This window comes from Hevea brasiliensis, chromosome 16, assembly GCF_030052815.1.
Source record: "Hevea brasiliensis isolate MT/VB/25A 57/8 chromosome 16, ASM3005281v1, whole genome shotgun sequence".
Classification (NCBI taxonomy): Eukaryota; Viridiplantae; Streptophyta; class Magnoliopsida; order Malpighiales; family Euphorbiaceae; genus Hevea; species Hevea brasiliensis.
The window spans coordinates 70,571,265-70,643,353 of NC_079508.1; the positions used below are offsets into that span (position 1 = coordinate 70,571,265).

At 32.6% G+C, this 72,089-nt stretch overlaps 6 protein-coding genes across 7 annotated transcripts; 3 read left to right on the forward strand and 3 right to left on the reverse strand.

Moving 5' to 3' along the window:
- Window positions 1–1,379: 1,379 nt before the first annotated feature.
- LOC110637036 (probable polygalacturonase) lies at window positions 1,380–6,823 on the reverse strand. The gene is made up of 5 exons (XM_021786960.2): window positions 6,130–6,823; window positions 4,197–4,317; window positions 3,438–3,612; window positions 2,633–2,703; window positions 1,380–2,089 (listed from the first exon to the last, which is right to left on the reverse strand). Exons 1-5 carry the CDS (start codon window positions 6,466–6,468, stop codon window positions 1,449–1,451), a joined length of 1,347 nt encoding a protein of 448 aa, XP_021642652.2. The 5' UTR covers window positions 6,469–6,823; the 3' UTR covers window positions 1,380–1,448.
- Window positions 6,824–26,088: 19,265 nt separating this feature from the next.
- Window positions 26,089–28,896, reverse strand: LOC110637034 (abscisic acid receptor PYL3). Its single transcript, XM_021786957.2, has 3 exons — window positions 28,498–28,896; window positions 28,089–28,304; window positions 26,089–26,771 (listed from the first exon to the last, which is right to left on the reverse strand). Exons 1-3 carry the CDS (start codon window positions 28,624–28,626, stop codon window positions 26,553–26,555), a joined length of 564 nt encoding a protein of 187 aa, XP_021642649.1. The 5' UTR covers window positions 28,627–28,896; the 3' UTR covers window positions 26,089–26,552.
- A 1,122-nt stretch (window positions 28,897–30,018) lies between these two features.
- Window positions 30,019–31,766, reverse strand: LOC110637035 (ethylene-responsive transcription factor ERF061). Its single transcript, XM_021786958.2, has one exon. The coding sequence runs from the start codon at window positions 31,257–31,259 to the stop codon at window positions 30,339–30,341; it is 921 nt and encodes a 306-aa protein (XP_021642650.2). The 5' UTR covers window positions 31,260–31,766; the 3' UTR covers window positions 30,019–30,338.
- Window positions 31,767–43,019: 11,253 nt separating this feature from the next.
- LOC110637064 (uncharacterized) lies at window positions 43,020–45,635 on the forward strand. The gene is made up of 5 exons (XM_058138740.1): window positions 43,020–43,147; window positions 43,240–43,656; window positions 43,764–43,897; window positions 43,984–44,108; window positions 44,975–45,635. Exons 1-3 carry the CDS (start codon window positions 43,100–43,102, stop codon window positions 43,845–43,847), a joined length of 549 nt encoding a protein of 182 aa, XP_057994723.1. The 5' UTR covers window positions 43,020–43,099; the 3' UTR covers window positions 43,848–43,897; window positions 43,984–44,108; window positions 44,975–45,635.
- LOC131174716 (uncharacterized) lies at window positions 43,854–45,439 on the forward strand. The gene is made up of 3 exons (XM_058138508.1): window positions 43,854–43,881; window positions 43,984–44,108; window positions 44,975–45,439. The coding sequence occupies exons 1-3, from the start codon at window positions 43,854–43,856 to the stop codon at window positions 45,437–45,439; spliced, it is 618 nt and encodes a 205-aa protein (XP_057994491.1).
- Window positions 45,636–54,778: 9,143 nt separating the features above from the next.
- Window positions 54,779–59,633, forward strand: LOC110637038 (endoglucanase 6). 2 transcript variants are annotated; one of them, XM_021786961.2, is made up of 9 exons: window positions 54,779–55,187; window positions 55,306–55,518; window positions 55,975–56,175; window positions 57,355–57,444; window positions 57,527–57,691; window positions 57,795–58,079; window positions 58,168–58,516; window positions 58,632–58,694; window positions 58,853–59,633. In XM_021786961.2, exons 1-9 carry the CDS (start codon window positions 54,984–54,986, stop codon window positions 59,149–59,151), a joined length of 1,869 nt encoding a protein of 622 aa, XP_021642653.2. In that variant the 5' UTR covers window positions 54,779–54,983; the 3' UTR covers window positions 59,152–59,633. The 2 variants fall into 2 exon arrangements, with proteins under 2 accessions (XP_021642653.2, XP_057993836.1); XM_058137853.1 differs by having other exon boundaries at window positions 54,791–55,187; window positions 58,644–58,694.
- Window positions 59,634–72,089: the final 12,456 nt, after the last annotated feature.

Genomic DNA, 72,089 nt, shown 5'->3' on the forward strand with positions numbered 1-72,089 from the left:
CAAATGCCAAAGCTTAATAAGCCACGTGGTCGGGGTCGCATTTGCCCGATGCCGGTATTTCACCATTCTACCAGTCAAACCTTCCCACCAACGTTCTTCCCTCTCCTCCTTGTCCTATATAACAAACTCACAACCGCCTTCGTTTTTTCAATTACTTAATCCTTCATTTTACGATGGCCCGAATTCTCACCCTCACGGTCGCCTTCACTGCTTTCTTATTCTTTTTTACCTTCGCTCACGCTCGTGCTCCGTTGGATCGGCCTGAAAATTACGTTACCAGACGTGATGATCGTTTAGCTGACTTGCCCGAGTCTGATCCCAAGGCAACTGCCACCATCATCCTCCCTAGTGAGAAATCTGAATCCGAACCAGCAAAGGTTGTGGAGCTTGAGTCGGAAGAAACTGAAAACACCGAATCTAAATTACCAGAAAAGGAAATCGGCACATCCGACTCGATCCAGGAAAGATCAGAGACCGAGACAGTTGAGACGGTGCCATTCACGGTTATCACTTTCCGTCCCGTCAACCGCCACTTCCCTCGACGTCCATTGATCCCATTTCATCGCGGCCATCGATGCCATGGCCGCCACAACCAGTTTAAGCCATGGGGCCGTCCACGCTTTAGCGGCCCGCGGGAGATTTCTTACGGCAACGACATGATTCTTTCTGGCAATGAGGATCTAGGCTTTGATGCAGTGTCTAGCAACGGGCCTCGTCAGATCCCAGCGAGATGGGCCAGGTTTAACCATGGTGGGAACAGATTCTCATTCATCAACGACGAGTCAAGGAGAGAGGAGATGATCGGGAAGCCCCACCATCACCACCATCACCACCATCACGAGGAGGGGGAGGAAGGAGAAGAGAGAGAACATGAGCACGAGGGTGGATTTATGAAGGGGATACGCAAGTTCTTGAACCAATTTTGAGAGCTCTCTACCATGGTGATATGATAGATCTATATTAATTTATGGGTTTTTTTTTTTCTTTTTTCTGGCAGTTATTATCTTTGTAACTAAGTTGGCATCTCTGTATGAGATGTACAAATGTTTGAATTTGGTCGTAGGATGTTAGATGATATATGCTTAAAGGAGAGATTGCAGTGGGTACTATATGCATGTGCACCATTTAGGTGTTGTATACAACTTGATGGATATTTGGATTAGATATGTTCCTTAGATTATATACAATCTTCTCCCTTTTTTTTTTTCGAATCTTCTCTTCTCCTTGAATTTGAATGGATTGGATTTGGAACACTACAACAGTTGTTAGGGTGATCAAGGTAGGAGGATTTTCCAGATTATCTTCACTTCCCAGGGCCCAAAGTAGGAGGATTTTGCTAGTACAGTTGCTTATGGGCCGATGATTTTTTCACTTTGAAGAATGAAAAATTCAAGATATTTATTACTCGAACAGAAATGAAAAAAAAAAAAAAAAAGAATTAACGCATATCAAATGTGATCAGAACATGTAGCAGCCTGATGTGTGGCTGTAAGCTCAGAACAAGGCCATGGGCTTACCTCAAGAGCAGCACCACTTACATCAGAGCACTTCCATGGAGTAGATCTTGGTCCTGACACACCATGAAGGTTGATGTTAGAGAGACATATTCCGGTGAAAGGAGAGTTCTTCAGGCCTTGTATTGAACCTGGCTGCTGAACCTTCTCCCCCCAAACACTCTTAAGTGTGATGCCCTTAACAACTGGAAGAGCATTTGGGTTGAACTTGTCATCTGGGTGATCTCCAACATCCCCTGCAATCTTGATCCCCGTTCGCACGTTTTCCACATAAACATCAGAAAAGGTGATATTTCTTATGAACCCTCCTCTGCCAATGTTTGTTTTTACATGTATGCCGACTCCCATGTTGGAGAGGTTTATATTTTCTGCCAAGACATTCTCCACCCCACCAGAGGTTTCGCTCCCAACTGCAATTCCAGCAAAAGGAGATGATCCTGTTACCCTTCGGATTGTGATGCCAGAGCTTGGGCGACCATAAGCAATCCCATATTCATCCCACCCACTTTTCACAGCTACAAGGTCATCTCCAGTAGAAATGAATGAATCCTCTATGCAGACATTAGAGCTTGAATCTGTATCGATAAATTAAGAAAATTGAAGTTAAAAAGATACATCAGAAACATAGAGAGTGCTTTCCCCATCTACATATTTGTAAATATCATGCCATCAACAAGACACTACAGATATAGAAGATGGCATCTATGACAAATACTTGCAAGCTCCAACACAACAGTTGCACCTAGAAGGGATTAGTTAAACTTATTCCAAGCATGAGTCTAGACTCTAGTCTTATAAAGGGAGAAATAAAGAACAAAAAAGTACATCTAAAACTGATCTGAGATGCCTCTAGCCTCTTGTCAGGCAATGGCACAACACAAGCCAGCTAAATGCCTACTACTAGATTCTGTTCTTTGTCCAAATGTTTTTCTACCCAGAGCAAGGCATTGTTGATCCAGGGCAGTATGAAATGATTTGTGGATTTTGTACTGCAGTTAAACACTTTAATGGTTTTGTGGCAACATTCCGTATCTTCCCCAGACAAAAAGTGGCACCGCATACATGTACATTCATAGACCAACAAATGACCAAAAAAAAAAAGTTGTATTACACAATACCTGGATCAATTCCATCGGTATTGGGCGAATCTCGCGGGGCCAAGATGGTAACAAATTGGATAACAACATCGCTGTAATCAAAAGGTATTTATTAGATAAACTATGTTGCTATACCTAAAATTCTTACACAAATTGCACCAGGTTAATAGCAATCAGCACAGCAAGGATCTTAATAGGACAGAAACAGAGGGGGTTCCACCATGTTCACTAATAATCAATGACTTAAGTTTAAAATGATTGCCAATGTAACACAAATTCTGCCAACCAATTACTTCTCATCGTTCAACTTTAGCAACAGTGTTTCCTACTTACCTATACAGTCACTAACTTATCAATAATGTTTCATGGTGTGATAATAAAATATAATTTCGAGCTAAAATCCGTACATTGACAAGAGGCATACAGCATTTCAGCTTTTTCAGACATTTTTAATATCACCTGGTGACCTAAACCTGTTGAATAGAAGTAACAATGAAAAATGACCAGGCAGACCACTCAACTTTGCAATGAACAGGGAAGCAGAAAATTTATTTTACATCTGTGAAGCAGAAATATGAATTAGAGAACATCATTTTCTTTCTTTCTTTCTTTCTTTTGAAGAGAAAATAGAACTATTTTGTTAAGCAAACAAATATGATAATATTTATATATACTTTATCATCACTACTGCATGAACTTTATAGCCCAAATAAATAGTCACACTTAACAGATCTACAATTAGAGTAACATTCCCAACATTGTAAAATTTTTCCAATACTTGTGAATAGAAGCTTTAAATGTACAAAAGCCTATGTTGAACTATTACCTGCAATAAACAGGATGAATATTCCAAAAGGGAGAGTTCTTGAAAATCACATTGGATATGATTATGCTTCTTGAATTTACAATTTCAACAAGATTAGGTCTCGTAAATTTAAGAGTTCTCTGCCTCCACATGCTCCACCAGACATCTCCTTGTCCATCAATTGTCCCATTCTCACCTAAGAAAAAAAATTAATTTATAAGCTGCTATACAAGTAATATAAAAATAAGCATCTCATATGTAAATAACTTCTGTACAAACAATGTAAAACCAATAAAATATTACTGAGTATAAAAACATGAAATATCTAATATAGATTCAAATGCAAACCTCATCTAATATGATCACTATTACAATATAACACAACTGCCATCCATTGTGTTAATTGATTTTATTATGCAGTCTCTAACATATATGTTAAGTACCATGATGCAGCTGATTAAAGAATATTGAAAATATGGCTTCGGATTTGACATTTTAGCAAAAATCTGTGATCAGAGAAACAAAAGTAAGCTCATACTCCAATCAAATCCTTTAGGCAGTGCATATAGGCCTTCTCGCTCAGTATTTCAAATTTAAACTTCAGCAAGATTTTAATTTTAATCTATATATGAATAAGTCAACATTGAAAAACCATATGACTTGAACTTCATTCAGTCAAACCCAAAAACTGAAAAAACTCTCCAAATTCATTGAAGATAAATACAACTTAATGCTAAGCTAAACATAATGCATCTCCACAATGCAATAGTCGAAACCAACCTGTGATTACCACATCACTAAGTCCATCTCCATGAATAAAGCTTATATACCTCCCACCAGGGCGCTCCCTCCCTCTTCCATAAGATGGCAAAGGAGCAATTAAAGGCCAATTTGAAGAATCCTGTAGCATAAAGGAAGATGGAAAGATTATGAAACTAATTAAAGCAAGCACAAAGAATAAAGTAGTGTGTCAGTTAGGCAGTTCATGGACTGCACATTCCTTGAAGTATCACATAGACGATTAACATCTCTTAACACAATGTGAATGTCCAAATTAAGCCTTTCGTTCTCTTAGGTGGCAATGAAAACAATGAAACACCATATGCCTTCAGCTGAACTCAAGAATACCTTAATCTAATTGGTTGGCCATACAAAAATTGTAAGAACAATATCTTATACATGATATTTGATATGGACCAAAAAAATGTCCCCATAATATAATACCTCCTCCCTACTATTTATGCTCAAAGGTAGGACAAATTAGGGAGGGGCTCAATTCTTTCTCTTTAACTCGCACATTATTTTTACTCGATTTTCTCTCAAAAGAACAAACCCACCAGTTACTTGGGCATTAGAGGGTCCCTTTCACACATACCCGATAAGTACCCTTAGTCTATTTTTCTATGTTTTGCCAAGATTACCAGCTAAGACGATCATGAGATCCTCCTATATGCATAGTAAATTTTGTCTCATCGATGTCCATTTTTTTAGCCTCATATAGGCATAAACAACAAGAGCAACAACTATGGTGAGGATATCCTCTCATCATAATAAACCACTAATAGATTCAAGGGCAATAAGTCATCATAAACATCTAGTTATCAAATCCCTTAGGATGTACTGGGATTCCAACTTATGGTCATAGGCCATGTGCTACCACAAGTTGCAAAGAATGCTTTATTTATGGAACTAATATATCAGGTAGGTTTCAAGCACAAAAGAGCATGGAGTATGGATCCGTCTTCTGCGTCGCCCTTGCCTGCTTGTGAACAGTGGGCCAGAGGGGCAATGGGATATCATACAGAAGAGAATATAATGGAACCAATTGTCATTAAATTTTTCAAAATTCTTTGAGAAGTAATTTTTCGTTATTGTATTGATCACTACAGGAAAAGGACATCACCAGTTGCATAATATATTTATTAAAAGTAAATGCGAACAGGACAATTTCATGAATTCGATCCGCACCCACTCAGCTAAGTTAGTGTAGATCTCAATATTCTACTATTGAGATAGAATAAAGAATGCCACGACATGGCTTGCCAGCCATTTGGCTGTCTGACATCCAACTAAATTAGCACCTACAAATGTCGTGCACAGTTGCACATGCTACCATTCTACACCAGTACCACCAATTTATTTTTCTCTTCTCTTGTTCCAGAGCCCCAGACCCGAGAAATTATATAATAACTCCCGGAACCACGCGGTTCGTGCAGCCCAGGCCCCAGGCTTAGCCAATAAAAGAAATTCCCCCACACACAAATAAAACGCAAAATAGTCCAACTTCCGTAGCCTCTCCTGCAATCAGTAAATGGGGACTAACCACACGTTTATGTTGTAACTAAACTTTCTGGTTTGAGAAAGAAAGGAAGCACCAGAAGCGGTTCAAATTCCCAATTACCCAGTTGAGCAATCTACTTTTTCAATATTAATTACCAAGAAAATGCCATAATAAAATTAACAAATCACTTTGTTTGGTTGAAAACTTGAAATTATAACCGTAAAAGTACTACGAGTCAGATCCTAGAGACTATTGAGCCCTTACAAACAATGTAATCCCGCTGCAGATCTAAAATTAGCGCCATAACAAGAATCCAGCAACTCTAATTGTAATCAACGCATCTAATCCTTTGATTCACTTGAATAAATAGTAAAAAATTTTCAAACACATTTGAATGGGTAAATCGAAGGGGAAGCAGAGTACACAGCTAACCTGAGTGGCCTTAATAACGGCACCTCTAGCCAAGTAAAGAGTCATGTGGCTAGTGAGATTAAAGCTCTCCGTTAAGTACACTCCAGGAGGTATATAGAGCAGCGTACCATCTCTCCTGAGATGCTGAATCCGATATATTGCCTCCCTAAACGCCTTGGTATTCAGCGTCCTCCCGTCGCCGACGCCACCAAAGTCGGTTATCGATATGTTATCGTCCCTATACCTCATCGGCACTATCCCAGAGCAGGTGAGCACTCCGGCAAGCGCAAAATGACTGGAAAAGAGAACGAAAACAGAAACCCCAAGAAAAAGGGGGAGCAAGGGTATAGACATTTTCATAATTTTGGCTAGCGTTGAAGATAATGAGGTTTGTGGCGAGATTCTATAAATAGTGCCAAACAGAAAGACGGAAAAGAATTAGTTTGAAGAAGAGATTAGATTAAGAAGTGATTACAAAGGGAAAAATACAAAATTAGAATATAGATTAGAGAATGTAATGATAGATCTGGAAATGATACAAAGAGAAAGATGTTGCAATGGTGAATTTAAAACGTATTAAACAAAGAACATGGAAGAGAGAGAGACCTGAGGAGAATCAGCTCAGGAAGCTAAAAGAAGCCATGAAAGTTGAGAGCTTTGTCAGTAAGTAGTTGTCTTTCCACGAGAGAGAGAGAGAGAGAGAGAGCAATGAGTAGCAGCACGTTAATATGAATAGTGATGAAGCGGCTCATAAAGAAATGCGTGACGCACTGATGCAAAGCCACCGGTTAGGTTTTATTATGTATTTACCGTTATGACCCCCTTCATATTTGGACACCATCCACAATTCCACATGTTGTGTCTTTTTCTTTTTTTTTTTTTTATCTTTTTTAATTATTCTTTTTCCCTTTCATCCTCTCTTACTTTTTAAAGAGCGTTAATATTAGGGGAGTAATATTAAAATCGTTTATAACGTGATTAATTTACATTAAAGGAAAAAAAATGTATATACTATAAGTTATTTAATAATGATAACTATTTATTATTATAACATTAAAAAGATAATAATTAAATAATTTATAATTTATAATTTATATATATAATTAAAAAATTAATAATAATTTAAAGTAATTAAATAATTAATTAATAGAAAATAGATAAAATTTAATGAAATTAAATAAATTATATTTAAAATTATTTATTAATTAAGATAAATAAAAATAAATAATATTAGAGAATTAAAATTTATTACATATATTAAAAAAGGCAAACTTTTAATTGTTTCATATAATATTTTCTTAAAATGTCACACACTAAATTCTTAGTAATATATATATATATATATATATATATATATATATATATATATATATATATATATATGCTTGTGCATTGCTCGATATATTTATAATTTTTTCTTCCAAATTTTTACTAATAATAAGGTATATAATTCTTAAATTTTTTATAATAAAACAAAATATTAAAAACTTAAGAAACATTAAAAATAAAATTTTAAAAATTAAGAATTAAAATAAGTATTGATTAAATGTATATAATATTGTCATCACACCAAAACTATTTTTATATTAATAAAATTTTTTATTACAAAAATTCTCTCTATATGTATATATAATTATTCATCAATTACATTTTCACTAGTTATAATAATAATCAATAAATCTTAAAATTTTAATTTTAATTCTATTTAATTATCTCATTTAACTTTATAAAATATAATTTAAATGAAATGACATTAAGAAATATTTATTTATCAGTCTTATAAAATTAATATATAACATTCGATCAAGTATATTAAGAAATCATGAAAATGAGAAAAATAAATTCATGATATAAATACATGAATACTATAAAATATATGAGTATTAAAAAAATAAAAATATTAATTATATATTCAATAAATTAAAAAATAATATAATAAATTTAATTATTGAGATCTTGAATTTTGATAATTAATTAAATAAAATAATTATTTAAGTTGTGGAAATTAAAGTTGTAATGATAATAACGAAGATATTATAAAAAAAAAAAGAAATTTAAAAAGACAATAACTATTAATTATAGAAAAAGAATTAATTTTTCTATTATATTTGCCATGTGATGGTACGAAGGATGAGTGCCACATGGTAGCTTCAAGGAAAATTTTATATATAAAAGTAAATATTTACTCATTAATCTTTTAAAATTAATATATAGTATTGGATGAAACATGTTAAGGAATTGTTAAAATGAAAAAAATGATACATGATAAAGATATATGAACACTATAAGATATATGAGCATTAAAGAAATAACAATATTAATTACATCTTTGATATACTAAAAAGAAATAATATAATAAATTTAATAATTGAGGTCTTGAATTTTAGTAGTCAATTATTAAATAAAATAATTATTTAAATTAGGAAAATTAAGATAATGATGATAACATTAAAGATATTTTAAAGAAAAATACAAAGATAATTAAATATTCAGTATAAAATATAATAATTACTAATTATAAAGAAATTGATCTTTATATTATAAGTTCCATGTGATAGTATCAATAATAAGTGCCACATGTTAGTTCTAAAGAAAATTCTACCTGTATTATTTATCTAGATTAATAGGTTAATAAAGATAGTTCGATAGGTTATTCATTCATGAAATTATTGTACGTAAATAGATTTAAAAAGAAAATAGATATTTTCTACTTAATTTATATACATAATTACATTATATTTAGGCTCTATTTGTTTTATAATAAATATTATCCTGAAAAATATTTTTTCACATTTTTCAGTTTTTGGGATACTTATAAAAATAGGTCAATAAAAAATATTTTTTTAGTAAAAAAGAAAATTAAAATTTTATTTTAAACTTTGATAATCTTATCAAAATGTGAAAACACTTATATATACATAACATAAATGCATTCCATTAGTTTAATGTTGCAATCAAATAATGAAAAATATTTTTATGGAAAATATTTTTTAGAAAACATTTTCTATAACTCTGCCTAAGTAGTTTGCGCTTAGCCGGTCCCAAGCCCGGATAAAGAAGGAGGGTTGCGGTAGGTGACAACTAGCGTAAAAGTTTCGTCACACCTTATGATATAGATCAAATGATATAAACGTTGGGGCATTCTCTACTAACGATGCGCTACATCGAAGCCCGGGTGTAGTGAGAAATATGCAAGGGTGTAAGGCATTCACCGAAAGCGACGCGCCATGCCATGCCGGCGCCCTGGTGTGGTGTTAAGTGAGCAAGGGTTCTCACATCATGGACAGGTGTGGGTAAAGAAGTTAGTCCATAGGACAGATAGTAGAACAGATAGTGGAACAAAACACAAGATAGACATAGAAAACAATAGAAAATATCATAGAAGGAGACCAATTAGGAAGGGCAGGATAGGAGGAGGATCAGGGTTGGTACTTGGAATGTTGGATCACTTACAGGAAAATTAATGGAGCTTGTGGATACCTTGGAAAGGAGAAGGATGAATATTGCTTGCATTCAGGAGACTAAATGGGTAGGAGAGAAAAGTAAGGAAGTGAGTAATTCAGGGTACAAACTGTGGTTTATCGGAAAGGAGAGAAACAATAACGGAGTGGGCATAATCATAGACAGGACATTGAAAGACGCAATAATAGCTGTGAAAAGAGTAGGAGACAGAATTATACTAGTAAAGCTAGTACTAGAAGGAGAAACAATAAATATAGTTAGTGCTTATGCCTCACAAATAGGACTAGACAGTGAGAGTACACAAAGGTCTTGGAAAGATATGGATAATTTAATGCAAAACATACCGAATGAAGAGAATATTTTCATTGGTAGAGATTTGAATGGACATGTTGGAAGTGATAGACAAGGTTATGAGAATGTTCATGGAGGTTTTGGTTTTGGCAATCGAAATGAGGAGGGAAAAAATATTCTAGATTTTGCTATGGCATACGACCTAATACTAGCAAATACCTACTTTATAAAAAGAGAGTCACATTTAGTGACTTTCAAAAGTGGGTAACATAGAAGCCAAATCAACTTCCTCTTAACCAGGAAGACAAATAGAGCTCTATGCAAGGATGGCAAGGTCATTCCAGGAGAGGCTTTAACAAGTTAACATCGGTTGGTGGTCTTGAATGTCAAATTTAGGAACAATTCAAGTAAGGTCAGAAGAAATAGTGTAGCTCGAACAAAGTGGTGGGAGTTCAAAGGAGTAAAGTAAGTGAAGTTCAAAAATGAGCTTCTCAAGTCCGAAGTATGGAAGCTGGATATGGAGGCCAATAATATGTGGATACAGATGGCATCAAATATTAGAGAAGTAGCTAGAAAAGTACTTGGAGAGTCTAAAGGACATGGACCACCCTTAAAAGAGAGATGATGGTGGAATGAGAAAGTACAAAAGGCAGTGAAGAGAAAAAGGGAATGGTATAAGAAATCACTTAAATGTAATAATAATGAGGCATATGAACAGTATAAGATAGCAAAGAAAGAGGCAAAAAAGGCAGTTAGTCAAGTAAGAGCACAGGCCTTTGAAAAGTTATATGAGAAACTTGAAACTAAAGAAGGGGAGAAAGATATTTATAGATTAGCAAGGAGGAGAGAAAGGAAATGTCAAGATCTCAATCAAGTTAGGTGCATTAAGGATAAAGAAGGAAAAGTGTTAGTGAAGGATGAGGACATTAAAGAAATATAGAGAAATTATTTTAATGATCTCTTTAATAATAATCAAAATGGTAATAGCATGAATAGAGATTATAGAACAATAGAAAAGAATGTGAATTATACTAGAAGAATTAGATCTTTAGAAGTAAAGGAAGCACTTAAGAGAATGAAAGTGGGTAAAGCCTGTGGACCTGATGAAATACTAATTAAAGTGTGGAAGTATTTGGGAGATATGGGAGTGGCATGGTTAACTAAATTATTTAATAAGATTCTAAACTCAAAGAAAATGCCTGATGAATGGAGGAGGAGTATTTTAGTACCTATTTTTAAAAATAAGAGAGACATATAGAGTTGCTCAAACTATAGGAGAATTAAACTCATGAGCCATACTATGAAGTTGTGAGAGAGAGTTGTAGAGCATTGACTATGTCATGATACTTCTATCTCTCTCAATCAATTTGGTTTCATACCCAGTCGTTCAACTATGGAAGCGATCTTTCTCATTAGAAGCTTGATGGAGAAATATAAAGATGTGAAGAAAGATCTATACATGGTTTTTATTGATTTGGAGAAGGCTTATGATAGTGTTCCAAGAGATGTCTTATGGAATGTGTTAGAACAAAAGAGGGTATCTATTAGGTACATACAAGTGTTGAAAGATATGTATGAAAGAGCAACTACTATTGTGCGCACAGTGGGAGGGGACACAAGAGATTTTTCTATCTCAAGTGGATTACACTAAGGATCAGCCATAAGCCCCTACCTTTTTACATTAGTTTTAAATGAATTGACGAAACATATACAAGAGAGTATTCCTTGGTGCATGATGTTTGCGGATGATATTGTTCTGATAGATGAGACACGAGAAAGAGTCAATAGAAAGCTAGAGCTTTGGAGAAATACTCTAGAGTCAAAGGGTTTTAAGTTAAGTAGAACGAAGATAGAATACATGCATTGCAAGTTCAGTGAAGGCCAAACTGGTGATAGGGAAGGAGTTAGTTTGAATGGAGTGGTACTGTCCCAAAGTAATCACTGTAAATATCTAGGCTCAATCCTTCAAGTAGATGGGGGATGTGAGGAAGATGTTAGTCATAGGATTAAAGCCGGATGGTTGAAGTGAAGACGTGCCACGGGAGTTTTTTGTGATCGTAAGATTCCCAATAAGTTGAAAGGAAAATTTTACCGTACAGCTATACGACCGGCTATGTTATATGGTAGTGAGTGTTGGGCACTGAAAGAATCATATGCGTCTAAGATAAGAGTTGCAGATATGAGAATGTTACGGTGGATGAGTGGCTAGACTAGACTAGATAAAGTCCGTAATGAAAGTATTAGAGAAAAGGTAGGAGTGGTGCCAATTGAAGATAAGTTGAGAGAAGGGAGATTGAGGTGGTTTGGTCATGTAAAGCGTAGACATACGGAGGCTCCAGTTAGACAAGTAGAGCACATTAGGTTAGAGGATACAAAGAAAAAAATGGGGCAGACCTAAATTGACTTGGAGGAGAGTAGTACAACATGACTTAGAAATATTACACATTTCTGAGGATTTAACCCAAAATCGTTTAGAGTGGAGAAAGTGAATCCATATAGTCGACCCTAAATTTTTGGGATAAAGGCTTAGTTGATTTGAGTTGAGTAGAAAACATTTTCTATGAAACACATTTTTCATATATAAGTTATTTTCTGCGAAATAAGTGGAGCCTTATTTTTTTAATTAATTATAATGTCTAACATGACTCATGAACATTTATACTAAATATAATTATTTGTATTACATTGCTAATATTATTATATAAGATTTTATACTGTAGTCCTATTCAACTTCAATCGAACATTAAATTCTTAATTGATTGGATTTGATAATCATAGTTTTTAGGGATGTAAATAGGTTTTATTATAATTCATTTGAAATTAAAATCAAATCAAATAGAATCTTGCAATCTAATTCCATCTTATTTGAATCTGAAATTGAAATTATCAATTTCTGTCTAAAATCTATATAAATTGACTCAATAGCTACACATAATTATAAAGAGTATTATATAGTTACTTGATTTAAAATAAAGTAAAATTACTTTATTTTATTACAAAAAATAAAGTGATTTAATGAAATTTTACAATCATCTCATTAAATTTTTGTAAAATAAATTTTTTTTCTATAAAATAATCAATTACGGAAAATTTATTAACTTAACGAAAAAAACCTTCAACATCTTAAATTATCATATTTTTCATAACATTTTAAATTTTAATTAAAATAATAAATATTAAATGTAAAATGTTGTATAAGTATATTTTGTTTATTTGTCACGACCCAACCTATGGGCCGGACCGGCACTAGGACCTGGGCCAGCCTAAAGCCCCCGAGGCCCGTAGTAAGCCTTAACTATTCATTAACCCAACTCTAAGGCCCATTTGGGCCCAATATCAAGAAAACAAACGGACAGAGTCCGGCCATAAAATGGACTTTCCAACGGGGAGTTTTCGACTCACCCGACCTGTAAACACAATAAACAATCCATTGGGGAGCTCAGCTCACCCTCCACATACTCATCAACATAATAATAAATGGGAGCTCAGCTCCCTCATCCAATCCATCAAACAGACTTAAAATATTAAGTTTACAGGTCCAACATGAATATAATATTACAGACCAATTTCAAATAATTACTGCTAACACATGCGGAAATTCTAGGAGTAATTAAAATTACACAATATTGATAAACAACCTGCGAGGTAAAAAGGCAGGTTAACCCAGAACAAAATATCCTCCTGTGGCCTGTAAAAATTTTTGAACAGGAGTGAGCGTTCGACTCAGAGAGTAAAATATCAATCTTAACTATAATCTCTATAACTATCTGAAACTAATGCAACCTGTAGAGTGAAATGCAACATACACAACATTTTCACATCATAACATCAAAAAGGTAATTTGGAGCACTCACACACCCTGTAGTATCAATCATAACATATGGGAGCTGATCCCCTATACAGCTCTCTTAAATCCAACCTGGTGCCAGCGAATTACTCAAGCTCGGACTTCCACTTAATAACCAAATCGAGGGTCCCAGCGAATTACTCAAGCCGTGACTACCCCTCGAAGGAACGGGTCCCAGCGAATTACTCAAGCCGTGACTACCCCGTCCTATCCATAGTCCACACCACATCACACGCACGCCAACGCACGCACACTGCTCCAAATTACCACAACAACATCCATGGTACATCAACAGTTATGAATGCAACATAAATCGTGCCTAGAGTTTAACTACATAAATATATGCATATAAGTGATGCATGGGCATGCTGAACATATAATAATATCGAAAGTATAATTAAAATTAATATTTTACTCACCGACTTGACGACAAATTACTCGTGGCGGGCGGAGGAAGAAAGTCATCGGCTCACGACAATCATATTACATTTATTTAATACAACTGACTCAATACAAATAAAGAAAAGACCAATTACGCCCTAAGTCGTGTTAAAATCCAGTGAGTCTCCCCTATACCTAGGACCTACCCAACCTGCAAAAGGGCTAAAAACGCACTTCTATACTCACAATCCATACATCAACAGTTCAATCATATCACACAGCCCCTCCTGGGCCCATCAAATCAATCATCCATCACAATACGCAAAATTTCAATTTAGTCCTTATTATTGATCATTTTTGCAAAAACTGCCCAAACAAGCTCTAAAAATTATAAAACTTTGCCCCGCGGTCCTTAGCAATATTACTAAGCTATTGCAAAAAGAATCGTAATTTTCTAAGCTACCACGAATATTTTATGGATTTTTAATCCTATTTAAGCACTAGAAAATTACGTAAAAACTAGGTTCGGGTTTACCTTTGCCGATTCCGACTTCGGGGACGCGCTCGGGACGTCTGACAATGGTGGGGTAGCCAAAATTCTCGATCCAATTCGGAGACTTTTCCGGTAGCTAGTCTGTCTGGCCGGAAATTCACAGATCCGGACAACTGTCGAATTTCCGTGAATTGAGGATACCTACACGAAGCCCAATAATAATATATAAAAATCAGGGGTGTTACATTAATTTTATTTATAATAATTTTTAATATTATTAAAAAAATATTATATATATTCTTTTATGTAAAAAAAATTTATTTTTTTCATTAAGTTAATAAATTTTTCATAATTAATTATTTTACAAAAATTTAATAAGATTAACTACAAAATTTCTTTAAATCATTATATTTTTTGTAATAAAATAATTTTTCTTTATTTTAAATAAAATAACCATAGAATACACCATTATAAAATAACAAAGTAATAAATTTGAGTCTCATTAAAGTAAAAAAAAAAAAAGTTATTCTTTCTCTTAATCTAAAATTCTTTTGCTTTAACAAATTGATATATTAGAAAAATAAAAGCGGCAGTTTAATAGCAGATTTGCAAATTGACCAGATGGCAAGGACCAAAGGCAGTGACAAAACCAAGCTCATTGGGCTGCCAATTTTACATATTCAAGGCTCATTTGGTTCACACATTAGAATTGAACGGAATAGGAAAAGAAATAATGTACTTTTATTGATATTTGATTTATTATGGAATTGAAATCAGATTCTTTCTCAAACTGTTTGGTTCACAAATAAAAGTTGTGGAATCGAAATTAAAAATATTTTGTATCTGAATGAAAATTATTGTAAAATTTTCATAATTTTTAAATAATAGTTTAATCTAAATGATTAATTTCATTATTCAAATAAAATAAAATAAAAATATGTGCTGAATAATATAATTCTGAGCTAATATTATCATTCTAATATAATAAAAAAAAACATAATAATTATCTAACATAATATATCCATGATAAGTTTAACAAACCATTTAAAGTTTGACACAATATCCATAATAAAAAGCTTGATAAATTTTTAAACATGGTAATTTAATAAAATATAAGATGATTTGATTTCACCTATCATGTAGGAGGAATATTTCTTAAGTGCACTCGCTAAGAAGATTAATGATGAATTGCTTTTTTAAATTAGTAGGGAGCTCATAAAATACTTCACGCTTATATCACTTAGCTTTGAGAATAATAGCAGTATTCGTAACTTAAGCTTCAGTCAAACATTCAATTTCAAGCAATTCATTCACCACCACTTTCTTTTGCCCAGCCACCCTTTTTATTCTTATCTGCTATTTCTTTTCTCAATTACATGTTAATCTATCCACACATTTGCAATAACACTCAAGTGTGTATTCATTTGTTCTATAAACATATTTAAATTAGCTAGCAAGTCATCATCATATGAACTTTTTAATTTCTTTTCTTTCGAAATTTTGTGGTGCTTTAGCCTTTTGAAGGTAGAATGAGATATAGGCTAACTTACGGAATGATTTATAGTTATATCTTCGAATAAGTCATCTTTATCAAGGTCAACTGCTATTTCTTTTTCCGTGTTCTCTATGGTATCATCAAAAGTCTCAACACCTTTTCCAGTTGCCCTGTCCCTTCCCCACTAACTCTCCAATCATATCAAATAAAGAAAATGCTATATTCCATAATCCCTTGGCTTCATTATGGTCTATTAACAAGGAAAAAAAATACAAAAATATATATAATTAAATTTCACATACACCACATTTAGAAAAAAAAAAAAAAACTTAAAAAGTTATTTCATAATATATTAATCATATACCACATTTAGGAAAAAAAAACTTAAAAAGCTCTTTTATAATGTATTAATCTGACCTTACACCATTCATCATAATCACTCTTCTTACCGTGTATTATTTTCCTTGTTTCATCCCAACCAAATTCAGATTTGTTCAACATATATGTTATTGCATTATAGTTTGCTTTTAAGGTTTTCAACTTACAATTAATATGAGGATTAGCCTTCAAACCACAATTAGGTAGTTTTGTATTAATCAGTTTTTCAACCCGAAGTAGATAGCTATTCTTCCATCCATTTTCCTTCTTCCATTTTGGATCTGTAGCCACCTCCTGTAATGTTGCTACTAAGGCATTATCCTCTTCACTTGTCCATACTCTCTTGTTATTACCTTTGCTATAAGTAACTTGGCTACTTTCAACAAAATCCATCCTATAAATAATGATAAAATAAATATACCTACATATATGCACTTATGTTAGATAAATATTAGCAAAATGACGATAGTAAAATGACAATAGTTTTGATTGATTCATTAAAAAGTTATAACCAATCCAAAAAAATAACACACCATAATTATAATGATATATCAATCTCAAGTCTTTAAAATAACACACTACAATAATCAAATAACAATAAAATGGTTCATCATAAATTCAATGTCTAACAAAACGAGCTCTAAAATTATTGAATATTTGTTGGGCTAAAAAATTCCTAAAATTTGCCCAATGGTTAGATGTTTGAATTGATGAACTCAACTTCATCATTGATGCTTTCTTCCTCTTCATCTTCATCATCAAGAATTTCCTCTTCCACATCTGTTGGCATGAATCTTCTTATCAAATTATGTAATATACAACATGCTATAACTGTAACGTCCCAAACTTCTGAGTTCTGAATAGTGTCATATTCAGTCCGTAAATAGTATTATTCAAAGCCAGTTTGAGGACTAGAAATAAAATGAAAATAAATTAAAATAAGCCGTATAAAAATCAAAATGACCATCGGGTTATGGACTTAAACGTCATTATTGAAAAAGATAGACTATAACTTGATGTAGGGCATTTTGGTGAATTCACTCTAAGAATTGACTTTTGACCTAAATGTTAATTAAAATGACAGAGATTAAAATATTGAAAATAAATTAAAAATATGAAGAGGTGTATGGAAAAATGAAAGTGATACATAAGGAATTTATTAATTTGTTGAAATTATAATAATTATAATTATAATTTGCAACAAATTAAAATTAGACACACACACACATATATATATATATAAGACAAACTTAATTAATTCTTTCTTATCATTAAAAAAATCTTCTTCTTCTCTTCTCCCTTCCATGGCCGAACCCAAGCTCCCATAGCTCTTCCACCATTTTTTATTTTCAAGCTCTATTTTCCTTGCATTTCTTTCATATTTTTCATAACCACCAATACAAAAACTTGTTATTTGAGCTTGATTTGAAGATTGATAGCAAAAAGAAGTGGAAATTCAAGAGTTTGGCAAGATTGAAAATTGTCCAAGTGAGATTAGTGCCTAATCTTGCCTTCTTCTTTCTTTAATTCTTGCAATTGATTTGAATTGATATGGAATTACATGAGAAATGAAAAAGATGATGCATGATTAAGGATTATGGATTTTCGGCTAAGGTAAAGAGAATTAGAATTTTGAGGATTCGATGGAATTAGACTTGCCTAGTAGTGTTTATTTAATGTGTATACATGAATTATAAGTTGAATTGCATGAGTTGCATGAATTGGGGAAGATGACCAATTAGGGTTTGGAGAAATTTGGGGTTTTGGTGGTATGATGTATAATTAATGTTCTTGAGGTCAAATAGCGATCAATTGACGTGCATTGAATAAGGATTGATGATGGTTTCGTGAGAGAGTTAATGAAAAGAACAATAAGCATGTGGTTGTGAATCTGGACAGATTGGGTTTAGTGTGTTTTAATGAGTATATGTTGAGCTACATAGCTCTAATTAATGTGAGGCCAATTGGAGATGAAATCTAAGATATAATGCTAGAAATGTCATGAGGATAGGTTACTCAGAAAATGACCACAAATTGCTTGAAATTAGGCTTGAATCCCGAATGACACATTCTGGACCTGAAAAATAATCATATGAATAGTGATTAGTAAAATGAGCATAACTCATTGTAGAAAACACCAATTGACTTGATTCTTGAACCTATGGAAATCTAAGACATAGGAGAACATTTCATATGAAGAATTTAGGGCCAAATTATAACCCTAACTCAATCAAATTGCTAGATAAATTTTGTTTATAAAACCTATCCTGGTTCTGGACTAAACCTAAAATCTTGAACATTTTAGGTATCCGACTAATTGTGGCAAAATTGCCATAACTCAGGCTACAAAACTACAAATGAGGTAATTCCAAAGCCAAAATCTCCATAAGACATAGAACTAAAACTTTTCTCTTTTGACCTAAATCCAGATCTTAAGGCAACTTAGGGAAATTGTTAGAACGAGTTGGAAATGAGAATGCTGGAATTTCTGAAATCCTGCAAATTGGCCTCATGACCTCCACATGGTTATTAGGTCATAACTTTCTCTAGAAAACTCCAATTGAAGTGATTCAAAAAGATTTGAAAACCTAAGATAAATGCCTAAAACTTTGTTTTAGGGACCTAAAGTCAATTCTAAGCTTAAAGTGCTCGGATATTAGTTGTAAAATTTGATAAAATTCAAGAAAATAAGGAAAGAGCAGGGTTTAGTACCCTGGAACAGCACTTAGTAATTTGACTATAATTAGAGCTACAAAACTTCAAATTGAATTTTTCAAAAAATGAATTAAAGTTAAAATATAGGAGAACAACTTTCATGAAGAAAGTGAGGTCAAACTGATTTTACATCTTGGCTAAATTGCGAGGGAAAGTTAAAATATCAATTCTGGAAATTTATGAAACTTTCATAAATGACTTGAAATGTGATAAGAACTTGAAATGTGATAAGAACTTAACATAAATGGATCAATGATCACATGAACCACATGATTAGGTGATTGGGACTCATGTTCCCACTATGAATAGAGTACTAATGCTACGAATCATGAATAACACGTGATAAAATATTGAGATTTATAAACACATAATGATACAAATTGCCCTTATATGCCTAGACATATATGTATGGTTGGATCGATTGGCATATCAATTATGGACCACGGATGCAGTATTGCCCATGACTTTCGAGCCTACTTCATGGATGATTATTGATAGATAATGTATGTCAGATATGGTTATTCTTCTAGCTTTATGCCTGACATGTTTTACTGGCTTCTATGCCTGCCCACTGACTTTATACCTGACAGATGTATACCTGATAGGCACATGGGGTGTCTATCTAGTATACTCCCATATATCCAGTCTTAACAGTCTGTTATAGGTTACGTGGGCAATGAAAAGAAAAAAGAAGATTGAACGTTAAGCAAATGAATTAAGAAGATTAGATGTCTAACAAATAAATGGAAAAGATCCCAATAACCTAAATTATTCCTAAAGATCACTAAAAATGTGCAATGACTCCTAGTTAATGAGAATACATTTCTTTGATGATATTACACATAGGAAATATTTGTTTTTAATTATTTAGATTATTTTCAATTTTATTATTACACAACTAAGCAATGTGCTTAGCGCGTTGGTTTGTCTACGCGTAAGTACCGGAGACAAGGACTAGTAGTGATCAGATCTGAAGTAGGAGAGTTGTCACCTCAGCTGTCCATATTGGTAGGGCTCATGGATACCAGATGTATATTCATTTTGATCATTGTAAATAGGAAAAACTTATAATTAAATTTTGGGATTATATAAAGTTTTATAAATTATGTAAATTATGTATATGAACTTTATAAATGAAATGAGATGAATTTCCCATGAATGATTTTGAAAAGTTTATATGAGTGGATGAAGACATGATATGATATGGATATGATGAAATATGAATTAAAATGATTGAAATTATGATGAGATTTATAAACAGATAAATGATTAATAGGTCAAATGTTAATAAAATGGGAAAACTCTGTCAATTTCTCCATAAAAAAATAAAATAAAAATATGGTAATTTAAAATATAATGACATTAAAACTAAAAATGAATAAGACAAGATAAAATAAGGTGTTTCTGCATAAAATGTGACATTTCTTGCTCAGCTATACTGCAGATCAAGTAAGAGGTATTACAATAACAATACGTTCTTGAGTTCGTATTTGGATAGAATGAAGGACTCCTAAGGATTAACCATCGTCCTTAAACCAAAACATCTCTCTATTACATTTCTAGCTTTGGAATGTTTCATGTTGAAATACTCCTCTATTGTTTGTGGTTGCCTTTCACCCTTCCACTCATTAAAATGATAATGTTGCCCTCTATAAGGGGTGAGAAATCTCTCGCAATTAGTGTAGCCTACATTAGCCAAGTAATAGCAATCTTAAAATGTATAAAATGATATCAAATTATACAATATATAATTAAAATTTAAAATTTTTAAAGAAAATATATATTTTATTATTAATTATATTTACCTTGAGATACCTTTAAATCATTTGGCTAATAAATAGCATCTCGAAGGACACAGCCATCATGTGCTGAAACCTCTCATCCAGGTAACACATAAATAAATTACATGTCAGGTGAACAAACTCCCAAAACATTCATTGCAAGGTTGCCCTTTCTTGTTTTATATTTTGCTCTTTCATTAGATTTTATAACTAAACTAAACTCAACTCAACTCAACTAGGTATTTATCCTAAGAATTTGGGGTTGGCTATATGGATTCTCTTTCTCCATTCTAAACGATTTTGGGTTAAATCCTCATAAATATATAATGCTTTTAGGTCATGTTGTACTACTCTCCTCCAAGTCAGTTTTGATCTACCCTTTCTTTTCTTTCTATCCTTAAGCAATTCTACAAAAAAAAAAAAAGGATTAAATTGAAAAAAAAAATCATTAAGTTGATCAAGAACTTTTGATGATCATTCGATGACTTAAGACATTTATATGTACCTTGAAACATCTCCACCTATCATTCGTGCAGTTATCTATTATAGGTGTAGGCCTCTTCAGCAACTCAGAATGTAATTTCAAGACAGCTTTGAGATAAAGATTGAATTTTCTACTAACAGTTTCTCCACTCCTAATAAAAAGTTAGCATTTGTTTTATTCTTTTTACAATGAGCTAATGTGTATAAAAATATTGTAACTATCTCATCCAGCTCTATATTTCGAGTTCGTTTCAATCCTCCAATATCTCTTAGCATCTTACAAAGAACATAAAAGGTATGCCTATTTATACGGATTTCCTTCTTACTTGCAACATCACTCTCTCTAATTATCGAATTTAAATTAGCTAATCCATTCATTTTTTTAATCATTTTTCTATTTTCTAGTTGAGGTCTACGCACATGCATAAAATACCACTCCATATAAGCAACTATAACAATGTAAATCATAATAATCATGAAATGAAGTTGTTGCACTTGTCTCTTCCTTTGTAGTGACTCACCAAAACAAGTCATTTCTGTGCATATTTTACAAAATAAGCAATCAACTTTAAGTAAAATTAAAAAGTCATCAAAAAAACAAATAAATCTAACAAGTAAGCAAGCACTATGGAATTATAAAGTAATTAATAATTCCATTTATATAATCCATGGCATTTAAACTTTGGCCAATGGGCCATTTCCTATTACTTAAGTCACTGCAATTATATAAAGTTAGTGGATTTATATAAAATTAACTTTAAAGAATATGTAATATATATATTAATTTAATACAAGAACCAACTCTAAGAGTTTTAGTATGCCTATGGCCTTCTCCAGTATGACATTAATTTAATCAAGGAGTAGATCCAAAGTTTAAACGTCCCAAATGCCGATAAAAAAATGAATACAAGAGAAAAAGGAAGATAAAGACAATGCCAAAAATTAGAAATGTAAAAGAATGTAACAAAAGCAAATAACATACAATGAGGGTATTTGATTAAGGAACAAAAGATATAGAACTTTACTAAGAAAAATTAATACTTCGCTCGAAAAAATTAATATTCTCATAAATTTAATATATTGTGGTGTTGTGAAATAAAATAAAGAAAGAAACAAATTGCTATCGCTTTTGTTAAAAAGAATTTTTATTTTGTAATGTCTAAATAATTATTTGGCTATACAAAGTAATTTTATTTTTTTGAATATTATACAGTGGGAGTATTTGGCCAATATAAACACTAACCTTTTAAATGAACTGATACAACTAAGGAACAAAATCTATAGCAACTTTTGTACATGACTTGAGATTCCTAATCTACTTCTTGACATTTGATTAACAATAACAAAGAAGCACATAGTAGCAAAATAGCAAATTGAAATAATAAGTTCTAAATTTTTTCAATAAAAAGTGCATATATGATTTAAAGATTGAACACCAAGATCTTTAGCAGCTCCTAACGCTATTTTCATTATTAAGAAACAATCTAATGGCTTTTGCTTTGGAGGCAGTTCTACTAAATGGTATTCAAAAGATATAGAAGCAATGTTTCAGCAATTAGATTAATAAGATTTGAAGATTATGACGGTGCAAGAGACTCAAACTCAAGCCTTTATCACAAATTATTTGTTTCAATAATATGCTCAAACTAAACTAGAAAAATGAATGCTATAGATGAAAACAAGCTAGCATCAAGGTTGTACCCAGCAAAAATAATACTGCAATGGGAAAATCATATATTGGCAGAACAGTAGTTCAATTTCTTCAGTTAAGACCCTTTATCAAACTAATCAAATAAATAATTATTCAATGTAAAAAATTCACCACCTAGAAAACCCACAAAATTTTTTGATCCAAAGACTTCATATGTCATACCCAAATCATGATTATACTCCAATTCCCAAAACCAGAGGTACCCATACAGCCACAAACCATAAACAAATATTAGCATGCATCAATAAGAGAATCAGGGGTCTTGAGTTTCATAGAAAATGATATTTGGGTTAGAAAATAGAAGCAATAGAAGTCAATGAAGGGAGAAATAAGTTACTAGGAAGTGATTGTGAATGGTGATGGTAATGACGTTGATGAAAAGTGATAAGAACGATGGATTTAATCTTAGCAGAAAGAGGTGACATTTATTGGAGTAAATGAGTTTCTCTCAGTCCCGACTTTTGATTTCCTAGTTAAATTTGGAAATGCTGATTCCCTTATTTGTGGAAATGACATTTCTTAACTTATGGGAATAGGAATGAGAAAAAGGCCTTACTAAATACCAACAAAGGGAATTCTCATTTCCATTTCTGGGTCAAAAATCTTTCTAACCAAACAGGGCCCTAATGGGAATTGAACATTTCACCATGACAGTCCAACCTATATTTTACTATTCTGAACATGCCTTTCGAGTAAACATTTCTCATCTAGGTGATTTGGGTCCCCACCAATGATGGATGTCCACCGCAAAAACTTTTCCGAGTGCGTTTTGAGTTGGCAACGGTGCATTATGATCTTAATCGGATTAATGGGTTCGGAGCCCTAATCTGTCTCAGTTGGTTTTCTGAGTTTTTGGATCCAGCTTTGTCGGGCTGGGACAGCTGTTAATGGTAGTTATGGGCATTTTTTTTTTATGGGCTATGACTTGTATTTTTTAGTAGATTTTTTTTAAATGGGTTATAAGCCTTTGATGATCAATTAAATTTCTATCTTAAAAAAAAAAAATCACTTGCAAAAATGAAAGAGATCCAATGAAAAAGACTTGTATGAACTGCAAAAGAAGAATCCGTTGCGTATTGCCCACTCCCAAAATCCAACATACGCAATGCTTGCTCATATTCGATTTTCTATCCACTTTGGAATTATACTTACTTGTGTGCTGCATAAATTATTTATTATTTTATTTTAATAATATTTAATTAAATATAATAAATATAATTTAAATTTATATTAAATTTTAAATAATTATATATATTGAAATTAAATTAAATTATTATTTTTGAAATAATTATTAATCATTTTCTTTTAAATATTCTTTTATAATAATATATTATCTTTATAGTATAAATACAAATAAAAAAGACAATATATGATTTAAAAGATATATCTACTATAATGAATATAATAATAAGTATGTTAAAAAATTCCTAAAAAAAGTTTTAATCTTAGATATTATACAAGACTCTTTATCCTATTTCAAAAATTTGATCAATTTTAAAATTTTAATTATCTAATAGAAAAAAACTATTAAGACCTTTAAAATTTGGAAGACTTATGGAATTAATTATATTATTATAAATTAATAAATTGGCAATCTAGTAAGAACGTATAAGATAAAGAGCTTTATATTTTGAACACAACTGTTTAAATAAATCATCATTTTTAATGATTGATTTGTAACAAATTATATCAAACTTAAAGTTTAGATATTTATTTTTTTAAAAAAATAAAGATAAATAATATTTAATTTTAAATTTTAAAATAATTTAATTAATGATTTTTATAAATTACATGCTAAGTAATAATTTTTTAAACATTATTACCAAGCCAATCGGCTAAGTTTGCAAGTTTATATCATATGGCGATTGTTTAACAACCTTCATTAAATGAGAATCAATTCTCTCACCAAACCTTCACCAATTTCCACCAGATAATTCTGAAATCAAGAGCATCACTTTAATAGTATCACAGTTTCGGTACGCATAATGTAAGATGGAAAAGGCACGCTATGGTCTGCTTCCCATGCTCCCGCAATTAACTTAGGACAAAGGGATACCCATCATCAATCCTGCAGCCATTAATCTTGCCGTTCAGTGCATATGCAAGAGAAAGCTTGTGGAATTGAATGACCGACAATCTCATCCAGTACAAAGGAAGCAATTACACAAGCTCGGACTAAATGTCAATCCCTGGTTTGAATTTGGTTCACAAGCTATGCATGAGTAGCATGACCCCACCATAGTTTATAGCCCTTCAATATAAAGCATAATAGCCTACTAAATTATTTTCCTCTTCCCCTTCAAAATTTCCTTCATAAAACGGGACTTCTTAAATTACAGTTACTAGGATCAAAGCAAACATTTAAGAGTTCGAAGGGATGAAGGAAAACCCCAACGGTGTCCTGTCATTCTACATCATAGTTGTGACAAGTATGATCACCCTTTTAACTTTCTACTTTGGCTTTTAGTGTTAACAATCCAAATTTCAGGTCTCAATTTCAGCAATCAGCATAGCTTGGTTGCGATGATCCTGCACAAAAGGGGCTTCTCTGTGCCCAAACCTGAAGATCTAATAGGGCAATAACGAATACTAAGCACCATTCGCGCTGCGTTTGAGATTATGGTTGATAAGCCAAAAATATAATTTTTGAAAAACATCATTTTAGAAGCTGAAAAAAGCGTTTTAAGAAAATTCTTATGATAGTTTTGAAGTTCTTATACCTAAAATATATCAAATTTAATATAAAAAAAAAATTAATATTCTCTAACCAGGAGCTGTTTTTCTCAACAACTTTTTATCTTTAACAGCAATGCCAAATATATCCCAAAAAAGTATAACAACTTTTTATTTAACCTGGAGCTGGCAAGATGGCTAAGAGGTTAGCTCAAAACTCATTCTGTTTTCACTGAGTGAAGACTCTGTATATGGTATAAATGGCATCAATAAACAAACAGAACACATCTTACGTATTTTTAGTTTCTTCCAAAATACAACATTATATGATCTCATGTCCCCTTCCTACACAAAATAGAAATAGGTGTGCACATAAAATTTCCAAGGACGATGCCCACAAGCATCTGTTTCATAGTTGAACCAATTCTCCCCATGCATTCATATTTACAATCAGAGGTCAATATATAACCCATTATTAAAACATAGCAAAAACCACAAAGTAAGAAAATCTAATTTGCTGGTTCATTTAGGAAGCATATGGCCATAGACGATCTTAATTGTCAGCTACTATAGACAAGATACCCAAATGATGAAAAGGGAGTAAGCATAAAGTATAAAGAAAAGAAACTTTGCCTCTAGGATGTGAAACTCTCCATCTGCCTCTGACAATGGAACCTTACATTTTCCAGTTGCATAAACAGAAACCACTGCACTGGTAGCCTGCCCCACATGCTTCAGATTCTGTCAATGGGCTCAGTTCGGTCTTGCACAGCCAAATGTTCTGACACATTAGCCAGTGACTTCAGGTTACATTTGATTAGGGCCTCAACAAAGTATAATGTTTCATCCTTAGTGTTCCCTTCTGGCACATCAACCACAAATGACTCAATGACCATTGTCCCTGGTCTCCCATCGATGACCTCTGGATGGACAGTAATGATGGAAGAGTAGTTCTGTGAATTAGAGCAAATTAAGCAGAAGAGTAAGAGAATTGATTTATGGAAGAATCATATATAATATCCACTTTGGAAAGAGATTCAAGAAGGCCTAACCATATGCAGCTTAACTATCAAATACTGCAATGAGGAGCAACACATTTCATAGCAAAGATGATGCATGGCAAGAGGAATATCTAATAAGTACAGGTTGATGGACTGACTAGAAAAACTTATCCATCTTACGATTATGGCCAAATACAATGCAAATATGGAATCTGCTGCACACGTTGTGCAAGTAAAGAAGATTCAATGAGCATCCACAAAATTCTTATATTAAGAGGGGAACATATAAAGCACTCTAGCTAACTATCCTAAGAACTCTCACATTTTCCAGTAAATATCAAAACATGTAACAAAAATATAATTCTATTCAATCATTTTCTCTTGAAAAATGAATGTGAGTGTGATGTAAGCATATAAACAAGCTCTAATGAAACATATAGATTGGATGAATTACTAAAAAAACAATAGAAATTCTCCACAGTGACAACGTATGTAAATCAATGCACTGTTTCTTTTTGGAGGCTCTCAACACTTAGAATCTCAATTTCAAATGACAATGATCAATCTTTAACTGGAAAATATCCTTGAGCGGAGCCAATAGTAAAATTTTATATGATTCTTAGCTCAAGTGTCCCTACAACTACGTGATTGTATTACTCAACAAAAACTTATCCCACCAACTTGCGTCACAACTTCACAACAATTTCACAACTTTGTAACTCAAGTGTCCCTGCAACTACATAATTTTATTATAAAATAAAAAACTCATCCCACCTACTTGCGTCACAATTTCACAACAACTTTTTAAGTCGAGTGTCCCTGTGACTACATGATTTTATTACTCAACAAAAACTTTTCCCACCAACTTGCATCACAATTTCACATTTTACCTTGTAACATAAAAAGTAGACCATAGAGCAAATAGGACATAACAATTTGCGCAAAATCTGCACTACTGGCTACTAAGACCAACGTATAAGTATCTTGGGGAAACTACATTCATCTGCGTAGACCAATTCAATTTCTCATAGCCAAGAGTAGATGTTGAAATTTTCAGCATATCATCAACAAGTCCAATCCTATCAAATTAATAAAGAATTTGTGTTCCCACAAATGCTCAAGTTAAAACCTTAAACACCAATGATTCAAATAGCGTTCAAGAGTAGCAACTGTGCTCTCTCCCTCTTTCTATCTCTCACTCTCTCTCTCTCTCTCTCACACACACACACACGTACGCACGTACACAAAATAAAATCAAATTGTTCATACCTTAAGTCGATGATCTCCTCCAACAATCGTCATCCTAAATATATGCTCCTCATCATCTAGCAGCTCCAATCGTTCAGTGCTAGTGGTAGCTGGAAGTCCCGACTTAACATTCACCTCCCTAAGACTTCCAATCTGAAGGTCTCCCTGTACAATGCACCTACTAACAAACGGCTTATACCTCTGTGGTTGATCAAATCTTCTCACCAGAGACCACACCTGATGATAGTTCAAATACCACAAAATATTCTATAAAACATCACATGAATACAATAATATTATCCAACAGGTCCTGAAAGGCAAAATCCAGACCAAGTACAGCCTAAAATGCTCTCGGATCTACCAAAACGAATCTTCCACGGGTTTTAAATTGATTAACCTAGAAAAAAAATATATGGAAAAAGAGGCTTACAAGATGAACTGGAGCTTTGATGTGTTTAACGAGAGAGGAGCTACACTGGTGGTCTTTAACGTCGTGCTTATGGTGCCTTCTGATGTAATCGTCTTCCATCTTGCTAAACGCATTGCCGTTGACGGTCATATAATCAGTGTTCACCGTAAAAAGAAGAAAATCGTGACCGGTAAAGGAAGGTCAAAAGATCACCGAGAAGAGCGGAGTTGGATTTAACGATTGAATCGGGAAGAGGAGATTGGAGGAGGTCTCAACAGAAGCGTCCAAAATGCACCGCCATCACTGGCAGTTCCTCCAATAACGAAAGGTCCAGAGCTTCTCATCTCATGGTTTTGTTCATTTAAAAAATGAAATTAAATGGCAACTTGCACATTTTTTTAATCTTGTTTGTTTTGGTCTCTCTCTCTCTCTGGTCCGGTCCTGATAGAGATTTTCAATGAGGAGCAGTGGAGAATGGGATAACTGCGTTAAGTAAAACGATGTCGTTCATCGTCATCAAATTATCCATCCCGCAAGCCAATTTCAGCATCCAAAACCGGAAGTAATGAATTTGGAGGGCCCAGATATTCATAAATTTGACTTGGGAATTGCCCAAAAGCTTAGCTAATTGTAATAGCGGCCTTTACCATAATGGTTTGGACCAGTACTAGAGAAACCAAACATTTCTTCATGAGGTCCTCAGATATTCACTTCATCCATCTAACACCCGCCAGTCAATTTTAATTTTGTGCTCTTCAAATTGGAAAAAAACTTCCATTGATGAACAAGTTCTCCCTTCCCCGTGATTCTTCCTTCACGTTCATCTCCTCGATGGAAATAGGAAACTGATGGGCTAAGCTAAGTTATCAATTTAAGCCCATAAATCTCTTGGATAAGCAACTTGCTCTTGTAGGCTGGCCCAATGCGAACTGGAACCTATTCGACAACTACACAAACAAAAACAACTTTTATAATATAGTTCCCATCGGATTGGACTATTGGGTTATCAATGGCACAAAAGGATATTGATTGCATCGTCACACTTGAAAAAATACTTGGCTAATGTTAATTTGAGCAAGCTTTTTGCGTCTTTTTTTTTATGGATAGAGAAGAAGATGAGGACCACTCTCTTTTCTCACACAAGTTTTTCAGTCTAATTAAGAAGTATGGAGATTGAAGGATAAGTTGCGTAAACGCTCTGTTCACTTTCATCATATGTTGCAGATCAGATTACTTTGTGCTGTTTATGTCACTGCACTTATTCTGTAGTCATTTTTAATTTCTCTATTTTGAAAATTCCAATCTGATGTTAACAGTTGTGGCCTTTTTGGACGACATGAACCTGAAGCAAACAAGTTGTTGTTTTTATTATTTGTGCCAAAAAGAGAGAAACTAACTATTTCTCTCTATATCATCTCATAGCAGCAAGATCTTTTTGGATCCTAAAAGCTATTGAGGAAACTGTGCAAATAGGCGGGAATCTATATTTTGTTGACAAAAAAAAAAAACATTTATTGGTGTTAAATGCAATAACAAGGAGGAAAAAATAAGTAAAATATTTAAATTACTCAACAACTAACTCAAGGCTACAAACTTCTCATACAACACCAATCTATGTGTAGCATGATCATCCGCCTTCATACAAAAATAAAGGCCAAGATTGAAACAAGAAGAGAACTCTTTACCTAAAATAGCAACAATATCTAAAATTTCTAGCCAAACTTATAACAAGAAGTAAAGAACAAGAAACAGTACTTAGATAGTCCTATTGAAACTACCATTTACAATTACAACTAACAGAATAGGCAGAGGCATATAAGACATGTCTCTCACCATCTGGATTCTAAAAAAGAAATGGTTCCTTAATTAGCAAGAACCTCCCAGATCAACTCAGGATCAAAAGAAGGCATTCTTGCGAGCGAGCAGCCGTCAAAATCCATGTCCTCTGGCGTCATCATTGGACAATCTCTAGAAACAGAGGGGGAAGAATTTTCACACTTCCAGAACCCATCCTCAGAGACAGTTGGTGACACCAATTCACCACCCCAACTATCATCAAAAACAATAGGTGATAAAGATGATGAGGATGGTGATGATGAATTTGAATTTACCTTCACCACTTTATCTCCCTCAGAATCATTAGCATCAACATTTTTCTTCTTGGCTGCAATCTTTTTGGCCCTCTCTCTTTTCACTTTTTGGCAAATAGCTTGAATCTTGGCGTCCACTGAATTCTTCAAAGCATTCAATCTATTGCAATCTGTGAATCCCAACTTGATGGGATCCTTGACATTTGGGAAATTCAATCGCGCATATTCGCCTCTGAGCTTATAAGCTGCACGATCATAAGCATAAGCTGCAGCTTCTGCAGTATCATAGGTACCTAACCAGACTCTCATTCGGTTCTGAGGGAGTCTAATCTCCGCGACCCATTTCCCCCAATGCCTTTGCCTAACTCCCCTGTATAGTTTCTTCTTGCTTGGAGCTAAATAATTGCTTGTCCGCACCGAATTTTGAAGTGGGCTTGCTAACAAATTGCGAGAAAACGAAGTAATCCTATTTGTTCTGTTTTCTTCACAAAATTTTTGCAAGAGATCTCTCTGGCGAAGATAGACAGAAGAGCCTAAAGGCTCAAAAATAGGGCCGGCAATGGTGTTTTCTGGAGGGCAATGAGAGAAAATTGAATCTAAGGTGCTGCTGCCTCCCGCCAAAATGAGTTGCGATAAAGAGGATCCGACATCGGGAGTGTTAGCGAATCCAAAAGGAACGTTGTTTTCCTGCATTCTCTCTATGGTTTGAAACAGACGAAACAGAAAGAATCGTGAAGAAAATGAATATGAAGGAAACAGAGAACTAAAAATTTGTCCCTTTCCTTCAAGAATCAAAAATGGGTTTTAGGAAAAAAAAGATAAAAGCAAAAAAAGGAGAAAATAGCTAAGATCTTGAAAACAGAGTGATTTGAAGAAATTTGTGAATTGAGGAAAAGATTCTAGAGAGCCAGAAAAAGAAAACTTAAAGCTGGAGCATTAATGGGCAAAAAGAAACACTAGTTTGAATTTGATTTCTGAAAGCTGAAAACCTAAGTGGCTATGGAGATAGGGAAGAATTAGAAGTCCTTATTTGAAGCGTCTAAAGAAGGCGCTTGGGGAGAACACTGGCTTTGCGGTTGGGTCCGAAGTAGGTATATTTATAGCAGCAGAGTAAAGGACTCCACAGTCCTCAACCATCTTCTAGCTGTTTCCACACATGACAGCTTTCAGTTCCAGGCGGATTGAACGCGTCCAAGTTGAAGAAAATATTGGCTGCCCAAAGACTGAACTGCCCTCACATTGATTTTTTTTTTTTTTTGGAATTATAATAAAATAAAAATAAGTTAATAATTATTAACACTGGTTTAACATAAAAGGATTATAATAAAAATATTTAGATGCCTTTGAAGAGAGAATGATAAGTTTAAATTGGTCATATTGATGGATAAAGCTAATAACTATATATTTATTTATTTATTCATTAATTTTCTAAAAAATATAAATAAAAAAAAATTTAATTATATAAATTTAATTTTATATAAAAGAATTAATAATTTTTTAATTATTAAAATTAATAAAAAATACAATATAATTATATTTTCATAAAACATATTCATTTATATAATTTTCATGAATTTATTATTTCATACAATATAATTATACGTGACATGTCACCTTTCATGAAGACTATTATTTATATTAATTATTAATTAAATTTTTAATTTTTTTTTAATTATTATTATTATTTACGATACTATCTTAACATTTATGATTCAATTTATTATTTCTTTTAAAATTTAATTTTGAAATTTTAAGATTTTTTTATAGTTAAATACAATATTTAAAAATTATTTATATTATTTTACAAATACTAATTACTTTTTATTTTTTTATTTTTTTAATTATCATTATTATTTAAAATACTACCTTAATATTTATAATTTAAATTATTATTTCTTTTAAATTTTAATTTTAAAAAATTAAGACCTTTTGTGATTTTATGATTAAAAGTAATATTTAAAAATTATTTATATTATTTTTTTAAAATTCATTTATATAAAAATATTATTTGTCATATGTTACCCTCCATAATAATAATAATAATAATAATAATAATAATAATAATAATAATAATAATAGATTATTGATGGCCATTAGTTTAAAAAAAATTATCATTAATTTGTAATCACATAATTAATTATAAATACTCTCCTTTATACTAATTATTATTTAATTTTTTATTTCTATTTTAATTATTATTATTATTATTATTATTATTATTATTTATAATACTAAATTAATATTTATGGTTAAATTATTATTTTTTTAAAATTTATTTTTTAAAATTTAAGACATTTTGTAATTAAATATAATATTTAAAATTATATATATTATTTTATAAATATTAATTATTATTTAATTTTTTTATTTCTCTTTTAATTATCATTACTATTTACAATACTATCTTGTTATTTATGATTTAAATTGTTATTTTTTTAAATTTGATTTTTACAAATTGTAACCTTTTATGATTAAATATAATATTAAAAAATTATTTATATTATTTTTTTAAAATTTATTTGTGTAAAAATATTATTTGCCATATGTTACCCTCCATAATAATAATAATAATAATAGGTTATTAATGGCTATTAATTTAAAAAAAAATAACCTTTAATTTGTGATCTCATAATCAACTATCATATAATTTAATCAACTTTAAATTATTTCATATCTTTAATAAATATTTTTGTTATTTTTTTTATATTTTTTAATTTTATTATGAAATATTTATTAAAAATTTTGAGAGACAATAAGTATAGTCTGCATAAAAAGTTATAAAAATAAAATATATAGATTTGACTTATTTTATAATTAATATGTATTATTTTTTATGTTAATAATTTAATATTCTTTTTATTTCATTTTTCTAAGATTTATTATTATTATTATTATTATTATTATTATTATTATTATTATTATTATTGTTATTATTATTATTATTATTATGACTAAGTAAATAGAAAATATTTTAATGTTATAAAAATTGTATTTGAATGCTTTTGTTGCCCTTTTCAATTAAATAATATCTAATTATAAATTATTTTTTTATTTAATAATGTAACAACTCAAAATTTTTAAATTATAAATAAAATAAAAAGGAAATATTATGTTATTAATATCATAGGATTTATTTGAATTGATTTTAAAATAAAGGAAGATAATAATAATAAATAAAGTAATAATAAATTAATTAATTAAAGTTAATTTAGTAAATGAGAATAAAATAATTAAATTTTCCTAGATTATATTTATTTTTATCATTACTAGAGTTTTATTAAACTTTAACATAATAAAATAATTTTGGACATAATTGTAAACCTATAAAAAGTTGAGGAAATAATAGTGTAATTAGAAGTAAAAAAAAAAAAGGGACCCAAAAACGCTACGCAAGACCCCCCCCCCCCCCAGCTCTCCTTCTCTTTGTCCCCGACTCTCTCTCCTCTCTCTCATTTTTCTCCTTGCCGGTGAGAGACCCCTACCGATGACCACCCCAGCAGCTCCAGCGTCGACCAGTCCACCTCTAGCAGCCATGAACGCCGGCCAGAAGAGCAGCAGCAACAGCGGGGAGCTCGACTAACCACCCAAAGGAGCGCGACGTGGGAGAGCTTCCAGGCCATTTTTTGGCCGTTTCCGATGCCGAGAAGCCTACAAGCGATGGCAGCGTGGCTTAGGCGTCCCTTTGGGACCTCCTTCGCTGGCGATAATGGGTTTTTCCGACGAGTCAAAGAGAAAGAAATAGGAGAGAGAAAATTTGTACAGTGGCTTTCCGGTCACTTTTCCGGCGATCCGACTGTCGGATCGAAAATCCGAGGCCACCGATGAAATCAGGATGACGAGATCTTCGAGATAGGACCGATTCCGCTCTGATCGGATACCGTTGGAAAAAGGCAATAATCCGACGGTCAAGATCGCTTGATGAGATTTTCGAACTTTTCGATTTTCAAAATTTAAAAATAATTTTATGATAATTATTAACAAAATTTGGACTTAATTTAGGTGCGATCGGATTGAGAATAGCTCACCGGTGTTGGGACTGCATTTTCAGCCAGATCCGGCTACCTAGCAGCCTGTCTCAGAACGTGGTCGATATTATAGTCAATCCTAACATTTTTCAGACATTCTAGATGCGTTTCAGGTGTCAGAATTGGCATAGGTAAATCCAAATTCCAAGTTACTCATTTTCAGCTAATACCGATTTAGAATAAAATTCATAAAATATTCGTGGATGATTAGAAAATTATGATTCCTTTTGCAATAGGCTTATAATATTATTAAGGATGCGAGGCAAAAAATTTAGAATTTTTAGAGCTTTTTGGAGTGAATTTTTATGAAATGTCAATTATGGGGACTAAAACGTCATTTTTTGAGTTTATGACTATTGTCTGATTTGGAGGGCCTAGGAGGAGCTATATGATGTTGATAAGATGTGATTGTGGAAATTGAGAATTTAGAAGTGTTATTTGAATCTTTTTGCAGGTTGGGTAGGTCCTAGGTACAGGGGATACTCTGCCGGATTTTCGGCACGACTTATGACATATTTGATCTTTTCTTAGTTTGTATTGAGTCAAATATATTAAATAATTGTAATGAAATTGTCAGGTGAGTAGGGACAGCCTTTCTCCTTCGCCCAGCCGCTACAGTGACCTCAATTTAAGTATGTCAGTAAAATATTAATTTTAATTATAATTTCGATATTATTATATGTTCAAGCATGTCTATGCATCACTTATAAATATGTATCTATGTAGTTAAACACTAGGCACGTTTTATATTGCATTCATAATTGTTGAAGTGCCATGGATGTTGTTTGTGATAATTTAGAGCAGTGTGTGTGCGTGGCGTGCGTGCGGTATGGTATTGGATATGGACAGGAATGCTAGACACGATTTGAGAGACACTCGCTGGGACCCAGTCCTTTGGGGTAGATACGGCTTGAGAGACACTCGCTGGGACCCCGCATTTGATTTATTAAGCGAAAGTCCGGCTTGAAAGACACTCGCTGACAGAGGTTGGATTAAGAGGGCTGTATAGGGGATCAGTTCCCATATATGTATTACTTGACAGTGTTGGGTGTGTGAGTGCTCTAAATTACCTTTTTGCTGTTATGATATGAAAATTATGACGATGTTGCATTTTCACTCCACATGGTGCATTAGCTTTAGATAGTTATAGAGATTATGATTAAAATTGGTATTTTACTTTCTAAGTCGAACGCTCACTTCTGTTCATTTATTTTTCTAGGCTACAGAAAGATTATTTGTTGTGGCTAACCTGCTCTTCTTATTCGCAGGTACATTAATAGTATTTAATGTATTTTGTATAATTGAGTTAAATTTTAGACTCCGCATGTGTTAGAAGCACTTATTTTTATTTTGAGCCTGTACTATAAAAGTTATATTAGACTTGTAAAATTATTAACTGTATGCATGATGGAATTGGATGAGGGAGCTGTGCTCCCATTTGAGTTATGACATTTTGATTATGTGGAGGGTGAGTTGAGCTCCTCAAATTATTATATATAGTGTTTACAGGTCGGGCGAGTAAAAAACTCCCCGTTAAATGGTCCATTTTATGGCTGAATTTTGTTCGGTTGAATTCTTGAAATTGGGCCCAAATGGGCTTTAGAGTTGGGTTGAGGAATAGTTAGGTTTACTACGGGTCTCGGGGGCTTTAGGCTGGCCCAGGTCCTAGTGCCGGTCCGACCCATAAGTTGGGTCATGACAAATAATTTTTATTTATTTGTATATATATAGTATGTCATATGAGACATGTGATACACATTAAACACTCTCTTCTTATCAAGTATTTTCATTTCATCTAAATGCTCTTAAATTTTTTTTTATTTTTGCTATTTTTTTATTATTTATTTTAAAAGTTATTAGTTATTATTGTCAAAATTTATTTATTTAAATATATTTAATTAATATGTATTTAATTATTATTTTTTTTATAAATTTCTTATTTAATATTTCTTAAACTTTTAAATATTTTATTTCATTATAATTATATATATAATGCAATTATAACTAATGTTTTGATTATCCATATTTCATTATCATTAATTTTAACATAATTATTTTCAAATTTTAATTAAATATCTATATTTTTAAGTATAAAATTTCTCTCAACTATATTGTTATATAGAAATAGAATTTTAAAAATTAATTATAAATATGATTACAACGAAAATTTAACTACAAATAAAAATAATTAAAAAAAAATTAAAATTACAATATTAAAATTATAGAATTTGTCTTTTGAAAAATATTATATATTTTTAATATTTATTATATTAATAAAAAATAACGGTATTTTAAAATTTTAATTTTTATTAAATATATTTATTTTATATTATAAATTTATATTAAGTGATAAATATTTTTGTCAAATAATTATTTTATAAAAAATATATTAGATTAATAAAAGAAATTTATATTTTTAAAAAATAATATAATAAAATGTTATATATATTTTTTTATTATTAAAATTAAATAATTTAATTCATTATTAGTAATTTAATATTTTTATTACATTAATAACAAAAAAAATATTATATTTATATATTTTTAAAAATGACACTATTTTCTTATTAATCTAATGTAATTTTTGTAATTTACAAGAAAAAAAATCAATTCACATAAGTTGTGAGATAAAATATAAAAATTTTATGAAATTTAAATTATTTTTTGAATAAAATATTTTTATTACATTTTAAAAGAAATAATTATGAAAATTATTATTAATATATATATATAAAGAATTAAATAGGTATTTTAATTAATTATACTATAAATTAATTAAAATTTATTATTGTAAATGATAAAAAAATTTTAAATTAAATTAAAGAAGGAAGAAATTTTAATTTAAAATTAATTTAATAATAATAATAATAATATATCTTATTTAAAATGTATTAAAAATTAAATTAAAAAATAAAAATTATAATTTATTCATGCATATCATGAATATTATACTAGTACCTATATAAAGTAGAAAAATATTCTCAAGAGAATGCCACATAACATTCTTTATTATATATAAATTATAAATTATTTAATAATTACTCTATTAATGTAACAATAAATAATTATATTATAAGGTAACTTATAATATATTTATATATATTAATTATATTTATATTTATATTATATATAGATAAATTTTAATTATTTCTATTATAAAATTTTTATTAAAAAATTTGAGATATAAAAATAATAAAAATAAAATTTAAAATAATTAATAAAAAAATTAAAATATTATATTATATTTTTATATATTAAAATAAAAAAAATATAAATTAAAATTATTAATAACAACTTATTAAAACATGGACAATTTCCGAATTATCTTACAATTTGATTATATAATTTATCCTAAAATGTAGGTCATTGTAATGTGGCTGTAAGCCGATGGAGAAGATGAAAACGAAGGGGGTTTCAAAACTTTGACTCCCTTTGGTCCCCACATCCGTACATCTTTGCTGCTAATCGCTAAAAAGTCACTTTTTCAATTTATTATGCAGAGTCAGAGTCTACAGAATCATTTAATATCTTCAAAACGACAATACTGTTATCTGCTTTTTGTATCGTTTCGTGTAGGAAAAAATCAATTTTCTCTTTGCCATTCTACTGTTCAACCTAAGATCTGCTTCAATGGCTGAGCTGCATCTTCTCTTTGCCATTTACACCCTTCTACAAAATCAATCTTCGCATTTTATTTGCCTAACTTTATAAATTCTGCTTTCATAGTTGGAATCCTGGATCATGAATTTTTCTTCTTTTTAAATTTTCTTAATTTAAATATAAATAATTTAATTTTCATTAAATTAATATGATAAACTTAATTGCCTATGAAATCTGACTTGTTATAAAGAGAAACACCATTTATTATAAAGAGAGAATGGATAGAGGGAGAAGTTTAAAGCTTTACCACGAAATGGGAAGGGCAAAGGCAGAAAATAGAGATAGTAGGTAAATTTAAGAAGCTTAATCGAGTGGGAAACTTTCGTAGTGGCATCCACGAATTTGGGGGACTCAAATGTCAAGGACAATATTTAATCATCTACTATGTCTAGCCATTTAGCACATTTGCCTCTGCCATCGCATTTCCGTTTTTGTTAATCTGTTTCAATGCTCTAAATTCAACTAGCTTTGTGTATAATTATATATGAATATGCCAGTGCAATAAAAAACGAATTACTTAATGGCTTGGCAGACCAAGCGATAGAGGTAAGTAATAAAGACGACAAGTGCACAAGACATAGGCAGTGATTGGAACTTGACAATGGGGTCAATAACCAAAAGAAGAAACCTACAGAACCTCACCAAAATGGGACCCAACTCAGTATGGTGCATTAAAGACGTAAAGGTGCTGTTGAAAAGGTGATAGATAATAGGGTTTTAAAGACAAAGCTCGCGAAAGGGCACACATATCCAGTGGCCCCAAATAAAAGGGTTTCTCCTATTTGCATGTGAACTAACCTAACTATTTCCCACAACTCAATCCTCATTGCTGATCTCTCCCAATCTTCATGTGGTGATGCTCTCTTCTATCCTTACCCATCTAGATTTTTCACTTGCTCTTTTGCTTCATTTTTCCAATTTTGCCCTTCACCCACGTACAACTTTGTGATTATTCAATTTAACTATAGGCTTTTAATTATCAACATTCAATTGAGAATACTAAATTAAATATTTTTTAGAGGGTTTAACAAATTAAAATTTAATAATATTAAAATGATTTAAAAATTATGAGATTTTAACTTCGAGTTTAAGGAGAAAAAAAGTCAAGGGATTTAAAAGGAGTAGTAAAATTGTCGGACAAGGTGGACTCAGTCTAACGTGCAATTGAGTTAGAAAAAGTTGTGTTTTGTCCGTATGCGGACTTTTGGTCACAAAAACACAACCGCGAAACGCCGACAGTTCTGGTGGTCCGGTCTCGTGTACCAGACACGTCGCAACCGTTGGGCCACGTTTCGATTTATCATTTCTGATAAGGAGAATTTTCACTGCATTTCCCAATCTCTCGTGATTCTTTTGCAATTTCGGCGTTGATTTTCTCGTTGACGTAACTAAAAGAGCGTAACAGAGTACGTGGCTTTTTTGAGCCACTGGTCCCAAATACTCGGAGTTCATTGCAATGGGCATGTGACGTAGTGATGATATCACAGAGGAGGTCGACATCATTGGATGGGCTCGGCGAGCCCAACATGAGCCTGGGCCCATGTAGCTGGAAGCAGGTGAAATTGTCGCCAGTTGGGCCCTAAAATGGTCCCCACATTTGATTTGAGGATGCGTTTGTGGGATTGTTACGTGGTCATCGCGCGTTAGGGATCTCTTGAAGATTTGATGAGAGTTCCTCCTGAATAAGCAAAAGGTGTGGCAGAGGAATAAATGCTAAAAAGACCACAAATTTTCAAGATGCAACTTGTGATTTTAATTTATCTCTTAATTATATATATATAGCTACGATTTAAATTTAAAATTTTATAATTTAAAAATAATCTTCATATTATCAAATTAAAATTGATAAATTTTAATTGATTTTAATTTTAAATTAAATCAATCTATTTTGAAACAATATTATAGGGAGTCATGGCGGGCCTAAGTGGCTAAGTCCACCGAAACTTGTAAACAAGTTGAAACAAAACAGAGAAAAAGGCGAAATATGGTTGATTTGTGAGGTGAGAACTCATGGGTAAGGTGAGATTTCAAATCAGTGTATGAATCCACCGCCTTTTTGACAATCATCGTAGGGTTTTTTTGAGGATAAAGTTCGGCTTTTATTACAAAATTGACGAGAAGTGGTTCGGCATCAAGATTTCAAGGATAGAATATAATAAAACTTTGTCATCTTCTTCTACCTATCGATGGTCCTTATAGTATTGACATCTTTGGTGTTATTTTTTCCGATGGTAGTGCAATTGGACCTACCATGATGGCTTTGTCTTCCTTTTATGAATGGGTCCATAGCGTATTTCTAAGACTTGCATTTCATCCAATTTTAGATTAAGCAATATATATATATATATGTATGCGATGAAGTCAAATTATTTCCATTTCCTTTAAGCATCTAATATAAGCTTAAAAGGCAGATCTGAACATGCAAAAATTTCAGAAGAATACTTGGAAATATTTCTCAACAATAAATGGATGATTCTCTCTGCTCTATCCATTAATAATGGAGGAAAATTGTCAAACATAGCGATGGGCAGAAGAATGGATGTGAGGACCTGAGCCCCCGCTCCTTTCATTTCAATGAGCTGTTCTTGGTAGTCAGGGAATATTTGAAATTTTCTGCTTTTTTATTCCATCTCTACTTAGTCAATTTCCTGATCTCATTATTATGATAATTTTGGACTTGAGACTAAAAGAAATCATCACTTTTTTTGAAAAACTTTAATAATCTAAGACTTTATAATTCTATATATGATTAATAGTACCACTGAATTAAAATGTTATTTAATTTTTTTTTAATAACTTCTGATGACAACCCATTTCTCAATTTCTCAAAATACCTACATATATGCATACAGATTAAGACTTGCATGGCTATCTGTAGAACTCTAATGGAAACCTCAGCATAGGGTAAGTTGACTTAGACGCTTATGTGACCGACTTGCACCACCGCCGATGCCATGTGGAGGTGTCTGTGGAGGTCAATGATTGAGAGGGAGATGTTATTGTTAAGGGGTTTTAGTTAGCTCGGACAATTAATTCAGTAGGTTGCCATATCATCTGCAGAAAGTCAGCCTACCATTGCCATGTCTTCAGTGACATTTCACATTTCATTTACGGGCACTGTAAACAGGATCATGCAATTTTGACTTGCTAGAGTTAGGTTTTTCAAATTTCAACTAGAAAATAGAAATCCTGTAATTAATCAGCCAGGCTGGCCTGGAAATTGACCCGTAACCATTCTGGACCCCTGTCGGTGGCCTTGATTGGGTCAAGCCCAGTCTACATGCACGGTTCATGTTGCCCACCCATTTTGATTGTTAATATTGGGCTAATAAGAAAGGTGTCGCAGTGCCATCACTGAACCATGATAAGGTTTTAGCTGAAGGAGCCCAATTGCTGCTTGGTCTATTTGATATTCTCAAGAAAAATGCATTCTTAAATATATTAAATTTTTTTCATTGCATATTGTAATCTTTGTTTATGTTTATGATTTAAAATTTTTTATATGTAATTTTAAAAAATTTCTATACTAATCAACTAATAAATTTTAAAATATTTTAATTTTTTTTGTTTTCTTAAGTATATATATTATATAAAAATTTAAGATATCCCTTATAAATTAGTATAGACTATAAAATATAATCATTTATATATTATTAATTTTAAATTGAAACTATAAATATATACAAATGTATTCAATGGATCTGTCATTGCAAATATTTTTTTATAAATCAATGATTATGAATTTTATATATATATATATATATATATATATATATATATATATATATATATATATATATATATAATGTAGTATACAATGAGAGTGAAGAAATAGAAAATTTTATTCTTTATGACATTTAAGTAAATAAGGATATTATTAATATATATTCTCTTATCATTATATTTTCATATATTAAAATAAAGTAATAAACTTTGATGATTAATTAATTTAAAATTAATTTATATAACAAAATTTTAAAATAAATTAAATTTTATCTTTTATTTTCATATTAATCAATTACCACGGGTATTTTTTGCAACTAATATTCTTCTTACCTTCCTACATTTATATATAGTATAGATTATAAATAGATTGTAAATTACAGATAGATTAATAATATATTTTTTTATTTTTTATTTATTAATTTCTTATTTTATTTAATTAAAGTTTAGTATAAATATGATTTATATAAACTCTAAAATTAAGAATTTTAATTTTATATAAATTTTAAAATTAATTTAAATAATAAAAATTATAATTATAATTAATTTTAATAATAAAAAATAATTTAGACAAAGTCAATATTTCTCTCCTCTTTTATACATTTATATATAATATAAATTAATTAAGAATATTAAAATTTGTATTATAAAAAAATAGTTAAAATTAAATTAAATAAATTTTAATTATAAAAATTTAAAATAATAAAATATGAAAAGAATTATATTTTTTTGAATTTTTTTTAATATTAAAATCCTAATGTTATGAGGTTGTTGTGTCACCGTTAAGAAACGTCCCTAACATCTAATATATCAGGAACAAAAATGGACCATTGGGCGAACAAGTTCATCATTTCGTTTTTATGTGAAAATAACAGCTCAACGATACTAAAATTTGACATTAAACTTAATGATTCAAATCAAATACATATTTTGTAATAATTCAAACCTTAATATTTTTCTTCTTTTTTTAAAAAAATTATGATCCTAATTATGCAAATTTGTTAACTTTTTTGTTCTAAGTTATGCAAGCAGTCCTTCTAAGTTATGCAAGCAGTCCTTTAATTAATAGATACAGAACTGGGTTTCCCTCAAAATATAGAAACAAACCGCGATCTTTAGTTGGGTATGATTCTTCTGCTGCTTACAGTTGACACATCTCTCGCTGATTCGAAGGTAACTAATGAAGAATTAACATTAATTTAGCCTTTTATAGTGCTTAATGTATTCATGGTGTAGTTTTAATTGGTTATGGACTATTGAACTAGGCAAATGTGAGTGCAAAAAATGATTTAGATCTGCAATCAAATAACATAAACGTTTCGAATGAGCAAGCTGGTGAATCGGGCTCAGTTTCTGATTCTAATGAAGTTCGTAAAGAAAAGAAAAATAAAGTAAATAAATTAAAGGAGATAGCTGATGGTGGTAAGAAAAATAATGATAATTCGAGTGGCCAATCTGGGTCCAAAAAAACAGATAATTTGGAAGAGGACACAAATAAGTTCAATGAGAAATCACAAGCGGAGAGTGATGATAGTAAAAAGAAGACTACGCCTAAAGAGAGTGGCAATGGAGAGGAGTCAAGGCATGCGACAAAGGGTTCTCATGTTGAAGAATGTGATCCATCTAACAAGTGCGCAGATGAGGAGAAGAAATTGGTTGCTTGTTTAAGAGTTCCAGGAAATGTTATGTGTTCAGTTCTCTCAATTCATACATGCTTAATCCTGGTTTTTGCTAATTTTAATCATTTTGCCTGATTTACTGTGTTGTCTATCTATATGCAATGAAATTAGATTTTCATTGGGATGCAATCAATGCTAGCAAGCCAACTGATCGGAATTTACTTTTGGAATATGTGATAATTGAGTATCTATAGGAGAATATGAAAATAAAGAATAGAGTTATCAGCTGTAATATGTTGCAAAGGTAGGAGTTCCCAATCTTTTGTATTATCTTTGCGGTATATGGATTTGCACTGAAATTTATTGATTTACTTCTCTTCTTATTTCCAGATCCACAATATTCACTTTTAATTCAGAATAAAGGGAACAGCCCTCTCACTGTTACTATTTCTGCTCCGGATTTTGTTCAACTGGAGACAACAGAAATTCAACTCCAAGCAGAACAAGATGAAAAGGTATTTATACACAATACTGTAGCTGTTCAAAACATTGTAGGAGAGCTTTCATGTGATGGTTTTATGGGTTCTGAAGTTAATCCATCTTGGTCCCTCATAATTCATGTCTATGTACCATTGATCAAGAACCAATTTGCTTTCGGAATTTTTTTTCTAAATTAATATGTTGGTGAAAATAGGCAGACTGTTGCTTGAACATGTTGCTTCATGCAAGACTTAATAGCTACTCTTACTGGAACAGTTGTTGAAACCTCATTAACAGAAGATATATCAAATAGGGCTTCAAATGCCACTTGAAGTTACAACAAGTTTTGCACTTTTAGGCTTATGGAACTTCATTGTAGGGCTTTTAACCCAGAAAGAGATTGAGCTTTCATTCTAACTTCTGTCGCAATATTTATGTAGGAGCGGGAACTGATTGCGAGCAACATTTTTATTCCTTTGCTCAATGCATTAGAATTCCTTTGTTATCTAATTTATTCAGCATTGCTACTTCAAGCAGATTATGCCTTCTAGTTCTTGTACCGTGTGAAGGCTTATATCTCCTTGCCTGAGCTGCTAATGTTAAGTTTAATCTAATCCTAACATTATGATTATGCATTGTGACCACATAACTTACATGCTTAGCATTTGGGGTATGGACTGCAAAATCTATAGCCCTTCTTTCCTTTATGATGACCTGTGAAGTAAATTGCATTATTTGTTTATCATTAATGTTATGTGAGACTAATTTTCAATCAAAATAGGTCTTCCTTGTGAACTTTTAGTCTTTCTAGTTTTCTTGTCTTGATGTAAAATAACCTTATTCACAACAAAGCAGTTGTTATTTACCTACATAGTGCATTCTGATTTATATAACCCTTCAGGTGAAGGTCTCTATCACAAGTGGCGGAAGTGACCACTCAATAGTTCTAAGGGCAGGAAAGGGTCATTGCAACCTGGATATAACGCATTTGATTGCTGCCAATTTTGGCAAGGGGTTGGATAACTCTCATAAGCCTACTTACTTAAACTTCTTGTCACGAACCCCTACCATTGTTGTCTTGGCCATTGCTACACTGCTAATACTGGCAGTAGGTTGGATGTGCATCAGCTTCCGGAAGAAGCAACTCTTCAGCAGAGGCTCTAAGTATGAAAGGCTAGACATGAATCTGCCAGCTTCTAGTGGGGGAAAAGCAGACTCTGAAGTTAAAAATGGATGGGATAACAGTTGGGGTGATGATTGGGATGACGAAAAGGCACCTAAGACACCATCACTATCCGTTACCACAAGCCTGTCATCGAAAGGCATTGCCTCACGACAATTGAGCAAGGAGGGATGGAAAGATTAGCTGACTATAAAACAAAGGGGAAAAAGAAGACATCATAGATACAATTTCCATTTTTTTGAACTTTCTTTTTTGTTTAATAGGTAGTCTTTTCATTCTCTTTTCCCCAGTGGGCATAGATACTTACAGATCAGTCTGAAATTTCAACTTACTGCTACTTTTTTCACTCCAATCCTATATAGATTTTTTACGGAGCAAATGGATTTTTGGTCCTTCCGATGACTGCTAAACTTTCAGCATAAAATCATTATGATTTTTATCAGGTCAAGAATGGGAATGGCAGCACCACCGGCAGCAATCCAGCATTTTCCCATGGGTGAACTGCACAACATCAAGCAACACTTGTTGCAGAGATACCTTACGACTTGGTAATGTCTTGAAGTGGACGATTAATTAATTTTTTAAATAAGAAACTACGGAGATCTCTACCAGAGGAGCTGAATTGTTGCCTGGATCATCATCACTGGAGTATCTGTGGGCTGCATGTCCTGGTTCCTCAAATGAAATTGATTTTGTTTACCAGAAATCTTTTCAGACACAAAGCAAATATAATCCAACTACGTTGGGTCAAGGTCCAGCCCAAGCACATCAAAACTTAACTTTCGGAGCAATCCATGCTATGAGTAAAATTCCGAATGTCTTTAAGTCTTATTCCGATCAATTTATCACTTGCGGTATTTTTTTATTTTTTTTTATTGAAATTAAATTTGAGAATTTATAATTTTAAAAATTACTCTAATATTAATAAATTAAAGTTTGAATTTTGATTTTTTAATGACAAAATGTAATAACACATTTAATTATACTTTATCAAGAAGTGATAATATCTGTGAGTAATGCTATATTGCGTATCTATTATGTGAAAAAATTTATCAATTTTCTTTTTTATTTTTTTTTTGTCTTACATCAATCATAATATTACGCTTGATAAAATTTATTAAATATGTTTATTTTATTATTAATTTTATATTTTTTATATTTTCATATAATATTATACCTTTTTATATAATATTACCTATTTTTATGTAATGATATAAAATTAGTAATAAATAATTGTATTTAATTAATATTAATAAGTGTAACATTATAATCATTAAAAAATAATATTATAGAAATATTTAATTTTTATGATAAATTATATAATTATTTCATTGATTCACAATAAATTCAAATCAATTTGATCTACTAAACATATATGGGTAACTTTAATTAACTGTTCTTCAATTTTGATGTTTGTTTCACTTTCCTTCTTATTATTAATTTGTTACTACAAATTTTTTGAAATTTAATTTTATTTTACAAAAATTACTCTAACCTATAATAACAAATGTACAAGTTAAAAGCCATAAAATTACTCATTTACCTCTCTCTCCCTCAAAAAGAATAAAATCACCATTTTTCCCTCTTTTCTTTTTTTTTTATTTTCTTACTTTTATAATTAAATTAACTAATAATTATTAATCAATAAAATTATTTTATTATAAGTATTTTTTAATAAAATTATTAATTATAAACATTTTATTTCTTATTTATTAAAATTTAATTTGTAATAATAATAATAATAATAATAATAAAATTTAAATTTTTCATCAATATTTTAGTTTGTATATAAAAATAAAAATGAAATAATAAATATTAAAGTTTATAAATTTTATTATAACAAATTAAAAATAAAAGGTAGTTGTGAAATATCCTTCAAAATTGATATTACCCATCCAAGATCGAGTCAAAAAGTCAGTACTCCGCTGAAAAATTCAACATCACAATCAAAGTGTCAACGCTTGATTAAAGAATCAAACCAAGCGTAAAATTGCTTGGGTAACACAGCTTGAACAGAAGTCATATTGAATGAAAGATCACTCGAGCAACCCAGACTGAATAGAACCTCAACCGAGCAAAAGAGAGCTAAAAGGTTAATTAGGTTCAGATGCTCACTCGATAAGCTGAGCACTAGCAACATCATTCAATGATATGAATTGATTTTTAGAAGGAAATTTCGAGATAATAACTCAATATCTAAGATTCATATAGATAGCTATAATGACTATTTAGTTCTTTTATCTGTAAATATGAGAAATAATTATTAATTAGCTATGCTTGCTCTGTTAAATTTTTTATAAAATTATTACTTTCATTACCTGAATGATCAATAGGTTATCGATATCACTATTTCCTTTTGTCTATAAATTTACTTGGCAATTAAACTAGTTTTTAAATACTCACAATAATATAAAAAATTAAGACAATATTGATAAAAATTACCCAGTATATCCGAATATCTAACACATAAGATGAGGGAGTTTTGGAAGCTGCTCTTGCCAAGTGTTCTTAGGATAGTCATTAGACAAATCTAAAAATTTTTATTAAATATTAAAAATACTTTAATGTCGGATTTAAGGGAGTCACTATTCCAAGTTAAAGCACATATTGTGTGCTGGAATCTTAACCTTATCCTCTTAAATGAGGAATTGTTTAAGCTGATTATGAATTATGACTATGTACAAGACAACATATCCATTATTTCTTCTCCGGAAATTTTATAATTATTTTATAAATAATTACTCGCCCTTCTTCTGCCTTGCTTTTTTCTTTTTTGTTCAACTGTAAAAACGGAGAATTCTCCGAAAGTCATAGTCAGAGCCTCTCTAGATTTAACATTCGAAATTTTACTATTTTATTTTTAACATAAAATTCATTACAGACAAGCCCTTAAGGATGTTAGGAATTCGGTACCAACGTGTCCTCCTTCTATTAGCCCACTTGGACTCAGCACGTGCAGTTGCATTCCATTTATTACGTTCTTTACATGCATGAGGAACGGCATCACGTGGTGGGTCCCATTCAGATTGTCAGTTGGCACGTGCACTCACATGAGCAACGTTTGCTTTCCTCCTCTTTCGATTACACGTTTCCCGTCTTCCACGGATTCGTGGGGCCCGAAAATCACCGTTGATTGCGATTAGAGAGCGTGGCAGCTTTTGTGGTGGGGGGGTGGGGGTCTGGACTCCACAGATCGACATGAGTTACTTGGGTAGTTGACGGCTGAGATCTCCTCCACATGACATTGCTATGGAATTTGAATTTTTCTTTTTTTTTTTTGGCTAATAGCGAGTCGCCGACTTCATGGACTTACCTTAGGCTGTTTCCTATGTTATTATTCAGTCAATCATCCGTTTGTTTTTCTTATAGGAAAGAAATAAACTTCATATATATAAATATTTATAATATAAAAAAAATTCCCTTAAAATTTAAAATAAAAGCCAAAGAATCTTGAAGCCAAAAAACTCCAATTACATCACAGTATTATTTATTTATTTATTTTTTAACAGCAATGATGATAGACAGTTAGAGAAGAACAAAGGTGCACGTAATCCAGGGAAGCTGCGGGGAGCAGTCCAAAGAAACTTGGGCATTTTGCTCATTGTGGGGCTCTATGCTGTGCTTGCTTCAGTCTCGGTAAGTTACTTTCTTAGACTTGCCTACTCGCAAAACATCGGGCATCAAAAGGAGCATCCCCTTCCACAAATCAATATATAATAGATAATAGATTTTGACTTTAAAGACTGTATAATGTCGATTGTAATGGAGATTTTCAATCAATCTAACGATGTAGTGTGATTAAAAAATTTTCATGATGAAATAATTTCATAATATTATGATCAAATTAAATTATAATTATTGATGATATGATATATCAAATTTATTACATTGTTTTAAACTCAAAATATGAGTGTTATATAATTTTTTAATTATAAATAAAAATTATCAATGTATTATATATAAAAAAAAAAACTCTCAAAACCATATCATATGATATAAAGAACTACTCCTTTATTTATTTTTTCTTTTGTTCTTTTTATTTTTTCCTCTATTCTCATTTTTTTAATCACCATTGAGTATTTTCATGGATGGCAATTCATTTCTTTTTTATTTTTTCTTAATAATTTTTAAATTTGTATCCATATATAATAGATTTCAAATATATCTGCACAAATCTATCATTATTGATAGCTTTTTAGTAAATAAATCTTTAGATATGTCATTATCAATAGGTTTTGAATTTTTATAATATTTTCTCATATTTAATAGAATTATTATATATTTTTGTTATTAAGATATTTTGTTTCTATATATATATATATATATATATATGAAGAACCACGACAATGAGAATAAAGAAGAATCAACATATACTCCAAAAAATGAAGGTTTAGAAACGTTGAAAAGTGAATATTCTCCATCTCTATAAAAGTAAATCAATCCAATATTCACGTTGCAATTCAATGATATCTTAATTGTTGAATTCACCCGAAGCCCTGTCAATTCAGCAGAAAGTGCTAAAAATCATAGGCAATTATTTATATTTACACATGAAAATGACCCAAATGGTTGATTGATATTGTGCATATTTCTGAGGGAAATTCTTTTTTTTTTTTTTTCCCTTGCAGAAAAGAGAGGTTTTTGATTGAATGGGTTTCTATGTTGTGGGGCTACAGACAAGGATTTCTTACGTTTGATGAAGAAGTTGGGTGGGTAAATACTAGGTTACCATTTGTAATTTGGCTTCTAAATTTTACTTTATATTATATTTTAGTTTCTGAAATTTAAAAAATAAATTATTTAATTTTAAAATTTTATACTATATTACACTTTAATTTTTAAAGTTTGATAAATGAATTATTTAGTATTTATGATTTTTATATATAAAAAAATTTAGTCCTTTTAGTTTTATTTCTTATAATAATTTTATCGAATGATTAAATTATTCTATATATTAAAATTACAGAGATAAAAATGTAATATAATATAAAATATAAATATTAAATAATTAATTTTTAAATAATTAATTGTAAATGATACATAATTAAGAAATGGAAGCACCGAAGCATCACTTTCCTTCCGGATTTAGTGGCGGGCTGGCATGCCATATAATGGACACAAGCTGTTTGATAGAAGGAGAGGGTGTCGATAATTGAAATAACAAATCAAAAGTCATTAGATTATGAATAAATTTTAATTAAATATTATTTAACATAAAAGTCATATAAATTATATGCATTAATTAATTTTAATTATATGCATTAATTAATTTTACATAAATATTTATAATAAATAAATATACTCATAATTAATAAAGGTTATTAGATTGGCAGATTTCTCCGTGACTGACTGACTCACTCGTGGTCGTGGCTCCATGTATTTGATTTGCGTCGTCAATTTTTTCATAATTTCAATTTATAAAAATCTTGCACTAAATATGATGATTTTGTCTTGTTTTTTACTGAAATAATTGAAAAATATATGGCATGGAACAAAATGAAATGCGATTGCGAGTGAGAGTGGCAGAGGAAAAGAGTAGGGAAATAGCATAGCACATCTACAGAATAAAGGGCAATATATGTGGGGCATGCATGTATTATCCCCCATAATGTCCTTTGTTGGGAGCGTGGTCTCTTGCGCCATAAAAGCTCTCACGTTCTATACATTCTCACTAGGAGACATGTACATATCATATGAGATCAACATGGGACCATGTGTCTCTCACAAGGGCCACATGTCCTTCACAAGGGTTTTTTCTACACGTGTGAGCACGGCTCCAAAAGTTATTGTTGATACATTGTACGCATGTTACAGTTTTTTTCCATTTTCTTCTTCTTATCAAGTTGACTATTTTATTTATCTAGTAGATATAATTAATAATTGTTAGTGATAATTATTATTATTAACTTATTTAATGATTAATAATTGATAATAATTAATTTATATTAATTATTATTATTAATAACATATAAAATGATTAATAAAGATATATATATATATTAAATAAAATTTTTATTATTAAAATAAATATATAATTGTTGTTTTATTATATTATATTACTTATTTTATTATTAAAATAAAAAATAAATAAATTCTTTAAAAAAATAATTAAATAATTTTAAAATATAATTATAAAATAATAAAATAATTATTATCGTTAATAAAGAAAAAACTTATAGCTAATTTGAAGTTATTAAATGTAAAAAATGTATTATTTCATAATAAATAAATATTTTATATTTTTTGTTATTAATAAAAAATATTTTAATAAAATTGTAATATGATAATTAAGATGTGAAGATTATAAATAAAAAAATAAAAGTATTAATAATATTAATTTTTGAATTACATAAAAAAGGATAATATTATTTAAATAAAAAATAAAATCAAATCAGCTATCAACGGATGAGAAACAACTCTAAAAATAGATATGATACAAATTGTAGAAGATGGACATCTTATCAGTTATTTATCACCTATCAGCTCAATTTCTTTTTAAGTTTATCAAACACTCTAATTTATTTATTTGGGTGTCTATTGACTATCAGCTGCATCAAAAAAAGTGTACCAAACACCCCTTAATGAGCAAACATTTGGCCCTATTGCATGCTTTGCCTAAACTACTTTTATAAACACCAACACCACCACTTTTTTTCTATTTTAATACACAATCCATTGCCATTGTCTTTGCTGAATTGAATTTTCAGAAATGGATTCCTGAATTAAGATTCTTTGAGATTGAAAATACTGTTTCTTTCTTGTATTCCTCTCACATTCCAAGTTCTATCTTGTTGCTGAGGAATAGCATCTTTCTTAGAAGAGTTTTTAATCTAAAAAGAATGTTGGCCCCTTGTAAAGATACAAGAAAGAGACCCTGGCTTAAAGATATCAAACATATGTTATCCTTAAAGCACATGCATGTTGTTAATCTTCAGCTTCAGAGTCCCTCATGCTTCTCTATCAGACTTCATCGACTCGTATTATTGCTTTTATTGTCAGTGCCCCATCCTGTCCACCGCAGCTCGCTCTTATCAAACTTACAGAGCTCTTGCTAAAACCAGGCGTATTATTGCTTTTTTCAGATTAATTTTATATAAGCAGTTGTTAAATTTTGAATTATTTGACATTTGAATTTGGGTTAGAGTGTGAAATCTTGAATTTGATGTTAGTGGGCATATCCCAATATTTTTCAAAAGAGAGCCTAACCCAAGAAAAAGCTGTATGAGAAAAACAGGGCCATTAATTTAGGGCACTAAGGTTCTTAACCAACAACAAAAAGACTTGCACATATGAAAGCAAAGGGAAGCCTTTTTACTTTTCTCATTGGAGGCTTTGCTCAATTTCCAACCATTTTTTATCTACTGCCACTATTGCCTTTAAGAAACACATTATCTTTTTTTAATACCATTCAGCTACCGTGAGATCCTCTGCATTCGTTTGTATCCCACACCACGTGGGATCCATTTAATTTTTTTAACTCTTAGTGCTACGTGGCAACATTTTAGATTTGCGTTGGAGTCACCGGCTAGTCCCGTTTTACCGTTTGGCACAACCGACAGCCAGTAAAAACAGGTGCTGTCATTGGGAACTGTATAATGCTTCCGTGGCCGTAACAGAACTGGCGACAGCCGGTCATTGCGGAGGCTTTGCCTCTTGGACTAGTGGCACGTGTGAAGAGATTACTGTTCCCATTGCTTTTTTAAAAAATTAAAAAAATAAAAAAAGCGAAAGACGAAAAAGAAAAATAAAAATAGGATTTTTATCTTTTTCCTTCGGCGGAGAATACCGTTGATTGCGGTTGGAATAAAGCACTCTGACATCGGACGCCCTTTTTTGACCACATCTCCCTTTATCATTTTCTTTTTTAAAAAAAATAAAAAATAAAAAAAATATATATATAGCAGGACAAAATAGTCCACAATTTTAGTTTAGTTTTACAGAAATGCCATGAACGGAGAACTGTCGGTGACATAAAATACTAATATTTCCAGTCGAGGAAATACCATTTTAATCCGAATTGAACTAGCCATTACTCTTTAATAAGGGAATTTGAGCCTAAAATATAGGGGCATGGAGCAGAGTTCTTTGGCACAGGCAGCAATTACTTTGGTACAAGGCTAATAATTCTACTTATAACAACAAACAATTTACAAGCATTAAAGGTATTAGGTTTCCAACACGTGATTTCGCATACAGATTCATAACTTTCACAGCTTGGTAGATTGAGAACACTTAAATAAAAAGTATTTTTCCGGTAGAATTGAAACAAATTAATGCACATGCCTCATTTTAAAATTCCAATCTCGATATTCATTAATTTCCAGTTATTAAGCACATGGTTGAAATTTTAGTGTTTTTCTTCTTTTTCTTGCCAATTGGAAGGTTTCCCATTAATGCTCTGAACCTAATTGGTGGCGGAGCAGCTTTAGGTTCTTAAGAACCTAATTAGTTGGCATAAAAACATTTTATTTATGTAAAAATGAGTTCGGCAATTTTTAAATTTAATATTTATGTAATGATTTACTTCAATTATATGTAAAATTTAATTAATTTTATATGATAGAAATATGAACTTTATATTATACACAACCAAAACATTTTACTTACTAAACTTAACTCACTTTTTTTTTTTCGCAATAAGTAACTTAATGAGCTAGAGAATGAGTTAAAAAGGAACAACGCTATATTTGGTAATAACTTTTAAGATATTATTAAATATTTTAAATATATTTAAAATATTAAATTTTTTATTTATATTATATCACTATATAATATTTATAAATTAAGAGGTGACTCATGTAATTCTTAGCTTTTAAGAGGTTAAAGGAGGTTTGAGTGGGGTTAGCACGATAATATCATTATTTTTATATTTAATAATTAATATAATTATTATTTTTATTAAATATTTTATATTTAAATTGTTATATAAATAATTAATATATAATAGTTAATAATTAGTAAAATAATTATAATTATTAACTCAATAATTATTAAAATAATAATATTGCCTAACAAGGCAAATGTGAACATAAATCATTGGGGGGTGGGTCAATTAACAAATTTAGCAATGCAAAATCAGCCTAGTATTAGCTGGATTAGCACATTGCTATCTCTGAGCAAAAGGGCAGGGGCATTTTAGAGAACTCAAAGTGGGGACAGTTTCCTGAGCTTTTTGACTCGTCTACTGCTACTCACTTTTCCCTGTTCTTGGTTTAGTAAATTCTTACCTTTTGGGACTGGGCATTGCCTCTGAACCCTGCGAGTGAAATGGCTTGATGGGCGCTGAGTAGGGTAGGCTTCTAATGGTAAAAATAATTAAATAAAATTAAAATTATTTCCACCGGTACATTAAATCCACACCGATCCTTCCAGTGAAGAGCCAAAGGACACCCACATGACCCTGTTCTTTTCTCAACTGTTTCTCCAGTCTTCAGAAAATAATATGAAAAATAAAACAATAAAAAATTAAAAATTAATTGAGCTCTGCCCATTTATCAGCTCTTGATACCTTCCTTTCCTCCTCATTATATAGAGCCTTCGGCTCCCCCCAGTCCTTCCTACCCCTTTCTTTTTCTCTTACTCCTCAAACCTCTCTCTTGTAAGAGGAAGACTCTTACATTTGGGTTTATCAGAAGTTTTAACTGATAAATCATACTAACATTGCCAATTTTCCCTTTGTTTTATTTTGTTGGCTGAAACCCTTTTGTTTATACTTCAATATATTTCTATGGAGAAGCATTTTAAGCTCATTTCAATGGCTCCCCTGTTTCTTCTCTTATGTTTCCCATTTGCTTTTGCTGGCCATGACTATGGCCAAGCTCTCAGTAAGAGCATTCTCTTCTTTGAAGCTCAAAGATCTGGTTACCTTCCCCATAATCAGAGAGTTACTTGGAGAGCTAATTCTGGTCTAAATGACGGCAAGTCCAGTGGGGTAATTTTAAAACATCAACTTCCCTAATAAAAGCCCAACTGTGTTTCTTGTGCTCGTCTTACTCTGTTACCTACAATCTTAAAAGTAAACACCATTAAAATTGTTTTCCAAATTGCAGGTGGATCTCGTAGGCGGGTACTATGATGCAGGGGACAATGTGAAGTTTGGGCTGCCCATGGCCTTCACCATTACAATGATGTCGTGGAGCATAATAGAGTATGGGAAACAAATGGCTGCTAGTGGTGAACTTAGTCATGCCATGGCTGCCGTTAAGTGGGGAACTGACTACTTTATTAAAGCTCACCCTGAACCCTATGTTCTCTATGGGGAGGTACATTTTACACCACAGCTTTCACTTTTTCAATGTGCAACTCTTTCATCAAGAATTTGTTCCGCTAAAAATCAAGAAATTGCCCTGTTTTCAAAGTAAAAGCCGGTTTTACTTGTGTTTATTTGGATTTTGCAGCTGAACCCATTTTTGAGTACTGATGTATTGTGCACATAAAACAGGTTTTATGACAGAACTCGACCTCCCACGTACCCAATTCCTTGAAATTCCATATAAGCATCACTATTTTATTTTATTTTATTTTAATTTCCTTGATCTCTAGTAAGGTTTTCCCCATTCTATTTGTCCTTTTCAATGAGATTATCTTGTTTTTAACAGAATTGATGATCCATTACCATTAGTCTGCATTAAAGCCAAACTATAGTCACAAATTTAATAATTTAATACTAATAATGTAACGTCATGTCGTTAAATCGTTTATGTTTGTTTGTGGGTTAGGTGGGGGATGGCAACAGTGACCATTACTGCTGGCAAAGACCGGAGGACATGACCACTGACCGTCGAGCTTACAAGATTGACACAAGCAATCCAGGGTCGGATCTAGCCGGTGAAACAGCCGCTGCGATGGCTGCTGCCTCCATCGTCTTCCGCCGCTCCAACCCTGCCTACGCCAATGAGCTCCTCGCCCACGGACATCAGGTAAAAAATTACACTTTCTGAAAACAATAGTACCGTTTTTTTTTCAAATTAAATTAATAGATAGTGTCTTAAATTAAAATTCAATTAAAATTAAGAGTTTATCTGATATAAACTTGAACATAAAAACTTTGAACACATATGAAAATGAAAGTAATATTAATATATTAAATATTTATATTCAGACATGTAAATAATTAATTAAATTATATAAAAAAATATAAATATAAATATAAATATTTAATCTAATTATTGTTAAATTCATTTATATATAAATTTAAATATTTAAATTTATTAATTTAAATAATTAAAAAAATTAAAATTTTAAATAATATTAGTAATAGTATATTTAATATAAATTAGAGTTCATAAGAGAACGAGTTAAATAACTGTTAAATTAAATATTTATATTTAAATATGTAATGAATTAATTAATTAGAATATATATAAAAACGGTGGCAAAAAATTAAGTTAGTGAAATTAAAAATATATTATTTTATTTACTATATACAATGATAAACAATCAACTAAAATTTAATATATACAAATGTTAAAAATAACTTTTTAAAATAATAAATTTTTTCAATAATTTTAAATTTATAATTACATTTAATGAGTTTTTATTTTTTAAAAGTGTTGCATAAATGTTTCAATGTTAACAAAATATAAAAAATATATATATATATATATATATATATATATATATATATATATATATATATATATTAAGAAATTGAGTGGATACACTGCAAAGAAACGATGCCGTTGTAACCTTGATAAAATCAATTTCATTTCTTTCCACAATCTTCACATTTAAATGCGAATAAAATATTTCGGCGCACATTTTGGATCATGGAGATGGAGGGAACGCTTTTCCCCGTCTATCACGAGTGTTGTCTGTTGACCGTATAGATTTGTTTGTACTCCCGGATCTAAACCGTCCACGTGTTTCAACCCATAAATAGCGGAGGCAGTTACTGGTTTACTACCCTTTTCTTCTCACGTGAGAACGCTGTCGGTGGGTTGGTTTTTCAGTCCCACCTCCACTACGGACAGGCCCTCCTACTATCGTACTTTCCCTGCCTAACTATAGTATAAGTACTTTAATTTCCCTGCGTACCCTTCTGATTTTCATGTAATCGCATGAATTGCCACTAACCTTTTTCTTCTTTCATTTTCCAGCTATTCGATTTTGCAGACAAGTACAGAGGCAAATATGACAGCAGCATTACTGTTGCCCAAAAATATTATCGCTCCATTAGTGGATACAATGTAAGGAAATTATTTTTTTTTTCTTATTAAATTTTAGAAATTAATATTATAATGAATTGATTTGGTTTTGTAAATTTTACAGGATGAGTTGCTGTGGGCTGCTGCCTGGTTGTATCAGGCAACCAACAATCAGTACTATTTGAACTACCTTGGGAACAATGGTGACTCAATGGGTGGAACTGGATGGGGCATGACTGAGTTTGGCTGGGATGTCAAGTATGCTGGGGTCCAGACTCTTGTTGCCATGGTATAAATTATCGAAATTTAGGTTCTCAAATTAATAATTTGAATTGCATTGCCACAAATATGCGGAATTTGGGTGACTGACTGGTAAATTGGTACTGCTGCAGTTCCTGATGCAAGGAAAAGCCGGACACCATGCACCTGTCTTTGAGAGGTACCAACAGAAGGCCGAGTACTTCATGTGTTCATGCCTTGGAAAGGGTACCAGGAATGTTCAGAAAACTCCTGGTGGTCTAATTTTCCGCCAGAGGTGGAACAATATGCAATTTGTCACAAGTGCATCCTTCCTGGCTACTGTCTATTCTGACTATCTTGCATCTGCTGGTAGAAGCATGACGTGTGCTTCTGGCAATGTTGCTCCATCTGAGCTTCTCTCTTTCGCACAATCTCAGGTAAAATTAATCAAATATTCAATGTCATATAACATATTTTTCTTGGGAGCATACAATCTGATCTTATGCAATGTGACAATCCTTTCAGGTGGATTACATTCTTGGAGACAACCCAAGAGCTACTAGTTACATGGTGGGCTATGGAAACAACTATCCACGGCAAGTTCACCACCGGGCTTCCTCAATTGTTTCCATTAAGGTTAATCCTACATTTGTAAGCTGCAGAGGTGGTTATGCCACTTGGTTTAGCAAGAAAGCAAGTGATCCTAATGTCCTTATTGGTGCTATTGTTGGTGGCCCTGATGCCTATGACAATTTTGCCGATGAAAGGGACAATTATGAGCAAACAGAGCCTGCTACCTACAACAATGCTCCTATTCTTGGTATATTGGCACGCCTAAATGGTGGACATGGAGGCTACAACCAACTTCTTCCAGGTACATAAGCTCTTTAGCCATTTTTAATTCTTTTACTTCTCTTTATTTCATTGAGTTAGAAAATCAGGATTTTCTATCACATGGAGTAACAATGATCATGGGTTTATGTTAACAGTGGTGGTTGCAGGTCCTACCCAACAGAAACCAGCACCACAGCCAAAAGCAACTCCAGCTCCAGGTACTTTTTGCTTCCCTTCTAAATGTCTTTCTTTTTCATGCCTACTGCACTCATTTTGGCATTTATTTTTTAGCTGGTTGATCAAGGGATTATTGACTTCCTTTCGTTAATACCATTGAATTTGGACAACATCTAATATTGAAATATCTATTTTCCAGCTTCAACTTCTGCCCCTATTTCCATAGAGCAGAAGATGACAACTTCATGGAACGCCAAGGGAAAAACTTACTACAGATATTCCATTACAGTTACCAATAAGTCCGCTAAGACATTGACAGATCTTAAGCTTTCAATATCTAAGCTTTATGGTCCTATGTGGGGTCTCACGAAGTCTGGAGATTCTTATGCTTTTCCGTCATGGCTTAATTCTTTACCTGCTGGAAAAAGTCTCGAGTTCGTTTATATTCATTCAGCCTCTGCTGCAGATGTCTCAGTTTCAAGCTACACTTTAGCCTGAAAAAGGAAGAAAATCAATTACAGAAACGAGAAAAAGGATGGTACAACTTCTGGGGTTGTAATGTAAGAATTGTGCAGCTATACAAAAAATGCAGTCCAGAATGGTCTTTTTTTTTTTGTTTTTTTACACCTCTTCATTTGGGATTTTCATCTTGTTGATTTGGTATTTAATTAGGGTTCAGTGATTTTTAGGTTAAATAAGGTTGGAGGACGAAAGGAGTGACGAGACAATTAAAAAGAAGTGCTCATCCTCTTTCTCCTCCACTTCATTAGCTTACATAGATATGTTTGAGAGCGACAGTTAAAGAGTGCTAGTTGAGATGCAAAAGCTCAGGCTTCTCAATTAAATTTCAAGAGTCTTTTCTCTTTGTACTTGGAAACAGCTTTGGATGTTCTTTTTGGTGTGACGTTGTAGGCTCTGCAACAAATTTTTTAAACTTCCTATATGAATATAGTCTCCAGCAATTGGCATTACATAATTAATCTTGCCTTTTCTCCCATTGATACTGAGATATTTCAATTATTCCTTATATTGAAGGTCACTAACCAATTTGAATTAAATGTCAGCTATTCACCTTTTCTAGGTAATGTTACTCTGCTAGTAAATCATCACTTTAGCGCTGGATTTGTATCCAACGTCCACTAGAACCCACAGCGAGGGTGTAAGCTTGTTCGCTCAAAATCATGGAAAAGCATAATTAAATCTTGCAGCCTGTAGTACCATGCCCATTTATATACAGCAGTTCAAATTTTGATTTCTGTGATGAGATCAAAACTTTTATCTGATCAATTCATCAGCAATCCTAAACAGTACAAACTCTGGAAGGTGAAGCGAAAACGAAATTGGCGTTAACTAAAGAAAAGATGAAGAAACACTATGCTAGTTTGACCTCTTCAGCTCGACCACTATGACACTGATATTATCTTGTTGACCCCGTGTAGCTCAAAATGAGCATTGATTTTGATGATAACAAAACTCAAACAGAATCTATCTAATCCAACTTTAAAGTGATGTGTAGATTCTTTGTCTTATTCCTAAAGTATTTTTGAAGTTGCGTCTAAGGAGAAAAGATACTCAAAGGAATTTCAAGACAAATCCAAAATAAGAAAAGAAAAAGACTATGGAAGCCAAGACTCAAAGAAAAGGTATGAAAGGCATAGTGTTAGAAATTGAGTCTTAGGTCTTTTGTGAAAAGAATGAATGAGAATTTAGTCGAATGGAGCTCAAAAATGAAATTTTATTTTCTGATTACTTTTTCTCATCATGACCTTGGACACTACTATTGAAACATTTTTTTAAGGTCTAAATCATTTTACATTGCAAGTTGAGACATGCAGCTGTTGACTTAGTTTGCTAACTGGTTTGCTAAAATTTTTAGTTTGCTAATGTGTTTGCTAAAAACATTAGTTTACTAACCAGTTTATTGATTGCTACCAATATTTCATTAGTTTACTAATTGATCAGAGCTGCTCAACTTCGCACAAAAGGACAAAATAACGGTCATTTTGTCTTGGACAGTGTGTATAACGTTCCAAAAGAGTTTCAAACGGTCTAAAATGATTTGGAACTATAAATACACCTTCTTTACTTCATTTACATTTGATGAAAGTTTACATTTGAACTCCAACTTTGATTTTTCATTTATTGCTTTCATTCAAGAGCTTTAAAGATTTTGAGCTACCATTGGCAAATCAACTCATCTCTTCTTTATAGTTTGATTTGTATTGAGTAAGATTGAGTGTTGAAACATTAAATTGCATTCAAGAGAGGTTGTACAAGCACCTATTGAAGCTTGAGAGAGTAAGTGCTTGTGATAGCACTTGTGAAGGTTTCAAGCTACCTTGGTAAAAGCTTGGTGTTGAAAAGTTGTAAATGGCTTTTGGTTTCTTGCCTTCAAAAGAGCAAATAGTGGAGAGAAGACTCAAAGAAGGTTCTTTGAGAGAGTGGATGTAGGCTAGTTAAGCCGAATCACTATAAAAATCGTTGTGTTTGATCTCTTTAACCTTGACCTCATTATTTTTGTGCAATTTAAATTTTACTTTTTATACATGATATTGAATAGATTGAATTGATAAACTTGATGACATATTGAGTAACTTGAGAAATTAGTTGTATATTGAATGATGCATGTTTTGTTAGATATTGCCATATACATTGATTGAGGCTTGAATTGCAACTTAGGAACACATTGTTGAAACACATATTACTTTCATTATATATAGAAAAACACCTAGTTGAACAAAGCCACAATTTTTCATTAGGCTACAAACAAGAGCCGAAAAATTGTTAAAGTCCAATTCACCCCCCTCTTAGACTGTTTTGGGACAACAAATTGGTATCAGAGCTTGTCTCTCTTGCTTAGGGTGTTACAACCTTATAGTGATCTATAATGGCTGGTTCATCTAGCAATACTGCCGGTATACCCGCACCATTAGCTGAAGGCTACTCAATCACTAGACCACCACTCTTCAATGGAACTAATTATTCATTTTGGAAAGTAAGAATGAGAAATTTCATACAATCTGTAGATATTGATGCATGAAGAATTATTAAAAATGGTCCACATGTTCCTCAAAAAAATGGTCCAGGAACTACAAAAGTTCCAAAACATGAAGATGAATATGATGACAATGATTGGAAGAAAATTTCTATAAATGCTAAAGCTATTAATATTTTACATTGCTCACTTGACCTTAATGAATACAATCGTGTTTCAGGATGTCAATCTGCTAAGGAAATTTGGGATAAGCTTGAAGTCACTTATGAAGGAACTGATGTCGTCAAAGAGTCCAAAGCAAACCTTCTTATTCGAGATTATGAGCTGTTTGAAATGAGGCCAGGAGAATCAATTGCGGATATGAGCACAAGGTTTACCGATCTTGTAAATCTTCTCAAAGCACTTGGTAAAAGATTTGAGGAAGCCGAACTTGTGAAGAAAATTCTTAGATCACTTCCAAAATCTTGGGAAGCAAAGACAACAGTTATCCAAGATACCAAAGATTTTAAAACATTCACCTATGATGAACTTATTGGTTCTCTCATTGCACATGAGATGGTATATAAAAAAGATGAAGTTGAAAATGAGCAAAAGAAGAAGAAAAACATTGCTCTCAAGTTAAACATAGATGAAAATAAGAAGAAAGGAGTTGCATTCAAAGCTGATTCTAGTGACAACTCAAGTGCTTCAAGTGAAGATGATGATGAAATGGCTATGCTTGCAAGAAAATTTAAAAGAGCTTTCAAGAAGGGAGGAAGCAAATACAAGAAATTCTTGAAAAAGTATACTCCCAAGGATAAACATTTCAGAGATTCAAAAGAAGAAATTGTATGTTATGAGTGTCACAAACCTGGACATATCAAGCCCAAATGTCCATTACTCAAAAAGAAGAAAGGAAAAGAAGATAGGAGCAAGAAAGCTATGAAAGTAGTATGGAGCAACAGTGAAGAATCTTCAAATGATGAATCAAGTAACAAAGAGACTGCTCTTCTTTGTATGATGGCACTTGAAGAGAAAGTCGAGAGTTCACAAAAGGAAGAAGAAAGTGACAATGAGGTAAATTCTTATGAATCTCCTAATGTAGAAGAACTTGAACTTGCATTTGTTAGAGTATATGATGAGTATAGAAATTACAAGAGAAAATGCACTAAAATGAATTTAGAGATTGAATCATTGAGATCACAAAATATTGCCATGTCCAATGTGTATAAAGAAAATGAATTTTACAAAGGACAAATTGCTTTGTTTAAAGAACTAGATTTAGAATTGAAAATCTCAAAAGAAACATGTGAAATGCTCATTGAGAAAAATAAAGTTCTTGAAGCTAAAGTAGAGTCTTTGACAAATGATTTGGCAAAATTTACAAAAGGAAAAGAAACTTTAGATGTACTTCTTGGAAACCAAAGAATTTCAAATGAAAAATATGGAATTGGTTTTAATGGTTTCATGAACTATGACAAATATAAGAATCCTTTCATTAAAGCATCTACATCTTCCTTGCCTAATGTTACATGTTATTATTGCAATAAAAGAGGTCATATGATTAGTTCTTGTGCACTTAGGAAAGGTCTTCTTAAGGTAAAGAAGGTATGGGTGCCAAAGGGAACCTTACCTAAGGTCACTAACCCCCAAGGACCCAAAGTTGCTTGGGTACCTAAAGTTCAATGATTAAATTTCAGGTTTGTTTCAAAGGGATGAAGGAAAGTGATAAATGGTATATAGATAGTGGTTGTTCAAGGCACATGACTGGTGAAAATGACAAGTTTTCAAAAATCACAATGAAAGATGGAGGATATGTAAAATTTGGAGATAAAGGAAAAGGAAAAATAATTGGAAATGGCAAAATTGGAACCAAGCCTTGTATTGAAGATGTGCCGCTCGTTGAAGGATTGAAATACAACTTGCTAAGTGTAAGCCAACTCTGTGATAAAGGTTTTGAGGTAAAGTTTACTTCTTCTCTATGTACAATCAATAACTTAGATAATGATACATTGTTCATTGCCAATAGATCCAATAATGTTTACTTGCTTGATATGAATAATTTTGAAACTAATCATGGTACATGTCTAATATCTTTTGATAATTCTAGTTATTTGTGGCATAGAAAACTAGGTCATTCAAGCATGCATACACTCTCAAAATTGTCTAAGAAAGAACTTGTTAATGGTCTTCCTAAGATTAATTATGAAAATGAATTTCAATGTAGAGCATGTGCACTAGGAAAGCATACTAGAGCATCTTTTAAATCTAAAAATGTTGTGTTTACAACTAGGCCATTAGAATTGTTTCATCTTGATTTATTTGGACCCGTAACTCCTACTAGTCTTGGTGGGAAGTCATATGCTTTAGTTATTGTTGATGACTATTCAAGATATACATGGACATTTTTCATTGCTCACAAAGATGAAACTTTTGAAAAATTTACCTTTTTTAGTAAAATGGTTCAAAATGAAAAAAGGCTTTTGCATCTCATTTATAAGAAGTGACCATGGAACTGAATTTGAAAATCATTTATTTGAGAAATATTGTGATAACTATGGAATCAACCATAATTTTTCAGCTCCTAGAACACCACAACAAAATAGGGTAGTAGAAAGGAAAAATAGGACTTTGCAAGAAATGACTAGAACTATGTTGAGTGAAAATAATTTGCTAAAATACTTTTGGGCTGAAGCTGTTAATACATCTTGCTATGTGTTGAATAGAGTTTTGATTAGACTAATTTTGAAAAAGACCCCCTATGAGCTTTGGAAAGGAAGAAAACCAAATATCTCATATTTCAAAACATTTGGTTGTAAGTGCTATATTTTAAATAACAAGAAGGATAACTTGAAGAAATTTGATGCTAAATCCGATGAATGAATCTTTCTTGGTTATTCAACAAAGAGTGAAGCCTATAGAGTGCTCAATAGAAGAACTTTAGTTATTGAGGAAACCATTCATGTTTTGTTTGATGAGACTAACCCTTCTATCAGAAGGAAAAATGTTTGTGATGATAATAATGAGTAGGTTTTTGGAAAAGAAAATATAATATCAAGTCAAGAAACGGAACAAATTGATGACAAAGATGAAGAAACTCAAGGAGAAACCACAATAGATGTCCATAATGTTAATGAAGAGCAAATCAATGAAGAAATGCCAGATTTAGAAGAATTACAAGTAAATGAGCCCCAACATGAAGATTTACCTAAAGAATGGAGATTCCATAGAAATCATCCCCAAGAAGACATTATTAATGATCCATCTCAGAGGATGATGACTAGAGCACAATTGAGAAGATATTTTGGTAATGTTGCTTTTGTTTCACAAATTGAACCTAAATGTTTTGAAGATGCTCAAAATGATGAAAGTTGGATTCTTGCCATGCAAGAAGAACTAAATCAATTTGAGAGAAATAAAGTTTGGAATTTAGTGCCTAAACCAAAAGATCATTCTATCATTGGTACTAAATGGGTTTTTAGAAACAAAATGGATAAAAAAGGCAATGTTGTCAGGAACAAAGCTAGACTAGTGGCTCAAGGCTACAACCAAGAGGAAGGAATTGATTTTGATGAAACCTTTGCTCCGGTTGCTAGAATTGAAGCTATTAGAATGTTGTGTGCCTTTGCATATTACAAGGATTTTATGCTTTATCAAATGGATGTCAAGAGTGCATTTTTAAATTGTTATATTGATGAGGAAGTGTATGTTGCATAACCTCCAGGCTTTGAAAATCATGAGCATCCAAATCATGTTTATAAACTTACTAAAGCTTTATATGGTTTAAAGCAAGCTCCTAGAGCACGGTATGAAAGGCTTAGTAAATTCCTTTTACAAAATGATTTTCAAAGAGGCAAAGTAGATACAACACTTTTTGTTAAGAAGCATCATAATGATATGCTCATTGTGCAAATTTATGTTGATGATATAATTTTTGGTGCTACTAATGAATCTCTTTGCAAGAAATTTTCTAAGATTATGCAGAATGAATTTGAAATGAGCATGATGAGTGAGCTCACATTCTTCCTTGGACTTCAAATTAAGCAAATGAAAGATGGCATCTTCATAAATCAATCAAAATACATCAAGGATATGCTAAAGAAATTTAAGATGGAAGATTTGAAGAGCATGGGCACTCCTATGAGTTCAACAATTAAAATGGACAGTGATGAAAAAGGTAAAGAAGTAGATACCAAACTTTATAGAGGTATGATTGGCTCTCTTTTGTATCTTACTGCATCTAGACCAGACATACACTTTAGTGTTTGCTTGTGTGCAAGATTTCAATCATGTCCAAAAGAATCCCATCTAAGTGCAGTTAAAAGGATCTTTAGATATCTCATTGGCACATACTCAATTGGCTTATGGTATCCAAAATGTGAATCATTTAATCTTGTTGGTTATAGTTGTCGACACCATATTTTGGCCGATCCCCAAAATCAATAAAACTTTGAAACCGATCCCCGGTACTAAGTCTCCTTTGGACAGCTAATCACATTTCCGATCCCTCTTCGATAGGCAGTCACAATTCCGATCTCTCCTCACAAAGAATTAAATCAAATTGTTAAGTTCTCGCATCAGTCAAAGCTTTACCAGTCTATCGCTCACCGATCTCTCAAACCCATTGTCGAAACTCAGGACCCGTCAAGTATATTCCTGATAAACGAAATGAACTGGCACTAGATCTTTTCTTACCAGTTTTATTGGCGATCTCCCTTTCGAAAGTTTAAGAGCTAAGGTTTTGGTTCGGTTTAATGAGGATTCCGATCTTAAGTGTTCGAGTTAAATTTTCAGTTTTAATCAAGTCCCATTCAGCATTTCTTCCCCACCGATCTCATGCTTATTGTGCTTTCCGATCTCTTATACTTAGATTAATAATTGCGTTTAGTTCTTGTTTCACTATGCTCATACAATCAAATACTTAGGCAATTCAGAGATTTTCCAATCACATCCATTCATTGAACAAAAGAGACATTCCATTTCATTTCATTTTTTGTACAAGTTATTCAGATGGAGGATCACCCCCCAGCCCGAGTTACATTTTGCTCACTCTCTCTCTCACCCTCGACTTCCTCCTCACTGTCCTCATCGTCGCCCCCAGGAGCCAGGTCGGCCATCCAAGAGAAGTCCTCCTCTGGGTAACGCTTCTGGAGTTCGACCAAGAGGTTCTTGTGAGCATTCACATAGGCTCCGGCTATTCCCGTCACCATCTCTTCGTCTTTCTCCTTAAGCTCCTCGGCTTTTTCCTTAAGCTCCTCGATGAGTTGAGTGACCTGAGCAGCTTCGTTGGCCTGTAGCGCCTGGACTTCTCCGAGAACCCAATTCCTTTCAGCCAGAACAAGATTCAGTTCAGCCAGCCTGTCCTCATAAAACTTCGCCCGCCCCTCAACTTGAGATATATAATCTTGAGCGGATGAGAGTTAGGATCGGAGGGAAGCCACTTCCTGATTTTTCTTCCCGATCTCCTTACCCAGACGCTGAACCTTTTCCCGAACCATGGTCTGATTCACCAGGCACTCCACGTTCAGGCTCATGGATTGAGTCAAGATATCATCAAGGCTGTTCGGGGATAACCTGTCCCGATCTTCCTGAAGGAAGATAGAAGACCCCAAGACTTTGGCAAAACCGGGGTTCTCCCGAACAGTCCGGTTATTCTTCAGGGAATCGATCAGTATCTGAGCGCCACGAGAAGAGGCCCTCGCAGAAGATTGGGAAGGACCCCCTTCCGCACTAGAAACAACTGGAGGAGGTGGAGGCTGCTCTTCCGATCTAGGAGGAGATCGGATAGCTTCTGCGGTCGGCAGGCCCGAGGGTTGAGGCAGGTCCCCTTGTACTTCCCCAGGTTCATGACCAGGCGTTCGAAGCATTTCCGAACGCTTCATCTCCTTTATTTTCCGGGAGATCTCTTTGTCCTTCTTCCGCTTCCTAGAACCCTCACCGCCCGCCATACCTGCACAAAGAAAAGGTCATTGAGATCGCTAAGGTCCTGAGATCTGAGATATAGAAAATACCAATGCCGAGGTCAGAGAGCGAAAGTTCGCGGTCTTGGCCGGTGAGCAGTTGAATAGTCCAATGGTGCAATTTCGGCGACACCGCATCCAAACAAGAATACTTTTGAGTGGCAGCCTGACTCTTCAGATCCATCACTATTAAGCTATCCTCCTGGTTTAGGGTAAGGCACTTCGGAAGCAAGGGCCCCTGGTGCCACCAGCTACGGGGGAAGTCCTCAAAGTAGCTCGGATCTTTGCTCCTCAGAATGAAGAAACGGTTCTTCCAATTCTTAAGGGACGAGGGCAGATCTGAAAAGAGCCCGCAATGAGGCTTCGCCTGAAAGAACCAGTGTTCGTCATCCTTTCGGCGAGTTAGCCTGTGCAATTCGGCGAACACCTTAGCCGTAGGTCTGATTCCCTTAGCTCGGCATAGGCCTCGGAAGACTACTAAGATCCTCCACGAGTTAGGGTGAACTTGAGCAATGCACACTCGGTGAAGTTTTAGGACCTCCTTGTAGAAGTCATCTAGAGGGAACCGAAGACCGGCCTTTAACTGTTCCTCGTACACCATAACTCTGTCATTCTCCTCAAAAAAGTAATCGGCTCGGTGATAGCCGTGACATCGGATAAGTTCATACGAATCAGGACGAATCAGTACTCTGGCCAAACGATTGCAGATCGGATTCTCGAAGAACCGACGGTAGCTCGTCTATAGGGAGAGTCTCCCTCCCTGAAGGAGGTGCACGCCTTGATGGTATGACCCGCCCCCGACCTGGAACGGAGATCCTAGGAGGTTCTGTTTGCGCGCTCGGCCCGACCACTTCTTCTTCGCCGACGATCACGAATCGAATCGAGGAGGACTTGCCGCTTTGACCTTCTACGCTCATTTTCAAAAGAAATAAAGAACTTAAACTAAAAAGAAGATCAGAGCCCTTACCGGAGTCTGATCGGCGTCGGAAGAAACTTGAGAAAATGAGAGAACTTCGGAGTTGCGAGCAAGAGACTAAAAATGGAATGAAAGAACAACTGGCTAACCCTTCACCCCTATTTATACTAGTCCGAGCATTTAATGCTCACGAGGTTCTAGGCAGTGCATCGGTTAACGGGATTCGCCAACTGTTTTGACACGTCTCTCGAACATTCCGAGATCGGTTAATTGGAGATCGGCATAATAAGTTGAATATTTTGAATAAAGGATCAGTTAAGAGTCATTTTGTTAGGAACCAGATCGGACAAATATATCAGAGATCGGAAAATAATCAATAAGATAATAATTGGAGAAACAAGATTTTTATTTCCAAAAGATCGGATTACATCATTAGGGCGATCTCTAGGGATCGGATTACAATAAAGGTCTAACTACATCATTTGGGTGATCTCTAGAGATCTGGTTACATTGACAGACTACATCATTTGGGCGATCTCTAAGGATCAGAATACACTAGAGATCTGATTATATCAAAAGGCTGATCTAAGGATCAGTTTATAATCGATTTTCGGTTTTCGGTTTTTTCGGAATACACTAGAGAAACCGAACCGAACCGATTGATAAGAGAAAACAGAACCGAATCGAACCGATAAATTTCGGTTCGGTTCGGTTCGGTTTTAAACCGATCAAACCGAAATTTATAAAATTTCATATTTTTAACATTAAATCTAAATAATAAAAACATAAAAACAAAAAAAATTGGAAATCAAAACTCAAAAATCTTTAGATTCGGTTCGGTTTTGTTTGATTTCGGTTCGGTTCGATTCGATTTTTTTTGATTTCCTATATATTAATAATTTCGGTTCGGTTCGGTTTTTTTGATTTTTTTATGAAAATAACCGAACCGAACCGATTAAACCGAAATTATCAAAATTATAAACCGAACCGAACTGATTAAATTTTAAAACCGAACCGATTGAACCGAATTAATCGGTTCGGTTCGATTTTTCGGTTAAAACCGAAAACTGCACACCCCTAGTCGGAACACCCAATGTGATGAGAAGCCGAATGAACTTAGTTGAATGACTCGAGATCGGTACAACCGAGGTCCGCAATACAGATCGGTCAAATCCAGTTCTCTCACCATCGTCAGTTAAGGTCATTCGATCACCGGGATCGTAAATTTTCAGTCGGTGAGTAAAGAAATCCATCGGAAAAAGATCAAAGCCACAGTTGTAGCGAACTTCACGAGCAAATAGAACAGAAAGTAAGAAGGAAGAGAGGAAAATCGATGAAGGAAATGTCTCTCATGTGGGTATATATAGGGGAAAATGAGCATTTATTGCTGAGCAGAAAACGAAGCGAACGCTTCGGGAATCGAGGGGCAATTAATGCTTTGACCAGACCGGACCTGAGGAAGGGAAAGATCGGAATAATAGATCGAAAGATAGGAGACCAGCATGAAAGATCGGAAAAGAGCATGTGAAAGAGATCAGAAAGAGGAGGGATCGGAAGGCAAAAAGAATAAGACAAATCCCAATAACCGTCGTCAGAATCAGAGCCGAGGTAGTTAAAGCATGGCAGACGAGATCTCCACCGCACGCCTAAGAATCGCCCACAATGCTGACAGGTGCCAGGGTATGTCATGACAGTCCTGTACACCCCAATCTCCACCGTTGATCTCACTTGTAAGGACAAACCCGGAACCCTTGGATCAAGAGAGAAGATGACAATACCAGCGCCTTTCGCTCTTAGCCCTCAGATCGTTCCGGACAAGAAGATTTGGGACCGTGAGATCGAAAGAAGAAAAGGACAAATATTCTGAAGAGAGATCTCAGCCATTCATTTTGATTCTCTTTAGTTCCTGAACATCCGATCATGTCCTTCAAAATCCAGACCCTCCATTTCCCTCAAAATGAATCCTGACCCTTCATGGGGAGCACCCGATTCCTATAAATACCTGCATGAAAAACTGTTGAAAAGACGGAGAAATATAGGCAAAAGGCAGTGACTATAGTGGAATAACTCTGAAACTTAATTCAGTTTGTTACTCTGCTATTTTGAGTTTTCGTAGAAAAAACTTTTGGAACTAGTTTTCTGAAGTGTTTTCTTGCAAAAGGGATTCTGGAATACTGAAACTTTTCATTTTCAGTTCTTTCATTATCCTGTGGCACTCCCACTTTCTGTCTCTGTTATCCTCTATTTCCATTCATATTATCTAAGCTCGACTCCACTCAAGCTTGGTTATTTTGGCCTGTTTACATTTTAACAAAGAATACTTCATTTCGAGGCAAAACACAGTCCTCATTTGCCAACCCGCAATCTCGCTATTTTTTACGATTCTGTAGTTAGTTCAATAGACTCGACTCCCTACAGGTCAGTGTTAATATCGCCATTTCATTAAGTCTAGCTCTCGTTTCACGTATTTCCTTTGTTCTCTTTCTTATGCCTGTTGTTTTCTTTAAGTTTATGTCACGCTAAAAAAAAAAAAAAGGCAAAAATATGTTCTAGTTTACTCCCGTGCTGGTTAACCCACACTTCCGTTAATCTTTATTATTTCTGAACGTAAGTCATCTAGTCCCGAATTACGCAGAAACAGCTAGACAAAATGTAGGTAACTGTATTTGAATCGTTAGGCTGACGTAGAAGGCGATCCGGCATAATGCCATAAGGCGGAATAAAAATCAAAACTCAGGTAAGTAAAAGGGTACAGATAGGATACTGATAAAGTGACCTTAGGGGAGATCAGCAAAATCCCGCATGACGTTCCTTATTTAGTCTAAAAATGCCAACGAGTTAAAAGAAGTCTTATTTCGACCTTTGGCACCTTTAAATACCAGAACCCTTAAACTTAGGCTTTTAAGATATACAGCTGCGATCAAATTTCGAAGAGATCGGAGGAGAGTTCTTATCCGATCTCCCCTCAAAATTTTAATAAACGTTAAAAAGAGATCGGAGGAGAGTTCTTATCCGGTCTCAACTCAAAAATTTTAATAAACGTCTAGAGGAGATCGGAGGAGGGTTCTTATCCGATCTCCCCTCAAAATTTTAATAAACATTAAAAAGAGATCGGAGGAGAGTTCTTATCCGGTCTCAACTCAAAAATTTTAATAAACATTAAAAAGAGATCGGAGGAGAGTTCTTACCCGGTCTCAACTAAAAATTTTAATAAACGTCTAGAGGAGATCGGAGGAGGGTTCTTATCCGATCTCCCTCCAAAATTTTAATAAATAACTTAAAAGAGATCGGAGGAGAGTTCTTATCCGATTCTCACATCAAATCTTAACCTGTACGTAAAATAATCCCCAAAACCAAGATGATTCTCAACACCAACTCACTAAGGTTGTCTCATTTACTTATGTATCTGGGTAATCCGAATTTAGTGAAAGATCAAATATTCCTTTTACTAAAAGGACTAACATTCCTATTCAAGCCCTCCTAACCAATTTATAAAGAACGCCAAAATTAAATCTACTTACCCTTATTAAGGGACGAGGTGGGGTGCCTAACACCTTCCCCACCCGTTTACGGACCCCGAACCTAG

What these genes read in the sequence shown, in the direction of transcription:
- LOC110637036 (XM_021786960.2), bottom strand. Translation starts at nt 6,468, where the DNA reads ATGAAAATGTCTATACCCTTGCTCCCCCTTTTTCTTGGGGTTTCTGTT. An exon ending in CCGTTATTAAGGCCACTCAG is followed by an intron (nt 4,318 to 6,129) that starts GTTAGCTGTGTA and finishes TTTATGCTACAG; the next exon opens with GATTCTTCAAATTGGCCTTT. An exon ending in TACCGATGGAATTGATCCAG is followed by an intron (nt 2,090 to 2,632) that starts GTATTGTGTAAT and finishes TTATCGATACAG; the next exon opens with ATTCAAGCTCTAATGTCTGC.
- LOC110637034 (XM_021786957.2), bottom strand. Translation starts at nt 28,626, where the DNA reads ATGACCGTCAACGGCAATGCGTTTAGCAAGATGGAAGACGATTACATC. An exon ending in TCAAAGCTCCAGTTCATCTT is followed by an intron (nt 28,305 to 28,497) that starts GTAAGCCTCTTT and finishes AACTATCATCAG; the next exon opens with GTGTGGTCTCTGGTGAGAAG. An exon ending in GAGGAGATCATCGACTTAAG is followed by an intron (nt 26,772 to 28,088) that starts GTATGAACAATT and finishes TCTAATTCACAG; the next exon opens with AACTACTCTTCCATCATTAC.
- LOC110637035 (XM_021786958.2), bottom strand. Translation starts at nt 31,259, where the DNA reads ATGCAGGAAAACAACGTTCCTTTTGGATTCGCTAACACTCCCGATGTC.
- LOC110637064 (XM_058138740.1), top strand. Translation starts at nt 43,100, where the DNA reads ATGATTCTTCTGCTGCTTACAGTTGACACATCTCTCGCTGATTCGAAG. An exon ending in CATCTCTCGCTGATTCGAAG is followed by an intron (nt 43,148 to 43,239) that starts GTAACTAATGAA and finishes CTATTGAACTAG; the next exon opens with GCAAATGTGAGTGCAAAAAA. An exon ending in GTTTAAGAGTTCCAGGAAAT is followed by an intron (nt 43,657 to 43,763) that starts GTTATGTGTTCA and finishes GCAATGAAATTA; the next exon opens with GATTTTCATTGGGATGCAAT.
- LOC131174716 (XM_058138508.1), top strand. Translation starts at nt 43,854, where the DNA reads ATGAAAATAAAGAATAGAGTTATCAGCT. An exon ending in AAAGAATAGAGTTATCAGCT is followed by an intron (nt 43,882 to 43,983) that starts GTAATATGTTGC and finishes TCTTATTTCCAG; the next exon opens with ATCCACAATATTCACTTTTA. An exon ending in AAGCAGAACAAGATGAAAAG is followed by an intron (nt 44,109 to 44,974) that starts GTATTTATACAC and finishes ATAACCCTTCAG; the next exon opens with GTGAAGGTCTCTATCACAAG.
- LOC110637038 (XM_021786961.2), top strand. Translation starts at nt 54,984, where the DNA reads ATGGAGAAGCATTTTAAGCTCATTTCAATGGCTCCCCTGTTTCTTCTC. An exon ending in GCTCCATTAGTGGATACAAT is followed by an intron (nt 57,445 to 57,526) that starts GTAAGGAAATTA and finishes TAAATTTTACAG; the next exon opens with GATGAGTTGCTGTGGGCTGC. An exon ending in AAAAGCAACTCCAGCTCCAG is followed by an intron (nt 58,695 to 58,852) that starts GTACTTTTTGCT and finishes TCTATTTTCCAG; the next exon opens with CTTCAACTTCTGCCCCTATT.